General features: G+C 43.0%; 4 protein-coding genes across 7 annotated transcripts; 2 read left to right on the top strand and 2 right to left on the bottom strand.

Annotated features, from left to right (window-relative positions):
* Window positions 1-7,061: 7,061 nt before the first annotated feature.
* On the bottom strand, window positions 7,062-28,167 carry ttyh3a (tweety family member 3a). The gene is made up of 15 exons (XM_035614428.2): window positions 27,687-28,167; window positions 27,043-27,262; window positions 24,071-24,240; window positions 22,005-22,116; window positions 21,624-21,844; window positions 20,895-20,990; window positions 19,795-19,867; window positions 18,922-18,997; window positions 16,022-16,077; window positions 15,285-15,377; window positions 14,366-14,458; window positions 13,511-13,647; window positions 11,986-12,159; window positions 11,624-11,699; window positions 7,062-9,295 (listed from the first exon to the last, which is right to left on the bottom strand). The coding sequence occupies exons 2-15, from the start codon at window positions 27,166-27,168 to the stop codon at window positions 9,191-9,193; spliced, it is 1,608 nt and encodes a 535-aa protein (XP_035470321.1). The 5' UTR covers window positions 27,169-27,262; window positions 27,687-28,167; the 3' UTR covers window positions 7,062-9,190.
* Window positions 27,904-37,118, top strand: snx8a (sorting nexin 8a). Of its 3 annotated transcripts, none has more exons than XM_047327959.1 (13): window positions 27,904-27,993; window positions 29,209-29,277; window positions 31,020-31,149; window positions 31,886-32,076; window positions 32,318-32,438; window positions 32,903-33,039; window positions 33,215-33,295; window positions 33,418-33,578; window positions 33,785-33,914; window positions 34,014-34,082; window positions 34,451-34,600; window positions 35,174-35,323; window positions 35,704-37,118. In XM_047327959.1, the coding sequence occupies exons 2-13, from the start codon at window positions 29,239-29,241 to the stop codon at window positions 35,788-35,790; spliced, it is 1,446 nt and encodes a 481-aa protein (XP_047183915.1). In that variant the 5' UTR covers window positions 27,904-27,993; window positions 29,209-29,238; the 3' UTR covers window positions 35,791-37,118. The 3 variants fall into 3 exon arrangements, with proteins under 3 accessions (XP_047183915.1, XP_035470322.1, XP_035470323.1); XM_035614429.2 differs by lacking the exon at window positions 27,904-27,993 and adding an exon at window positions 30,345-30,472 and having other exon boundaries at window positions 28,646-29,277; XM_035614430.2 differs by lacking the exon at window positions 27,904-27,993 and having other exon boundaries at window positions 28,681-29,277.
* Window positions 36,942-40,724, bottom strand: nudt1 (nudix (nucleoside diphosphate linked moiety X)-type motif 1). Of its 2 annotated transcripts, none has more exons than XM_035614431.2 (4): window positions 40,618-40,724; window positions 40,174-40,334; window positions 38,527-38,672; window positions 36,942-37,480 (listed from the first exon to the last, which is right to left on the bottom strand). In XM_035614431.2, the coding sequence occupies exons 1-4, from the start codon at window positions 40,648-40,650 to the stop codon at window positions 37,308-37,310; spliced, it is 513 nt and encodes a 170-aa protein (XP_035470324.1). In that variant the 5' UTR covers window positions 40,651-40,724; the 3' UTR covers window positions 36,942-37,307. The 2 variants fall into 2 exon arrangements, with proteins under 2 accessions (XP_035470324.1, XP_035470325.1); XM_035614432.2 differs by lacking the exon at window positions 40,618-40,724 and adding an exon at window positions 40,466-40,611.
* A 710-nt stretch (window positions 40,725-41,434) lies between these two features.
* Window positions 41,435-43,843, top strand: mrm2 (mitochondrial rRNA methyltransferase 2). The gene is made up of 2 exons (XM_035616140.2): window positions 41,435-41,770; window positions 42,455-43,843. Exons 1-2 carry the CDS (start codon window positions 41,464-41,466, stop codon window positions 42,886-42,888), a joined length of 741 nt encoding a protein of 246 aa, XP_035472033.1. The 5' UTR covers window positions 41,435-41,463; the 3' UTR covers window positions 42,889-43,843.
* The last annotated feature ends 18,936 nt before the right edge of the window (window positions 43,844-62,779 follow it).

Here is a 62,779-nt window from a genome sequence, read left to right as displayed (position 1 = left end):
TTTGTCCATCCTCCCCTGAGAAAGGGTTTAAGACGAGTCTTCTCGGGCACCAAGCGAGGTCAACCTGTCTGTGGCCACAACAGTCATCGAGCAGCTGAAGTCTCTCTCTCTCTCGAGGCGTCATAGTCGCGGGGAGACGACGACATCAGCCTGGACTAACTACACTACAGAGACCGGGAACAGGCAGATCGTCGCCGGGCGCCGCACACACTGACCACCTTGTCGATCTGTGTGAACGACCCAGAAATCTCCTTGATATATAATTTGAGCTCTTATAAATAAATACCTTTGCCTGAGACGTCCACGGTTTCCGTCTCCCCTGAATCAGCATCCGCTCCGTCAATTATTCCTTTTTTCACCGATCAGCATTAAACAAAACCCTGGCAGGGCGGCACAGACGAAGATCCGTCAGCAAAGCCTCACGAGAGAGACAAATTACTCGGAGCGACATCCTCACCACAAACCATAATCACAGCTTTCCCCGTCCCGTTATGTACAGTGGGGAGGGAGGGGGGTGGGGGGGGGCTGCACTGTTTAATGTGTCTGAGTGTCGCGTTCAAACAGACATCAGTCATCTGCTGCGTCTCATTTCTTCCCTCTCGTCGACTCACACAACGAGTTCCGCCAAATCTGCGCAGAGGTTTCAAATCTTGTTGCGTGTTTGAAATAGAACAGATCGTCTGATTGGTGGCCCCGAAATCAGCTTCCCTCGGCTTGCGAGACAAGAGGAAGAGACAAATCCCTCTTCTGGCACTGCACCCATGGGAAAAGAGGCCGTGGGGCTTAGAGCATAAAACTCTTGCATATTAAATTGGCACGCTGTGAACGCGTAAACGGCAATCGGAGCGGCAGCGGTTTGATCTCTCCCTACGAAAACAGACAAAAGGTTTTTGCACGAACAACAAATCAGATGAGTGTTTGTCCCGTCTGCCCTCTAATCTCCATGAGCTCAGACTCTGATTATTGCCACTTGTATGCGAGTCGTAACCAAAGTGACATGTGCCCTGACCCTAGCCCCTACTCTGAAATAATTCAGTGAGAAGTCTGAACGTGCAGCGTGACCATCTCCTCCAGCTCACGATCTCTCCGAATCCGCTCCAACGTACCGGCGTGTCTCACATCTGTGTGCAACTTGAAGTGGACGCGGTCGGCCGGCGGCGCGGTTCACGCGCCGAGCAGAGGCCCAGTTTGCGGCGTCGCGCGGATGAGAGACAGTTTGGACAGAGGAGACGGGGAGAAGGGGGGAAGCGGCACGGACACCAGATGTAGCAGCAAACTGTGGAGACTCCCGGAGACATTGTCCGGCACACAAACCCACCGTAAAGGCAAGTGACGTTTTTACACTCGCGTGTTTACACTGATTTAACGACACGAAACATTCTACTTTAGAGCTTTGGAGGAGATGGGAGGTGGGTTCTTGTGACCATGGAACATCTTACGATCTTTCTTCATGACATCACTTAGCTTGTAGACTGTCTCTCTATCATTTATGGATGTGTCCTTGAGAATGTGTTTTTTGGACCATTTTTTTTTCTAAGCTTGACCTTGACCTTTGACCTGAACAGCCCTAAAAGATCTGAAAAAAAAACATCAGGCGAAACACTGTCAACTGTTATTTTGTACACACACACACACACACACGCACGCACGCACGCACACACACACACACACACACACACACACACACACACACACACACACACACACACACACACACACACACACACACACACACACACACACACACACACACACACACACGGGGTAATAAGAAGTCAGTATTGCGACTGGAAGTACAACTCAGGTGTAACCCCGTACAGCCGTTTTTGCATATTCAGTCAGTGAGCTTGATGTGGCAACAGGCGAGAGATTAAAAGAAAACGAACGTCCAACTGCAGACGTCCTCCACCGCCGGTCGCCCACCTGCCCGTCAGAGGCACTGTGGCGAAATATGACTGGAGGCCGAATGCGTGCGGATGACTATCTGCAACCGACGCAGAATCCGGCTCTCCCAAATGTCATCGTGTTCTGTTTACACAACATGAAACGCCTGCATACATTTGGATCTGTCTCCGTTCGACTCGTACTTTAATAAAAAAAGAGCTGCAGCTTCTCCGCCAATTTTTTTTCCTTCTTTTTCTTTCCCCCCAGGGAGAAGCCAAACATGGCAAACACGGAGCATCTCGTCTTCAGCTGCTCGGCCCCAGACATGCCCTGAAGTCCGGGCATGTTCCCGAACTCTAACAGAAGGGACGTCTGCATGAAGTTTTGAAAAGGGAGAACCAAGCGACCATAAAGAAAAGCAAAATGGCGACAAATTGACACGAAATGTGGACATGGAGAGAAATATGCAACCTTTTGTTGTCGGTCTTTCCCGTCTTTAGCGTGATGTGAAATTTCTGGACACAAAGTGTCTGGAGTTTCAACGTTTTCATTGAGACTGTTTCGATTTGATCGTGGTTCGTGTAGAGTTGAAGGACATGTTCAAATCACTGGACGCGGAGGCTCCACGGCTCTCGGATGAGATGACATCCTCGAGGCCTGGTTCGGAGGAGGAATGACAGGAGACACTCGGGGGTCAGTTAACAGCTCGTACCCTGCCGATTAACAGACAAACACCCGGGTGTGCTTCCTCTCACCTCCCGTCAGCAGCGCTGGGTGGAACATGTGAAATTTCACAACTCTCGTTAAACTCCCTCTCTCGGGTGTTTGTCTGACTCAAAGAGAGACGGCACAGAAACACAGCGGCAGGTCTGACCGTCAGTGACACGGCAAAGCCCCCGTGGTGGGAGGTGAGGTCGGCGTGGACGGCTGCCACGGAGGGACATTCCTCGCAGCGCAGAGGGATTACAGTGACGCTGGCCACTCGCACATTGTCTTCGTGACTCTCCTCTGCCGTATCAGTCGGGCGCCAATTAACAGGCTGCGTTGTCTGCAGGATTAGGAGCGGCGGGGCGTGTCCCGCGGGCCCCCGGAGGCCTCGCACAGCGACTGGCACAGGCCTTGATCCTCTGAAGGACGGACCGAGTGGGAGTTTACTATAATCCAGGTATCACATGTCCCCACCGCGACAGGGGGACTTGAACTTTCGTAGTGAGCAGCACTTGAGTGGAGGACTCGGGGACTTTGGAGGAGCACCAGGGTTTCCGCCTCCAGCCGACCAGGAGCTTTAGAATAACACGACTCCAGTAGTCGTTTAAAGAAATCTGTTGATCTCTGCAACGTTAGTCTTCCACCTGTGAATGTTCCTAGTCTGTCCGACCGCCTTGCAAAACACAACACCAAGAAAATATGACTAACACTTGAGAGCAGAAGGATCAAACAAGCGTCATAATGATTAACAATGCAAAAAAATGATTGTAAAAAGACTGCTTGATTACAGCGGCAAGGATCTGTCAATGTCACAAACAGGCCTGAGGTAAAGACAAAGAGGATAAAATGAAAACTATAATTTTATCATATCCCCAATTTAATGATGGTTATTCAAACTGTTAGGCTGCATGTCTTTGTTGCCTTTTATTAGGCACCATAAAGTATATATATTTAACTTGTGGTTGTTTCATGTCTTACCACTTTACTGGCTGCCTTTCTTCCACAACCCTCCATGTTTAGATTGTTTCCGTGCATTTCTGCCTTCATTCATTACATTACAGTGATATAAAAGGAAAAATAACAGAGTCGTGGTTTTGACTTTATACAAATCAAATCGGGATGCAAACCAGGATGCAAATGATGTCGATCAGCGTCAGCAAGTGGTACCTCATAACTTTTCTTCGGCGGAATACAGCTGCTGCTTCTCTCCCTGTGCAGGGAATTGTGTTTTCTGAACTTTTGCCGTCACCGTGGCGACGAGGACGCAAACACATTCCCTTGCCAAAGAGATGATGTGGTTTAAAACCGCCATTGTGGCGGATTCTTGAAAGAGGCAGTGAACCACCGGATCATGAAAGTCTCGACTTTAGAAAGAAGGGGAAGCGCTTTGAGAAAGACGTGAAGCGTCTCAGTGAGCGGGAGGCTTGTCATGTGTGTGAGGGGAGGGAGAAGCAGAACCAGCACACACAGCTCCGTCAAAAGAACCTCTTCGCTGGGTGTACGTGCTGCCTCCGACTGGTCCGGGCGATGTGCACAAAGGAGGAGGTGAGGTGTGAATAACGCAAGCGCCCGACTCCCAGGAACCAGCTGCCTCCCTCCGAGCCCCCGGGGGCCACAGCAGAGACCAACCAGCCGCCCTGTTTTCCCTTTTGACTCGCCCCTTTAACTCGTACACGCAACAAAAGAAGCAGGATCCCTCCCCAGAAAACAGGGGGGGGGGAAAAAAAAAGGTGCTCACGTCCTCCGTCTGTGTTCCCTCCTCGTCTGCCCCGCGATGACGCGGTGCACATGTCGAGGAATGAGAGGTGAAAGTGAACATTCGGAGCAGGGAAAGGGATGAGAGTCGAGTGTTTTCATCGTCTGCTTCTTCACCTCTACTCCTTATTTCAGAGCTGTATTTAGAAAAAGCATTTGCACGTGCACAAAATGTATATTTACGAAGACGACAAAACTACCTGGTGTCTAGTTGGGGGGCCCCTGGTCACATTTCAGATGTCTGTGTCCCCTCTTTAAATCTCTCACACGGTTTCATTTAACGCAGTTTTCACTGTTTGGAATATTTCACTGCAGTTTAGAAAGGTCCGGAAAAAAAGAGAAAGAACCAAATTAATGTTTGTTTTGTCTCCGAAATGTTTTGTTTTGTCTCCTTTCCGACCGCACCCACTTATCTGGTGACCCTTGATGGGGCCCGACCCCCGGGGTGGGAAACCACAGGAGTTAACAACCAAACCTGCACTGACATAACACTGAAAAATAATAATAAATCAAATTCCTTCTTTTCACAACAGTCATGTACACTTTTTGATAATTATTGTTAACATCATTCTTATTATTTACCTTTTTTTCGTGCAGAGTTGAAGGTTCCTTGAACGCACCGTTGCGGGGAGGGTTTCCAAAACACCCCTTGCTATGTAACTAAAAGTCAGTTTAATGAGCGTCTCTGTCGTGTGATTTGCATCATGTGCCAGAGCGAATGGAAACTATGTGCAGCCGGGAAACAACCGTAACATCGTGTGTTTTTGGAAAACTGCAGTCAGTGATGTGGTGAAGAAATTATTTGTAGTCGCTAAAACATGCGAAACCGCAAGTTTTCTGTTCGCCGACATCACTTCCTGTGGCTGTTCGACACCAGAATTGCATTGGGCGAATAAGTATGAACCTTTGTGGAATGAGCCGTACAAGAGGAGATGGTGAAAACAGGTGCATGTTTTTAAATGGAAGTCGTCGCCTTGTGCAGCTCCAACTCTCCTCGTGTGTCTCGTGGTTCGTCGTGCAGCTGCCTGGCACACAGAGAGGGAGAGCGGTGGTCCGGCCACATGGCAGAGGGCCCAGCCAGACTCAGGAAGTGCCCTTGGGGAGGGGGGCGGTGTCAGAGGGTGCAGGCATCAACTCCGCCCCCCCTCCTCCCTCACCATTCAGCTCCTCACCTCAAAGCATTAGTAATGCATTCCTCCGGACCAGCAACAAGCAGGGCAATTCAATTTGCCATCATCAGTGAGACCGTGTGAAATTTCATTTGCATCTCCGGGGTCTGTGTGTAAAAACCTCTCAGCCTCCGTCATGCTTTGTTTGTTTACTGCCTCAAACCCCCGCCCACCCCCCACGATAAACAGCAGGCAGCCCATGAGATGATGGAGTCTCTATATTCATCTCTAGAGGCAGAAAATACACTCTAAAGATTTGTGTATTTTAATAATTTAGTGGTCTGAGTTTGTTATTCCTACTAAAAAATGATGAAAGTCCAGTGAAGCGTTTAAAGGCCAAGTGAGAAAATATAGTAACGCCTGGTCCAAAAAATGTAAAGAGATGGTTAAATAAGAGCAGAAGATCTCTCTCTCCCTCTCCGTCTTTTTATATTCCGCCCCAGCCTCCAGTCTCCCCCGTGAGAAGTCCGTGTGTGGGGCGACGGCAGCTGGCCGGCGGTATGAAGGAAGTTGACAAAACCAGACTGGTGGCCCGGTGCTGACTCTGACCTCTCGCCTGCTGTCGGGCCCGGAGAGGTCAGACACACAAAAGTGCCTTTCTGCTCCGCTCAGAGTGATCTGCATGCACGAGCGTCTGGCCACGTCGCTGCCGAGCAGAAATAAATACCAGCATTCACTTGGAATCTCCGGGAGAAAAATACCACTACGACTGTCTCCAGAATATCCTGCACAAAGAGTAGACAACACAAGGCTTGTGCACGCCGGGAGAGAAACGCATCATCAGTCATTTAGACGTGATAACAGGACGCTCCTCACTGAAGACGCACAGAAAGGTTCATGTTTATGTTTCTATCTTTAAAACTGAAAAACAGCTGAAACAAGATGATGCAAAACTGTTGACTGATCTCACATCAAGAAGTTACACTGTCACACTGTTTTCATGCGGTCTTTTCTACGTGGTCATAATAACATACATACTAGAACCATTCTCGGCTAACTCACTGTTAATCTCACCAGCTATCAGACCCAAATCATCTACATGGATCTTCAGTCGGATCCAACTTGGTTGAAACAATGTCCTGGACCCTGGATTTATGATAATTTATTTAAGATGAAAATCTTGAAAATGTCTCATGAGGAAGGTTATTCTTTTAAGCAGTAAAGGTTTCTCTCTCATGACTCAAGTCGTTTTGTGCTATTATTGTCAATTAAATGAGTCTTCTTGTGTAACTATGCTCAGTGTTTCTGCAAGTTAAATTCAACACATTTTTATTCCTCATTAAATCTAATTTCTCCACCAAAAGGGATGTATTTGATTCATATCACACTGTTAGTAAATGTTCGCTGTATAAAACTTAACATCACAAATAGAGGCTGTTCTAACAAACATATGAGACTATGAAACATAAAGTAAAAGAAACGACCAGTACCTCTGTAACAAATGGGAGAAAGTGACGTTTTGCTGCCACCTAGTGGTTGTTCCTGGTCACGATGTTCAGGACATCAGCTTCTCTATAAACACCAAGAATCCAAAGCGTTGGATCGAACAGTTAAAAGTTTTTAATTTCAAAACACAGCATTTCAAGCTCAGAATAACCACAGGTTTTACATGTACACATTTTAAAGACTGCAAAAATGATGTATAAAAAAATGATTACATCTATAGTGATTTTTTTTTAACAGAAGAAAAAAAAACCTCATTAAAAAAAAATCAAAATCTATGGCCCATATTCACATTAATGAAGCAACACATTGTGCTTGCTGCAATTTCTAAAATTAAATAAAAAAAAATCTACAAGCAAATCAAATAGAAAAATGTTTAAAAAAATGTGAAATAAGCTTTTTAAGAAATTAAAAAAGAAAAGTCAAAGTTCCTTAATTTTGAAAATGTTCACAACCTGTACAACAGCTTCGCATTACAGACGACAAAGAGAATATGACCACTACAAAAAAAACAGAAGGATTGCATCGGTGTAATAATGGAAAAAAAAGAAGTCAGGCTTTGTTTTCTCGTTCCATCGCAGAAGCGAACGGGAGCCTGAAGTAGAGAGATTTACAAAAAGATATTCAGAGAGTAGAAGGATTTGTGCTTCACCTGTTGGCTCAGTCTCGTCCTGATCACAGAAGCACTTTGAGGAGGTTGAAGCAGCCGAGGTACAAAACGTCGTCATGCTTCAACAGGAACAAATCTCCAGTTCATATCGAGGGAGGAGTTACTGTATCACAATCTTTTCACCGCGTCCACTCTGCCTCATCTACTGGGTATAAATGCTAAAACACATTTGTGAGACACTGGAGGTGCCGATGCATAAGGTCTCTCTTCTTATGAGAAACTGTAAATATGCATATTTTTCACTCGAATGTGCATTAAAACTTATGGTTGCGATGATTGGCAAGTGGATTTTTGATCTATAGCTGCTGCAGATCATTGCCAGACAGACTCAAGAATGCGTTTGTGTGTGTGTGTGTGTGTGTGTGTACACAGCTGTATCAAGGGAAATGAAGCTTCACAACTTTGCAAAAACAATGGAGAGAATTACAAGCAGTCTGGTGAAGAGCGAGCACCGCAAAACTGATCTTAAAAAGTCTGGAGAAATATTGAAGACATCAAACACTCCTCTGTATTCCAGTGCTTCACCATCGTCCGCAAAAAGAATAATTAAAAACAAAGGTTTCTGCTTCCAGTAGTATAAAAACATCTTGTCTTCATCAAATTCACTATTGTTCAATTCATTTTTTTGAACTGCATTCCCACCGTGCAGCTCATCTTTGTCCTCTGAGAGCATCGACGTTCACAGCTTCACAAGTTACAGTCACTGCTGTGGAAAAGTGGCTCATCATGAATGTATTTTTTTTTTAAAGCCACAGGAATTAACATTGTCCCAAGAGAAAAATTTAAAATAAAAATAAAAAGACCTGTACGACGTGCAATGCTGCAGGAAAAAACTGGTCCCAGGCGTCAGGGGTTTTAAGACGAAGCAATGCGAATGTGCATATGTGATATACAGTATGATGCAAATATCAGATTTTAAGTTCCACGAGCAGAAAGACTTCCTGAGCAACTGAGACGTTGCACTGTGAAATTAATCTACACTACGACAGTTTGATCGTTGTACTCGTCAGGTGGGAAGATTTTGAATTCCTCCCGTTTGCACGTGTAAGGCCTCTCCCTCGCCGTCCCGGAGGGGAGAGAGGAGACGTGGTACAGTACTTTACAAAAACAAAAAAAACAACAACCAGTAGTAATCAGTGCTAGTCTACGTGTACGAGCACTCCCAGAGTCCTCAACACCGCAATGCCTTGTTAAGATGTGACACTGCACAATGTCGTGGTGTGTTCATGTGTAAAGAGAGAAAGAAAAAATCAATATATTGGAGTGTATAAGTCAGTCCGAGCCCGTCGCATCAGACGGATTCCCAGCACCACCGATGAGTCTCGCATCAGCCGAGGATTGTGGAATCTGGAGAAGGTGGATTCGCCGCAGCCACGTCCCTCGCGTTTTTTACTTCAACCAACCAGCACAGAGCACATTTGGTTTTTCCCAATTTCTTAAGTCAAGTAAGACAGTTCATGGTGGAGGGAGGCAGGAGGTGGAGCGGCTGAGTGGAAAAAATCATTATCAGAGTTTAAGAAAACAACAACAACAACTGACTGGATGACAGACTCCAGGGACGTCAGTGCTGCAGACGGGACGAGTCCGGTGTCGTCTCCTGCGCTGGAGGGTTGTTGGGATCCGGTCGGCTGTTGGCCAGGTACTTCGCCCGCATGCTGGAGGTGTACTGAGGAAGAGAAACAGAAGAAAATGAGATTCATGATTTCACTCTTCTGAGTTGAAAAATGTGAGCTACAAGTAGAATCACAAGAGGGTAAAGTCACAACCACAACATCGAACAAAAAACTCTGTGTAGGATTTGAACTGAAACTGGTTTTTAAATCAAACGGATTCAAAGGCCTCGACAGAAAAATCCTTCTGGTAAATAAAACATTTAAATGCTGCAGTGAAGGAACACACTCGTGTACAGATCGGACAAATGCACATCAAAGCACAAAGGAACATGATTCACTCAACAGATCAGAGAAAATCCTACACAGACGACGTCTCACACTGGTAACTCCGGAGCGCTGGAGTCTACAGGGATCATAAATGATTCAGATACAGAAGGAACAGCACGGCAACAGCTAAAGAGGACGAGGATTTCAGGGGAGCGAGGAGTTGAGTTCGATACATATGTACAACATTTGTGGTTGAATTCCTTTCGCCTTTTTTTTTGCCGTCAGCCTTCTTGTACATCGCCAGGGCTGGTCATTCGTGTGCACCCATGCATTTGTGCAGAACAGGCGACACAAACACAAAAAGGGGCTGCATTTCAAACTCATGTGGAAACACTATGTTTGGACTTTTCATCTGTAATATATTCTTCTGATGTTGTGATCATCTGGAGTCTTTCGAGGACGTTAAATGCTGAGAACATGATTTACCTCTGACGTCGAAGATGTAAGAGATGAAGCTGAACAACATGCTAATTCTCAACAGCCTATGTTTGAGTAAAACAACGGGTTTTTACAAGTTGGACACAGAGAAATCCAGACAACCAAGTCCCCCCCCTCACCACTGAAATTATGATGCCACCGAGTCTGCTTTCAGACAATGCATCTAAGTCCGGACATTTTCCTGAACTTTTACCATAGCGTTCTCACACTATGTGAGAACGCAAATGTTGTTATCAAAGTTTTTCCTGCCAGACCCCTAGTGACATTTCTGTGTAAAAAAGTGAAAATACTAAAAACTAACTACATGACAACTAAATAACTGAATCCTAAATACAACGCAGTTCCACATGATCAGTCAGCTTCAGAATTTGACTGATTCGTTGTTGACTCATAGAACACGTTGAGCCTCGGGGCAAAATTACAGCATTGCATGCCCCCACCCCCCCCAATACATCTGTGGTGCAAGGGGTGTAGGGAAACATGCAGCCTGGGGCCACAGGAAAAACAAACATCAGGTGAGACACCAGGTGGGACAGGAGTCAGGACAGAGGGGGAGCGGGGTCGGGAGGGGGGGTCCAGCAGCCCTGTTGGGACCTGAGCAGAGGGGGAGTAGAGCCGGGGAGTTTGGGAGGTGGTACAGAGGAGGAGCAGGCCAGCGGGTGGAGGAGACGGGCATGTTTTGTACCTGTTGGTTACCAAAATGATCTTGAACTCTCCGAAGGCTTTAACTGCCAGCACTGACCGCTGTTACTGTCCGCAGCAGTCAAATACAACTGCATGGATGTGCAGGAAAAAAAAAATAAAAATGACAAGAAGAGAGTATAGAGATGTGACACAGAGCAGCGTCTAGGTCCACGCAGACACACAGACACCAGGGAGGGCAGGACGTCTGGTAGAGGTTCAGGCCGGAGGTCGGGGGCACGAGGGAAGAACTGAGGTTGGCTTTGAAATACAAACATCATTTTCAACATCTGAAAACTGAGTCAACATTAAGTAGGATCAAAAACTCTGGACTTGGAAAGAAGACAGAATCCTGCACACTGTCCCAAAACGTTTGCGTCCTTCGACCCTCATTGGACAAAAAGATTTTTTTTTTTTTTTCGCCCAAACGACTTCGTTAGGGCGATGTTGAGGGAAAAAGACATTCTAACATTTACGAGAATAAAGGTAAAACATTTAATCATGTAAACAACAGCTCTTTAGCGATACACATTCAAAATGGACCAAAGTCCCTCATTGTTATTTATCATGAAACCTACGACACTCGACAAACACGCTGCTCCGACCACGGCGTCCTCCATCTTGCTGTCGCTATTGTAAAAACAAGCGATGTTGCTATACCAACAGCGGGCCGTTCTTCTCAGGGTATCCACAGAACAGTTTGGTCCGAAAACACCTCAAATATAATTTTGATTGTATACGTAAATCCAAAATCTGAGTACCACAACAGGGGGTTTTAGTTTGTCTGGTTCCATAAATTCCTGGGATACTTTGCTCATCAGAAAAAAAAAAGAAGAAAAAAAAGGCAGACAGACAATCTCTCACTAACAGCTGCCAAATGACCCCGAGGTCTGGTGCTACAGCTCTCATGTTTATACAGGGAGCGCGACACCTACCGTGGGGGGAGGAGATTCTCGTCCGATCAGAGGCGTGTTCTCACAGCGAGAGTTCTGGAAGCTGGCGTTCTGAGCCCTGTTGAATTAAAAAACGCACACTGAGATCAAACAACAACAGGCACACAATCTCTACGTGTTGCTTTCCAGATGTGAAACTAAATACTGAACACAGGAAACTCCCTAAATCCGTTCTCAGCTTTTACTGCAGAGCAACAGCTGAATCTGCTGGCCGCTGCACGACTTACAGAAGAACCGAGCCGCTGTCCGGGGACATAACAAGCTGAATTCTGGGTACATGAAGTATCTACTATCGGTCACTCTAGGCAGAATACAGCCCGTGTTGTGAGACAGTGGTGACTCACATGTACTCGGTGACGGGGGCGTTGCTGACGGTGTGGGCGGCGGCAGGGATTGAGGTCTCGCTGCCGTAGCTGCTTCCACAGCTGTACAGGCTGGGCATGTGGACCCGGTACAGGTTGTCGTGGTTTTGCCTTCCTCCGTGGCTCAGGGACTCGTCTTCACTGTCTTCCTCGCTCCTGCAAAACACAAAACACTTCAACATCACCACCACCAGAGGGAACCCCTGCCCCTGACTGACTGATGACAAAAGGAGCATTAAAAAAAGAAAGCGCCACGTGGTCACGTTTTGTTTTTAGTCTCAGTCACGTTTTGATTCAATTTCACCACCACTGCCTGAGGGACAGAAAAAAGAAGATGAATTCTCTGCAGTTTAAAGTAAAGACGAGGCAGTTTTCCACTGACCCTAATGGGACTGAACAAAGACTGTAAAAATAGAGTCATGTAATTGGTTCAGCTTCTACAGGATAATTAATGGCCCTGGTTTTGCACCAGAACACTAAAGTAAGACAGTAGCCTACTTTTGTGATTCCACTTGCTTCTCTTCAATGCTTCTGTCAAAAGACTTCAATGGACAGAACAATGACACTGACATCATGGAGCCTGTCTCCCTCTAGTGATCATGACGAGCACAGGCCATTTCCTGCATACCAAACCTGTGAGATCATAGGCTTAGTGCAGTTTACAGCATGTTTTCAATTCAACATGCACATCAGGAAAAAGTGACAAAGTAATCAATCAATTCATAATACTAATAAACATAGATAAACCTAGAAAATGTTTAATATAAAACATAAATCTTCATGACAACTTTCCATCTCAAGCTGTAGTTGCAGAAAGGGTAAAAGGAATTAGCTTGAACGAATTACAAGAGAACAAGCTTAGCAGAACTAACCACAGAGGAGAACAGGCTGGTTGCGTGAAAGCCTTTGCTTTATAACAGGAAGCTCCAGCTGAGATCAGACCGATCAACATGCACCCCCCCTCTCCCCTCCCCTCCAATGGCAAAGGAGGGATCAGCTAATTATGTGGTGCTGCTGAGCTGACAGCTGTGCTTCTCCTCCAAGCCGCCCTGAAACCCTTATCTGGTGCCGATAGGACAAAGGAATCATTCCGATTTCACCCCTATGCTGCTGAAAACGACACCAGCTCTGACGGTGGTTAGGATAGATCTGGGTCAACTCGGCACAATTGGGGGGGAATGGGAAGTAATCTATTTGAGGAAGCAGCTGGAGCCTTCTGGACTTGTCGCAGCAGTTTGAACAGCAAACAAACACAAGTCTTACACTAAAGATGTTCATGTTTCCTCATCTGTATAGATTCTTTCCCCCCGAATTTCTTTGTCACCTTCATAGTACTCATTCCGTGTAACGACAAAATGGATATATAAAATGCTCTGAAACCATAATTAATTGATACGTTTATCCTCTTGAATTATTTCTCACTGTGTACACACAGTCACGCACACAGTCAGCTTAAAAAAGCTTTCATGCAGGTTCCTCTGTGGTTGTGCTGTCGAGACGGCCTCACCTCTTGTTCTTCCAGGTGTGGGGCACGCTGCAAACAATTGAGCTGAACATGAGCGCCGTGACGAAGGAGAAGAGCACGAGGTAGATGAGGCCTTCCAGTCCGTCGTAACACAGACCTGTCATGGCCTGGACGTAGTCCTGCAACAAACGGAGGCAGAGATTTTTTTTAACATGGTGTGTATAAAACAGATCATCAAAATAGTAAAGAGCAAAACTAAAATGCATGAAGAAGGAAAAAGCTGGAGTTGCTGTTTTAAACTTTCAGCATGTGGATTTGAGGGTCTTCAGAATGCATCCTCCTTATTTAAACTAGGTCAAAACAATGAGCTCGCAGCTGAAAGACGGTTGCAGTTTTACCTGAACCACTTCGCTCCACATTATCATGACCGAGAATCTCCATTCTGTACGCGCTGCACGGCAGAAACACAATTTGTATTCTACACAAGATACTCTTAATTTTCAAGAAATAACAAACTCTGGCATGATAAAAGGGGCAGAGGAAGGGGCAGCATGAGAGTGGCCCCACTCGCACATGTGCACTTGGAATTCTGAAAAAAAACCCTGAGGGACAATCCTCCAAAGGCAGAGACGATGGCCAAGTATTTATCATTCAGCTAGTTTCATAAATGATACACAGCTGGAACAAGAACTCGCAATACAGAAGGGCAAATGTTATTTATGGTGACAGGTGTAGTCAACTGCACAAGCATGAAAGAGGGGTTGTCTCATGCAACTAAAGCTGCGCTACAAAGGTGTCACTACAAATCAATCCTCAGGTCCTTTTATTCCCCTCTCCCATCAGACACGGAGCGACCACACAGTCTTCTCTTGTAAAAGTCTTCTCCTCCCTGCTCACCATGTGCAGGCTGCGACAGTCCACCAGCGCAGTGAGCTGATGTAGGCTGATCTCCGTGGTATTCAGTATCCCTTGGATCTCCTCCAAACTTCCCTGCAAGAGAATGAGGGAAAAACAAAACACAGTTGAAACACAGTCTTAACTTGAAAAGCATCTGTGGCACCTTTGTGTACTTGGATGCTACGACTGATCACAATGATGAAATGTGTGCGTTACAAAAATGTGAGTAAGTGGCCGTTTCCTACTTCTGCCTGTAAAGAATAAAAAACTGCAAAAAGGAAGCAGTTTTACTTTCCCCCATAAAAACGACTTAAGCCGATTATCAAAATAGTTGACGATTAATTTCGTAGTCGATTACGAATCGATTAAATGTTGCAGCTCTAAGCTGCAGCAGAAAAAATAATTGATTTCCATGTCTGATACATTCCAAGAGGCTGCTTCTCTTCTTCACAAGTTTCAGCAGAAAACATCATCTGATTATCTGATTGAAAAGGTTTCCACGGCCTCAGCACATTTCTTTGTGTGTGTGTGTGTGTGTGTGTGTGCATGTGAAGTGAAATATGCCTCTCTCTCCCTCTCACTCTATTCCAAATGTCAGCTCTCGTTTGTGCTTCTGTCAACACAGTGTTAAGGACCAAGCACTAGACAATACACACAGTGCTGCATTGACGAGGGCCAGTGAAAGCCGAATGCAGCTAAATGGACATAATGCGCGGCGTCCCAGGTGGGCCGTCAGCAGATCTTTATGTGGACAGGTGCACTTCTCTGCAGGTCAGTCGCTTGGTCTCATTCACTGGGATATTCTGTCATCACAAATGGCACAATAGTAAAGGGCAGCTTGTGGCCCGGGGGTCATGGATACCCCCGTAATGTGCCATTTCTAGTAAAGAGTGTTTTGACTCGGGGGCTGGAAACGTACCTTAGTTTGTTTATACTCTCTGGTGGCAGAGCGCAGCAGTTCGGACACGTCGTCCTGCATCTCCACCAGCGCTTTGTGGCTGCCCGAAAGCATCTGAAATAAAAAAGGAATAAATATTGTAGCAGGCAGCGCATCACATCTCAACAGAGTTTTTCATTTTTAACCATTACCAAGAGTCTCCCTTTGTAGTCAAGTGCAGATTGAGTGGAAGCTGACAAGTTATAGATGTGAGCTGAAAGACTTACTCACAGTATATATAGCTTTCTTTTCTGTACTAACAATAGATGCCTCGACTCCAGCAGCACTCCAAAGTTTTAATTTATTCATGCAGCTTAAAAGGTAAAATGAAGGTAGTCCATTAGAAGAACCTATAGAGCCACAGTAAAAGTGAAATTCTAGTAATATAAACATCATACTTTGAAGCAGGCGCATGTGATTAGCACAGATACACAGGAAACGCTGCCCTGCTTCACTTTTCCTGCCTGGCAGAATGGGATGTATTGTACTATTGCATCATGGGAAAAAGGTTTTCCTTTGAGGCACTGGGAGTGACTCAATGTGCCCACTTGAATTTTCATCAGTTGGAAGGCCATGCATCATGCAGTGAACATGTCTATGATATTTTGTCAACTGAGATTTGACCATCATAAAGCATCACATTGACGCTCAAGCTAAATCTAATAACTATAAAAAAAGACAAACAAGCAGAAAGAGGTTTTAGTAATAAATGGACTCACCTGCTGGAACGGGTTGACTCTTTCCAGACTGCAACTCAGGTAGTGCTGCAGGATTTCTGTGAGTGAAAGGACAATGGGAACAAAACATTAACATTAAGCCACATGAACTCACATGTCAGGCTGTAGATAACATTTATTTACATTATCTCAAATAGTTTTAAATACTTTCAACAATAGTCCAAACCCAAAAGAAATCTAACATATATACATAACAATATCATATATGACAAGGAGAAGCAGCCAATAGAGGCCGGAAACAACCAACAACTAATCAACTACTGTTACAAAATATTCAGTACTTTAGTTCTATTCATATTAAAACAACTCATCAAAACAACAGCAAAGCTCAGGAGATGCAAAGCTTGTTTTGTAGTGTTTGAAGCTGAGCAGCTGGACAGCTAAACAATAAGCTGAAAATCACTAGAAAACTCTGTGGAGCAGATTCAGGTGATAACTCTCTGTTTATTGCCACATTAAGAAATATGCTTCTGCTATCTCATATTTCCCACTGCACTGTGCTTGACCTGCAATGAGTCACTGTTTTCGGCTACTTCTCTTTTGTTCTAGGGAAAGGGAGAGAGGCCAAGAGAATTTTTTTTTCTACCATGTTCCCAGCTGCCGAGTCAGAGCTCGACTGCCGCAGTAACAGTGCGCCCGCTGAGCTAATCCTGAGCACCGAGGGGAAATGTTCTGAGGGAGTGAAGTTCAAAAAGGTGCTGTAATTGTATGAATGAATTAATGGGTTTTTCTCTCGACGCAGCAACAACAACAAAAAAACACACCACAGCCAGTGAGCGGCTTTAGGCATTACCCTCGCTTACTTCACATGCTGTTGCTGCCCACTTCGATCAGTTCTCCTAAAGCACAGCAGTGAGTGGGAAGAGATGAGAATTCCTTCATACATGTGACTCAAAAGGCTCCAGCAATATCCTCAAATACAAAAACTGTGAGAGAGTAGAGCACCACCGCCAACCTAACACAAGTGACGTCCAGACACACACACACACACACACACACACACACACACACACACACACACACACACACACACACACACACACACACACACACACACACACACACACACACACACACACACACACACACACACACACACACACACACACACACACACACACACACACACACACACACACACTGCTGTGTCAGGAGCTTCTTTCCCACACAGCTGAGCATGAGAGGAGAGTTTCCGGTGCAGTAAAAAGTACAAATGAGGCATGCTTCTGTCGATCCTGCTCCAATAAAAACACCCACACATTTAAATGTCAGGAAGAGCAGATTTTAGCTGGAGTCTGACTTTTGGTAATAGACGGAAATAATTTGATGCCTCATCATCATGGGGCTGGGGTCGGTTTTGTGTCCCGCTTCCTTTCAATTCAATTGCTTTTTTGTTGCCACTGATCCCCGTAGCGGTAAATTATGATTTTTTTTTTCTGCTCATGACTCAGTAATGAAACCTCAGACTTTTCAGCGACAGTGCAGTGGACATGACGGGGGTATTTGTTCATTTTTATGATCAGATTGATTAGCAGTGAGTCGCGACTTCGGGTCCCTCGGGAGCCTGCTCATTGGACAGAGATTTAGGAGGACATTATCCCAGCAGGTTAAAAAGTTTGGGCAGGGTTAGGAAGTCAAAACAAATCTGGTTCCGGTCCCTGGAGATTCGCAAAAAACACATGCTCAGAGCATTTTGTTATCATAGGTTTTCCGAGCAGGAGAACTGCTGGCACCAGCTGTCAACTAGACCGAACAAGCAAATGTACTTGAGTCAGACTGGCCTCTTAGTGAAGGCTTAGGTGTTGACACACACATATATTGATGGGCAATTTTGGGTTTTAAGTAGTCGTCTTGGGAGAAAAATCTGCAGCTCATGTTTGTCACTGCTTCTGCATTAAAAAAAAACAGACAAACAAAACCAGCAGAATACCGGAGACATACAAAAGATAAACTTTCAGTTTGGATTAAAACCATTTGTCTTAGATTACTACACAATGAAGAGGAAGGAGAGGGCAATAAGGGTTGTTGAAATGGTGCATGTTCAAACAGAAAGAAACAGAAAGCAATAAGTCCATTGTAGTAATAACAGACTTTGTGCTATCAAGAGATTTGTCTGGTGCAATTTCAGAAAGGCAAGAACTGCAAAAAGGAAAATATACAAGGAATAACATTGTAACAGGGTTCTTAACCAACTGTTACAAAATCTAAATTAAAGACTTAATTCAGTCATTGAACTATAAATTAAAGATTTCTTGGAACAGCTAAATAGTTAACAATCATTTCAGGGGGAAAAAAAACCCAGACTCCATGAATCCGCCCTGGAGCAAAAATACAATTTCATTGCTGCTGAATAAAACATAGAAGGAGTTGGTGCAGCACAACACTTACAGCTGCTGCCCTGACTTCTGCCCAAAAAATCTTGGACCGCATATTCAGCAGGCACCAGCAAGAAGAGGAGTAAAAGACACATTCTGAAGCTGCTGCTGAAAACCAAAAAGGCACAGAACCCCGACGTTTTTACTAAGCACCATCTTCTGATTTGTTTTATTTTCCCTTAACTGAAGAGAGATGCAGGGAAATGTTATGTCTCTGATCCTCTCCTATCTCCCCTCATACACATGATTGGACAATTACTAAAATGAGACGCCACAGAGACGCTCCTGTACTGTTTTAAAAGGCAGCCCGTCGCCCCCCTTGACCCTGCAGCTGACGTGGCAGTAAATCTACAGGGTTTAAAGAACATCCCCGCTCCCCAGAACACTGGTGCACAATAAACACGTCCTCTGCGATTACAGATGACAAATATTCATTGTTTTTAAGAGCTTAAAAACCCTCTGTTTACAACATGCATGTGAATGGGCACTTATGTACGTTACTCATACCTTGATTGATGACTCCGTACTGGTCCGCCACTTTTGTGACATACGTGTCAGGAGCAACACAGAAGTCACTCGAGGTCTACAAAATAAGAAACATTGACAACTATGAAGTGAAACAGCATCACAGACATTAAATCCACCCTCATCCTCTGATGCGGGTAATTGATCACAGCTTTAAAAAACTGTTTTACAGCGTGCCAGGCTCTGCTCTGCTGAGAGCCAACATACAAACTAAATTGAGCACATTTAAATGTGAAGTCTGATTCATGTGCAGAGGAGGAAAATCCTCTGCATGAATGTCTAATTTGAATGAATAAAATATTGTAATTCGTTGGTGATTTTCCTCATCCTCCCGGAGAATAAACTTTAAAAATGTCTGTTTGAAATAAGTAATGAATAAACATTATTCAAACCGTCTGCTGTGGTCTGGATTTAAGTAGTTTTGTGTGGCAGTCGAATTAGCTGCTTTGGCCCTCTGAGAACAAGGGCTGCAATGTTATGTCTACAGAGCTAATTCCAGTTGTTCTGCTTGTGATCGCTGGTTTTAATCACCATCATTAGACTTGAGGGTTTTTTGGAAAATCCAGAGTCAACAATTTCTGAAACTTATGCTACTGTCTTATCACCACAAATGTAGTTGTTTCAACAAAAGCACATATTATACTGCACTGAACAGCATCATACTACTTGAATGAGCACCCTGTATGTTTCAGTGCACATTTAAGAAATATTTAAACTCTTCAACTTATGAAGTGAAACCAAATTCCCCATCCGAGGCCAAATTCTGTAATCGTCGGCTTTGTTATCCAATTATACGCGATGAACTGTGCGAGCTCTACCTGGAAAACAGCATCACGCTCGGGTGGAGACACTTACCGCAGAGACAGCTAATTCCAGCCCCAGGGACACCCAGCTGATAACCAGGGCGACGACACCAAACAAGCACACCCTGGGGAGACAGAGGGGCGGGTGTGAAGTGTAAGTATCTCTAACCTGCTGTGTGATTCATATGTACATCTTCAATCAAATACACACGAGATGTCTTCCAGCTAATTAAAGCAGCCTTTTTCATATTGGACCAGTGATTCATTGTGAGCACTTTAATCTTCAAATTGCGGAGGGTAAAGGTTCAACGATTAGATGATTCATCCATGAGTAAATTAACGTAAATTTATTCAGCAACTATTTTGACAATCAATTAATTGTTTCAAGTCATTTTAAAAAGGAAAAAAACATGAATATTTTCTTTTGTCCTTAGTTGTCTTTTTTGGGGTTTTGGACTGTTGGTTGGGGCAAAACCAAGACATTTGCTGGCTTGATCGTTGGGAAACTGATGGGACATTTGTAAAGACCAAACAACAAATCCTTTAAATGAGAAAACAACAAGTTAAATGAAAATAATTGTTAATCTGAAGGGAATACAGAAGGAGAGGAATGGATAGACACTGTGCAGGTCCATCAACAGACTCTCATGGATTATTCAAGTTAAATGCAGCTAAATGCTGATTGTGCTGAAAACCCAGCGGGAGAATAATAAAGCCCAACAATCTATTGATTCCACCACGGGGGAATATAAGATTAACCATGAATGAAAATGAAATGCTAAAAAAAACAAAAAAAAACAATGGTTGTGTGTTTACGTATTTGGCATCTGACATTAAAGGACAAAATGTTCTCAGATGGAAATAAGGGTATATTAATCAAGCCACAAAGCATCTATAGTAATCATCCAAATTACTGAAAAAGTCCTGATATGATGCTGGTGCTGAATGAATTTTGACTGGGCTGATATCTTATACGGAGCATGAATTCCTCCTGAATACACTGTGATGACAAGGTGGCTCTGATGAGTCTCTGGGGATTCATGTACAGCATTCTGCCATCGACTCAGCGACAAAGAGCTGAAATAATTTCCCAAGGAAGAGTTATTTTTCCCTTAAGTGCCCTTGTGGCCAGGATCTTGTGATTAGTCTCACCCTATAAGTGTTGCCTTGGAGTTTCGAATGAGGCCAAACAGCACCAGAAGGCAGATGAGGACGTCGAACAGTAGCAGGCCTATGTAGCCCAGCCACCTGTGGAGACAAATGTCATTAACAGCACATGACTGAGAGCAACACAGCAACAAAAAAAAACATCTCTCAGCAGCGCTCCTTCTTCAAAGCAACGTTTTATAACTGGCGTTGTTCAAAACAAATTTCAAGTTGGACGCCAAAAAATTGTGTTAAATCGAGATGAGACTTTATTGATCCTCAAAAGAAAATGCAGATAGATCTGTGAGCCAGTTGCATACTCTTAAGCATACTAAATATTTTCTAACAAACCATGAAACTCAATGTAAGATTCGTGGCAACTTGTCGGTCCGTGCTCGTGTCTTCTCACCACTTTGGACTGATTCAGACATTAATTTCAACGCACAAACTTATCCCTCAGAGCAGCGCCAGACAAAACTGGGAAAAGACTGCAGAACTTTCAACCTTTCAACAATAATGAACTCACAGATGAGTGACAGCAGGGATGTGAATTATTAAAGAAACATGCATCTGCATAGAAAAATGAATGAAGCGATGCGGCACATGGTCTGTTGTTGTATGCAATGTTCAAATGCTTATTATCACTGCTGCAGAATCTCCTACCTCAGGAGCTGGATTATATACGTTTTGTTTTTCGTGTCGCATGACGCTTGGACGTCACTATCAGAGACTCACCTGTACCAGTCGTACAGCTCAATGTTGACGGCCAGATCCTCCAGGGAGACGTTGGTGTTGTCCCAGAAGGGAATCTCTGCCATCTGTCGGACCAGCTCGTCCAGCTGGCCTTGCAGCTTTTGGATGATGGACAGGTAGTCTGCGTGCAGGGCATACTGGCCCTCAAGCTGCTGCAGATTGTCGTCTACCGTCTGGTTCAATGAGGATGTGCTGTCGTATACCTTGAATCATCACAGGGACAAAAGAAAAAAAAAAGAATTTCATGATCGAGCACAGAGAAAAAGGGGGATTCACTATAAAGCGTCAGTGGTGGAGGAAACCAGGACTGCTCATGGCAGTGGGGCGATGAATTATTGAACACGGTGCTGCAATTTGTCTTACCAGCTTCTGCACTCCAGTGATTGTGCGGTTAGCGTGGCGCAGGGAATACGTCAGCCGGTTCACTCCATCACAAGTCTCGCCGTTCCCATAGAAACCAACAGCAATGCCAGCGCTGGGGTGGAAGGGGGGGGGGGGGGGGCAAAAGGAAGGGAGGGGAGACAGGGTGGTGGTGGTGGTGAGGAGGAGGGATTAGCCAAAAAGGACACAGAGAGGAGACAGAGATGAGAACGAGCGAGGGAGGGGGGGCAGCGGGGCAGTGAGAGAGGCGTGTGAACTCTACATTAACCCTGTCGGCTCAGACGCCGGTCAACGGGCTCCATTCAGCGGCAGCAGAAAGACTCCATACAGAACCATGGAAACACAGAGGAATGAACCAGCTATGCCCCCAAACCCCACACTACGGCTGACAAAGGCCGTACTGAGGCAGGAGATCAGCTCCCGTTTGCACAGACAGGCCTCAGGTTTACAGAAAAACAGTTCCGGCAACTGCACAGGCACAGCAACGGGAAAAAATATTTGAAAGTTGATTTGCCTGCTACTGGCAATCTTTTATCTTGATATTTAGTAAAGAGTAGGAACTGTTCACAGTAATTGCTTTGTTCGTTTCAGTGACAAAAACTCAACTCCCTGTCTGTGCTCTGAGAAGCAATTTGAAGACAAGAGGGCTCAGTGGTGAAACCTCTCCCTGTGCTGCTGCAGCTGTTGGTCTTTTTTGCTAACGTCCATCCGTGATGCCAGAGTGGATTTTATCACGTGGGATAATGATGAGCGAACCAGTCCAAGCTAAGTCTAACAGTGCTCAGCCAGCCATCGGTGGGGGCCTCCCCTTCCTGGAGGGTACTGCTAATCTCTTCCTCTCACACGCTGCAGTGTGAAGGAGGTGAACAGGAGCCGTGCAACTGCACAACCTCGCACTCAAATGTGCACCTGTTCAAAAAACTATTTTTTTCTTCGAGATAATCCTAATATCGTTAAAAGAGGTGCAGTTCTTTGTGCAATGATGCCAAGTGAGGCTTCGTTGTCCAAGAACAAAGCACCGAAATGTCTGATCACTCCAACTTCAGTTTTACTTGCTTTCTCTGGAACATATTTGTGCGTGGGTAGGAGCACACACACTAATACAGTGATTGTAATGCAGTTCTTGTACTCATCGGGTCCCCAAGCTCTTTGTGCTCCCCTGAATCAGCCGTGATGGCTCTCCAGTGGCCCATCAACAGGAGGAGGAAAACAGGAAACAAGCGCTGTGTTCATGGACAGAAAGCATGAGCAGATGGTACAGTTCTCACACTATCGTCTACAAAAAAAATAACAAAACATAACTTTCCGGTGAATGTATATAGCATTCCTATTCTTCAAATTACTAAGAAAACATTACCCCATCATCATTACTGTACATTCCCAACAGGAGTTATTGTGTTTCTGATAAGCTGTTTTACAGAAATGTGATTTCATTTCACCTGGGATCATTTATTGTGTCGTGAAACTTGGTCATTTTCACAACTTCTGATTTGCTATTGGTATGTGAACATATTGAGAAAAAAATCTCAAGTCTATTTTTATTTGGTCTCTGTGTCCTAAGGAAACAGAGAGACATGCTGTTTCAGGTCGTTTCTCTCTGAATCTGTAGCCTTTTGCAGTGTTTAGTGCAGTGACCACATTCTTCAAACATTAACCAAGATTGTCAGTTGTTGGCTGCCGTCCTCCCCTCTTCCTGTATCTTTGTGTGTGGGTGTGTGAATGCAAAGCAGCGAGCAAAAACAAGAGAACTGGTAAATGCCACTTGCGAAAAAAATGCAGACAGGATGCATCTTAAAGATGATTTACTCCTGAGATCTTGATGCTTTCTTCTCGTCTTGGCTAGAGAAAGATCATTCTGTCTATCTCTCCTCTTCTGCTGTGGGCAGAAGGCTGTAAAACTCAAACACTTATCAGGAAGAGTTTAAATACAGCCTCCCTGAAAACAGCACCAATTTGTCTGATAATATTCTGAACTAACTAACAAGGCCCTGTACTTGGATCCAAACACACACACCCCTCATCGGTGTCTATCCGTCAGTTAGACTCACCTGCAGACGAGTGTTGCTATGATAACACACCAGGCCGTGCAGCAGCAGTCGGCGTTGGGCTGCTCCTCGCTTTTTTTCCGTCGGCAGCACAGCCAAATGGAGTAGAAGAGCAGAAACAGGAGGTCTAGGGCCAGACAGGCGAGCGCCACACCGCCCAATAACAGGATGGACTGATGGAGAGGAGAAGAGGGTTATGGAGGATTTACTGCCAGTACCACTTTAGTGTCAATAACGGTGGGGTTAATGGCCTTTCCCGAGTTTCCACACAACATAACACAGTATGACTGAAGAGTTGAGGGCCAAATACTTGGCCTCACATACTTTACATTTGACTTATTTGTGATGTCAGACCTTGCTGATTTGTGTGCAAGTACCCAAAACACACACTGTGATAAGAAGAAAATACCTATAAAATAAGATCTTATAATAAGATTATAAGAATAATAGATCTCACCTTCCCCTGTGATATAAAAAGAACAGAAAAAAGGCGGCATTTGATTTTGGAGTTCAGAACAGCCTGTTCATTTCAGCAAAAAAAATAAACAAACAGGGATAATTGTGGACTTAAAGCAAATGAGATAAATGCTTCCTGGCCTGAACAACTCTAAAAAGAACTGGTAATATCTACTACACACGTAACTAGAAATATACAGTGATAGTTACACCTCTCAGCCAAAAACAGCACTTCCTATTTGGGTCACACAGAGGGGCTCGGAGTTCACTGTACACTCCTGAGGATTCACCCTGACACTTTTCGTTTTGTGAAAAATCCATTGTTGTTCAATTTGTTCAATTGTGTCAACGAAACGCCACAGTGACAGGCACAAGCCCAATGCCGCGGTTTGTCGACCTGCTCACGCCAGAGACTGAACTCAGTCTCGTCAGTGAGGATAAAGCGATAAAGTCTGGGCAACACAATATCCAGCGAGACCAAACCCAATACCGCTCAGTGCCGACTGAGACCACACAGACCGGCTCACCGGGCGCGAATGACATTGAATGACTCGGCTCCTGAATGTTGCTCTTCTTAGGGTTCACCGAGTGCAACAACACAACAGGAGTGAGAAAATACTATTCTCCCACTTGTGGTGCATCACTTCCATGTCATTTGTGCATCATCGTGACGTAGCAGCCCCGACAGCGAGCACCGCTCACAGTTCAGCCATCTGGACATGTCAAGACTTCCCCCGGAGCCTGAGTGAGAGCACTGCGTCGTCAGTAATTAACAGCTTGTCATCACAGTAGGCTGATAATCATGGTTTTTAGCGAGCCGGCCCGATGATGACTTCTTTTGTGTTGCTCTTGTTGAGATAAAATGTGTGAAGGAAGTGAGATGCGGTGCTGAATTAGCAGGGTGTTTTGATCAAATCTGCATTGTAGTTTTATCCAGCTCATTCAGTTTCCTCTGAATATGCTCATTTTGACAGTGACGTTGTTTGTGTTCAACCTCTCGCTGCTCATGCTGGACGTCAGATGCAACCACCCAATGAACCCTTCCTGTATTCTGCCAAAAAAGGCTCCCGATCGTCCCGCCGACAGTTACACAATAACAACAATAATGTCCAGTGCCACCTCAGGTCAACATTACACTCCTTTGAAATGCTTGAAATTTTCTCTCCCAGTTCCCACAAAAAACAGTGAATTGTCCCAACACCCACTCAAGTGAGTCAAAGTGAACAAGTATGTTTGTACTCTTATCACTCAAACTGGCTTTCATTTTCAAAAAAGGAATGGCTGAATAAGCCTCAGAATATTATCACCACACATTGACCCACAGCTAATGACCATGCATGACTGGAACATGTATTCCCACTTCTCCGGAACCGTGTTTCACTTCAGGGTTTTCTGAATCACACTTCCACGGTATAAAGGGGAAACACCATTTTCCTGTTACCACAAAAAAAACCCTGTTGCTGGCAGTTTTTTCCACTCCCATCTATTGCGACATGCTACACACTCATTAGCCTCTTAAAAACCACAACACCATAGACGATTTGGTAATAACACAAAGTCCATTAATTAAAGATACTTGTTATTATTTTTGGATTAGACAATGTTGGCACATTCAGCTCTTCAATATTTTGCCCATGACAAACGAAAAATCTTCCCATCCTACCAGACAAGGGATTTAGTTGAGTGAACATCTTACAACATGGCTTTCACAGCTTATTACACGATGTCTTTGTTGAACATTAAACCAAAAAGAAGGCAGGCACGGTAAACTGAAGTTAATGTTGAACCATGCGAGGCTGAAGACTATTCAATCTTTCAGATTTTTTAAAGATACAGACAAATCACTGAGACATAACCAGTGCACCAGCCGAGTGTTCACCGAAACAAAATGCATCGTGATTAATGAGTAAGTTCAACAAACAACCTCTGCAACAAGAAAACCAAGTGTCACTTGACCTATATTCTGAGATTCTCTTTAATGTATACAATGTGGACAACTGTTCGTCGGTCTCCCCTCCCCCTCGGCTTTAGCTGTTCACCAGGCTGTGAAGTCAGTCGCCTTACAAGCAGTTTAACCACTTTAATCTGAGAACATAATTAGCAGGGGGGGGGGGGTTACTGCAAAGGCACTTAAAGGGTCTGGATTCTCTGCGTGTTGTAGAGATTAGAGTCACACGCGTGTGGGATAACAGAAAACTGCTGATGGTTTTATATCTTGAAGAAAATAACATTTGAGCGAGGACTCAAACGTGGCTCTCCGTCTGTACACAATGTCAGCTGGTGTGGCAGAGGTCAGGACATGGACATAGCAGCTACACACAGATGGTGACATGGATCAAAAGGTGGAGAGGGGGGAGGAACAGGTGGAAGCGGGTCGTCCCTCCTCCCTGGGAAAACTGCTCTTCTTCATCTACACACCATCAGCATCACATTAACCAGGCAGTGAAATCAAACATTGGTTATAAAACATGAACGTTGGTATCCCATCGTTTACAGGCACACACGAGCGAACCCCTTACCTGTTGATAGGTCCAGTCCTCCGGCCGGAAGTCACTGCTGGTTTGCTCGAACTTGAAGTTGAAGTGTGGGAGCCTGTGCAGCAGCTTCACCCACCAGGGTGGAGAGAAGCTGGCCACCGACGCCATGATGGCAGAGTGGAAGAACCAGAGAGATCCAACAACAGGCGAGGGATGCGTGGGGCTGTCGGACCGGAAGAGGAATCCACTCCACAGAGTGTGTCTGTCAAAAGAGGCAAAAACACAACTACGTCACTGCTCGTCTGGAAGCACAAGACGCTGGCTGACGAGTTGCGCACAGGTTGCAAGTGTCACTCATGACAATCGAATATATATTCAATGGATTCAGCTGCATTGCGGTGGATGCACACTTCCAAAGCCGCACAAGTGCGCGTTGACATGACAACAAACTGCTTAAGTAGTTAGCTGCTGCTGCTGCCACACCTGGCGCTTAGCCAAGCTAGCTGGTTAGCTTAGTTAACCAGTTAACAAGCTAAAACAGAGTTGGGTGTCACTTGGCGTTGGTTCCTGCCCACATGTTACCCATTAACACCCCGAGGAGCCGTGGTCCACCACAACGTTCAGTTTTAAAAAAAGACTAAACAAAAACAAAAACAAACGGCTGTTTAAGCTTCTTGGCAATGTACCCGTGATGCAGCTAGCGTCGACTCGGCTAACGCGTTAGCCCCGGTGTTAGCCGCGGGTTGGTGCGCTCCGCAGGACAACAAGTCGCTTCTGTTCCTCTCGGCATTCTGCTCCGCGCGGCTTGTTTACATCCTGTTGTTGTGTCTCTGTTTGTTTGTTTGTTTGTTTGTTTGTTTTTCTTGGCGTCGGTGAGTTTCCTCCTCAGTTCAGCAGCCCCTCCGAGTCAAGCCTCCGTCCGGTCGCAGCTGCGGCGCAGTGGAGACTGGAGGCGACTGTCTGCTCACCGGCTGGAAGCCGCCGCTCGGTCCAGTTAGGAGTCGCACAACACAATTATAAAATGATAAAATGAAATAAAAGATAAAACGTACAACAAAGACAGTAACAACTTGTAACACTGAAATGGCCGAAAATGAATAATTAGTCTAAATAACAGAATGCTACAGGAACGCACACATTCCCATCGTTTGTCTTAGCAAGTAAACAAACTTTAAATGATTTGATTGCACCCGAAGTTTATGATTTCATATTTTATGAATGGTATGAATGGTTTTTTATTTAATCAATTTTGTGGTTTTGATCATATACCGTAAAGGTGAGCGTACAGGGGCACTTGAAATGTAGGTGCGGCTGGTTTGTGATATGAATGACGGCACAAAAACGTCACAGCAGCGCCACCTAGAGGCGCCCCCGCTTATTGTCAAGATCTTTTATCGTCATAATATATTTGTTCTTTTTACCAGTGTTTGAGTATGTCAAAACAAACAAACAAACAAACAAAACTAGAATATATCAACTTGGTTTTTGTTCAAATTTTTGTTTAAAATGGCCATCAAACAAAAAAAATCGAAAAATCTTTTTTAAAAAGATGATAAATAGAATAACTGTCAGACACAGGACGAAGAAACAGATGGATCAGTGTGATAGAGTGGCCCATACGACCTTTCCCCAAAGTTTTCAGTTATTAACTTAACTATGAATTACAGCAAATGAGTCAAATCAATGAAATTAATACACTTTTTTAACAGGATTTATTGCGTTGACGTGGTACAAACTGATGAGTGCCCTCGATGTAAATGCAACTACATTTTTGGTGGATTTTTTTTAGATTCGCTGATCAAAAATCAAAAAGCTATCTAGAAAAAACAAAACAAAAACAACAACAACAACAACAACAACAACAACAACAACTCAGAAGCTGAAACGTACGAGGGACACGCGAAGGCAGCATGATGTACACCCAATGAGTTTGAAGAATGAGGAACACATTCGCAATTCATTTTGCAGAAGTGAAATCAGTGTCACTGTCAGAGCTGCTGCTGCTTTGAGCAGAAGTTGCTGCAAACCACTCCACCCTGTGAAAGCATGCGGGGTTTTACAACCCGCGCTCACATGTTAAGTGTCACTCCACACAGCTGCTGCTGCTCACGCGGACCTGGACTTTAACCAGCGCTCGCTACAACTTTAAGAAATAAGTTACTCTTTTTTTTCTTTTTCTTCTCCCCCCCCCCCGCTTCTTTCCTTCAGGAAATCACATGGAGGTGCTCTCGTGCTCACATGACACTCCGAGAGCCATGGCAGCGGAGATCCATGAAGGTACAGTGCGAGAGGAAAAAAAATAATAATAATTATAATAACTTCTCTTCTGCTCTCTTTCTATAACACACACGGTTGACACATTACGTTTTGACTCTGCCGTCTGATAATGTGGATTTTGATTTGTCACTCCGGTCGCCGCCGTCGCGTCGTGAACCGACCAATGAGAACATTCGGGTACATGGAGTTCGGAACTGAAGTGGCTGCTCCATCTGTTTAAAAGCGCTCGCGAGGGAATTGTCTGTACTTTGAATCGCCTCTTCGCGTTCTTCTGGACGAGCAGCAGCAGCAGCAGTGGATGTTAGTGTTGGAGATAATGGTGCGACAGGTTTATGAAAGTTTTTATGTTTTTTTTCTTTTTTTCTTCTTCCTTGCCACGTGAAAACTGTCAGCTGGTCGCTTCGGTGCTTTTGGCCGCGCATTGCCAGGCCTGTACTGAAATAACCACTGTAAACAAACAAACAAACAAAAAAGCTCTGATGTGATTGTTTATGTCCTGAAACTTTTTGTCTCTGAAGATGTTCGATCAGGTGGCGTCAGAGCAAACCTGTCCGACTCCTAGTGCGGATAATATAGTGTCATGTGATCGATAATAAAAAAAACGATAAGGTCCTGAAAAAAAAGGTGACGTGAGCATCATAACTCAGGCACTGCAGATGTTCAATCGAGCTGGTGTGGTGGAGGGAATATTGTTTGTTGTGGATTAAGGCTGCAACTAACACTGTTATCAATTAATCTGTCAAATATTTGAATAGATTAGTTGTTTGGTCCTTAAAATATCATAAAATTGTAACCCCCCCAAGATGATGTTTTGTTTTGTCCACAAAACAAAGATATTCGTGTTTCTTGCCATAGAAGAGCACATATTCACATTTACGAAGCTGAAATCAGTGAATTTTGACTCTCTTTCTTCCATGAAAACATCTTAAAGCGATCAATCGACTATCATAGATACTTGGCGATCAATTCAGTGGTCGATTACTAAGCGATGAAGCGAGTGACTGTTGGCGCTCTGTTGTGGAGGCTTGTGACGCTGTGATGCAGGGTGGTGTTGTTCCCTCTTCCAGGCTCCGTTCCTGCCTATTACAGGGAAGTGCATGGGGCCGTCTGCTGTAGGACAGACGAGAGAGTGCAGGTGGAAGTTTTTCAGCGGTTGCTCCAACGGGCCGACCTCTCCGGGGCGGTGGTGGGCCAGGTGAGGGTTGCATTGCATTTCAGCAGGCGATGGTCGACTTCTTGTCTTTTGCCCGATACAGCTTGTTAACTTATTCCTTTATAGAACCAAAAAGGCTGTTTTTCTTCTTCATCTTTTCTGTTATAAAATGGCATCCCTGTTCAAATATTAGTTTGGTTCCGATAAGGCACGTTTTGTTGGTTTCTATTAGGCAATTCTGTAAAGATAAGGCAGATGCGGGTGTAATGTTTTATCAGTGGGAAGCTGCCGCAGGCTTTGTGTCGACTAGCAGACTGTTGAAGACATAACATAGTTTTCTGTCATTTCTTTTATTGGTGAGATATAGGTTAGCGTTACAACACATCGATGTTACGCAATTGCTCCGAGCGTCTGTGGTGTGTTGGTGAAGACAGTATGTGGTTCGGCGGAATTTCCCCTTTCCTGACCTTCCAGCGAATCATCTCCTTTTGTGTCTAGTGGGCAATTTCTGTTGTGCAGTGGAATTCATACTCTCGGGACTGAGAAGCGGTTGACCTTCGGCGTGGCGTTTGTCTCTGTCCCTCCTCAGATTGCAGAGCATGTTGACGCCGCGGATGGATTCCTCAGCAAGTTGTCCCTCTATAAAGCGCTCGCCTTGATCGCTCTCGCCCAGCAAGGGAAGCAGCCGAGCCCCAAGCTCCTGGAGAACTGCATACAAGGTGGGTGACGGTGTGTCAGTGACGGCGGGGCAGTAGAGGTTTTTTGCTTAATGAGTAGCTTGGTGATTCCTCTGGGTGTCCAAGGGCAACCTCGGCAATTCCCCCTCGGTTATGATATTGAATCTGTACAGGGCTATGAAGCAACAGATGTGCCCTCTTTTTTTTTATTATTTAAATTTCCAGCCCATACGTTTTTCACAACAGAAGAAAAGCTTTAGCTTCCTTCGTTTTCTTTTCTTTTGGTAGTGGAAGCCTTCGCCATGTGTAAGTGTTGCATTCTTTCGCGAGTCCCAGGGTGGGAAGATGATAGGGGGGGAGGTTTATGGTTTTCATAGGTAGCCATTATGCTGCCTCGACTTAGATTCATTCCCAAACCTTCTGTGATTATTTAAGGAACCTCTCTGTTATTTCAGGTGTGGCCAGTGCGGCAGCTTGCTGCTGCAGGCCACTTCCTCATCTGCTCAAAGAAACGAGCGTTCTGCATTTGTCGCAGTGCGTTCGCGTACCCGCTGGAATGTACAGGAAGGGATAAATAACAGAAACGCATGCACGGGTCCGCGCCAGCCGCAGACAAACAAGAGAAACGACACGTAGCAATCTGTCGAGCAGAGAAAAAGCGGTTTCAACAACGGCATTCCTCCCCGTTGGGAAAATTCATTTCGTCCCCACATACGTATTGACTTGATCACGAAAGACAAATATTAGGAGTCGGCTCTGGTTGTGCCCCGCTCGACAGAGTTGCCCAGACCTGAGCTCGGGGAGCCGAGGGGCCTGAGCGCGCTGAGGATGCAGCCGGCGCAGGAGGACGCGCTGACGATGACCCACACGCTGGACAAGCTGCTGGTCAGGGACACCGTCCAGATGGAGCTCATACCCGAGAAGAAGGGCCTGTTCCTCAAGCACGTGGAGTACCAGGTCACCAGCGAGGCAAGAGCAACTACACATGCATCATAAAATGTTGTTTATATATATATATATATATATATATATATATATATATATATATATATATATATATATGTATATGGGAGAGAGAGAGAGAGAGAGAGACCTTGCATCATTTACTCTGGGGCTCCTGTTACAATCATGGTTTTTGTCAGGTAAACATCCACACGATGAAAAGCACTGATTCCTCTTATTCCTTCTGCTCCTCTCTATTTTTTTTTAGCGTTACAAAATATCAGTTTACCGACGCTACACTGATTTCGACGTCTTCCACGAGGTTCTGCTCCAGAGATTTGCCTACAGAGTGGTGCCGGCGCTGCCGCCCAAAAGGATGTTAAAGGGAGGTGCGTTACTCTTGTCTTTTTTTTTTTTTTTACTCTGATTTGATTATTTACTTGCGTTACTGAAAAAGGTCCCTGGCGAACGTTTTGGAAGACAATTTCAATACACACTGCCATTCCTGCAGCCTCTTTGGCTGCAAGCGGACGTTGCCATTCATCAACGTTATTGCTCGAGAGAGACAGGAAAAAATATCCCATCCCACCAGTTGTGCTCTTTTTATCTGCTTCAAGTGTGTATTTTCAGCAACAAGCGCAGTTTAATTTTTTTTTCGCCCCTCGGCATCTCGGTTAAGCTGCTTTTTCACACATGCACTGACGTGCTGACTTTTTTCCCAACTGTTCCTGTTTCCAACTCCGTGGTAACATTTCGGGAAAATATCATCAGTGAGCACGTGGAAACCCCCCCCCCCCCCCCCCCCCCCAAACATCTCCATCAGTTTTTGTTCTCTCTGGTTGTCGGTCCACAGTGCTGACCTCGGTCTCTGAGCGGGACTTCATCGAGGGGAGGAGACGAGCTCTCTGCAGATTCATGAACCTGGTGGCGCGGCATCCCGTCTTCTCAGAGGACGAGCTGGTTAAGACCTTCCTCACCTTCAGCGGCTCTGTATGTAGTTTTAAAAAAAAAATGTTTTAACTCGCAACCTGCCTTTGTGGTTCTGGTTGTTGCACAATATGCTTTATCGTCATGGTGACTGACTGAAATGCCTCCTGGTCCTGCTGCTCAATGTCTCCCCCCCCCCCCTCCACTTCTCCTGCTCCTCACCCCTCTTCACTCCCAGGATGTTCAGAGCAAGGTGCGTGATGCTTACAAGAAAACGGGTGATGAGTTCATGACCAACAGAATCGCAACCCTGGCAAAGGTTTGTCACATACATTTTGTCCGATGGAAAGAATTGTTGCATACCCCCCCCCCCCCCCCCCCCCCCACACACACACACACACACGACAATAACCTGCATTTTAAATTCCCTTGTGTCTATAGGAATATCTCCCTGCTGACATTCAAGCGCAGTTCTCAACAAGCAGGGAGCTGATCCGAAATATCCACAACAGCTTCCACAAGCTGCGGGACAGAGCTGAGAAAATGGCCGAGCGCTCGAAGGAGAATGCGACTGACCTCCTCATGTTTGGCAGGGAGCTCAGGTATTTCATGATCACGCGTATGAAATTCAAGCCGCTCAATCCGCAGGTATTTGGACTGAGAAAACAAACATCAATATGACTCAAAAATCCTCAGCGTCGTCGTGGCTCTTCATGGTATGAAGGCTCTTCATGGTATGAAGAGGCATTTGGCAGCAGTGCCACGACAATATCACTCTCCGTCCCTGTAATAACGCTGCTCTCCGCAGCACGCTGGGCTCCGACGCTTCACCCCTTCCCTCCTTGGCCTCTTCGCAAAGCACCTGGGGGACGCTGCGGCAGGCGCTGAAGAGTCTGTCTGTGGAGTTCGCCGTGCTGTCGGACAAGGCTGCTCAGCAGGTAGGACCCTCAGACCGCCGCCCCTCGCCACCTGCTCGCGGCGCTCGTCCGAAACTGGCACAGGGTAATAATAAATGTAGTTGTGCCACATGTCCCCAGGGCAGACGGGAAGAGGACGACGTGGTGGAGAAACTGAACCTTTTCCTGGACTTGCTGCAGTCGTACCGAGTGAGTCAGTTTTCGATATTTATTTATCTTTCTGTCCTCATTTAATTTGACTTTGCCTCTAGGCAAATCACCAAACTGATTTTTATCAAGACACAAAAAAATAACGTCTGATTATCTGACGGAACTAACCAAATTCAGGATGTTATGTAATGGTCAGATTTAACCCAACAAGTCAATCTCACTTGGAAATGTAGTTCTTATGGTGGATGGATAGTTTAAATTTAAGTGGTGGGCAGAATTTTTTTTTAAAGCTCCTCAACTTAATCTCTTAACTGTAACATATATGGTTACTTCATCATTTTTCATGAAGAATTCTCCTGTCATTTTGAGGCGGATGTGAAGCTGTTTTTCCATTTCCCTCTCTGCAGGACCTCTGTGAGCGCCACGAGAAGGGCGTGCTCCACGAGCACCAGAGGGCTCTGCACAAGTACAGCGTGATGAAGAGGCAGATGATGAGCGCCACCGTGCAGCCAAAGGAGCAGGCGTCCGTGGAGCAGCTGGAATCGCGGATTGTTCAGGTGATCAGAGCTCGTTTTCAGTCTCCGCAGTTTTTTAGGGCTCCGGGAGTTCATCCGCTCACTGAGCGCATTCTGTTGGAACTCGAGATACAGTCTGGTCATAACCTGTGTGACATCTGGAGCGGTTAGAAAGATTATGAAAAACAATTATAATTGATCCCAAGGTGGACATTTTTCATATTCAAACATTTGTTGAGATTTTGGACGCACTGACATTTCACGCCATTGCCACACATAATTATATATCTTTTTATTTATCCTATATTTAATCAGGAAGCTCCCATTGAGATAGAAGGTCTCTTCTGCCAGGGAGTCCTGGTTAAGATCGGCAGCAATGAAACAAAAAAAGTTTCTTGTTTCTAAAAACAAGCAGGAAGAGATAACACAAAAAACTCACTAAAAAGTACAGAACAGTAATATTAGAGATACAATATGTACAGATATAGTCCTGAAATAATTATTTAACCCCTGTTACTTCATCATTTGTAACAGTAAAATGTGATGTGTTCTACATATTTTTTTTCCTGATTATTATTATTGTTATTTATTGTTATTTTTCCGTCCTGAATCTAGCAAGAGAACGCCATCCAGACCATGGAGCTGCGTAACTACTTCTCCCTGTTCTGCCTTCACCAAGAGACGCAGCTCATCTTCACCTACCTTCCCATCACGTCCCACATTCTCGGCTCTTTTGTCAACTCGCAGGTCCAAGGACACCGAGAGGTGAGTCCGCCACGCGTGGAAACGATCCTTCTTCTGTCCCTCGTCTACGTCAACGCGGCACCGGCGAAGCGCGGGGGCGTCGGATTGCTGATAGGATTTGAGTCGGTTTACATTTCACTCCATCAAATGAATCTCCCATGTACCTTCTTCACCGATTACGGAATCAAATGAATCAAACGTTTTCTAGAAGGCTCCAGTTAATCCCGGAGTTCATGAATATCATTTTCCTGAGCTCTTCCTCTTTTCAAAAGGAGGTAAACCTGCAAACCCACAATGCAATAAAGCGACGCCGTGTGTAATATTCGTGTTGAGAGCTATTCCAGGATACTCACTGAAATTCAGACCAAGAAAAATGACTTTTCTTGCTTCCTTTTCCCCAGATGGGAGAGGTGTGGAACGAGCTCCAGCCGAAGCTCGGGTGTCTCTTTGGTGCTAATAACGGATTGAAACCAACATCTAAAACCTGAGTGAGCTTCAGAGGAGAAACGCTGCTGCTGCTGCTGAGGATTATAAACTGGAAAAAAAGAACTCGCTCCGTGAGCTAAAGCAAACACGTGTAAAGCACAGCTGTATTTTCTTCTTACCAAATCTAATATTACACGACATACATTCCATTCAGCGAGAGGGATTTCATATTTTGGGGTTTGATCGTCAACCCGTATTACCTTGTAACTGGACTGCGAGTCCCGATGAGGATATAATGTCCATTTCAAAATCAACAAGGAGTTATTTTACAACGTATCTGACAAAGCATCTGTTATATTAACTCTTGTAAAACATTTCAGACACTAAGGTAGTTGAGAAGAATTGAGGGACAGAGATTTACTTTTGTTAAAAGATGGGATTATTTTCAATCTCTATTCATGAAAGTTTCTGTTTTTTTACTTATTGACTGACTTTAGACCGATGTGTTTTTGATACAGATTATAGTTTATAAGGATGTGTAGCAGCATACTACATATTTTTTTGGGACAAGTTAGCTATTTCTTACTGTTTACTTTAATATAAAGCAATGTCTCGGCGCTCTTTGCTTTAATATTGTTTAAGACTTTTTCAGCTAGATGTCAGTAATAACACTATAAGGTAATGAATTTACGACCAAAGATGTTGAAATATGAAATAAATCATATGGCAGAATTCCTACACAGATCCAGATTTAAACCTCTGTGACTAACATCTTTAATTTCAGCTAGAACATTTTTGTCCGTATCGCTCCATACTTGAGCACTGCTTTCACAGTTGCAGAAATCAATTTTAAATTTGTTTAAATGTGTGTATGAGGACAAACACACGCTGGATACTGCTGAATTCCTTGTCCATGTATGATCAGACTTTCGGCTTTTCAGATTCTTAGCATGAAAACAATGAAGCTCATGTGCCTGTACACATGTAGTTTATCAGAACATAATTTATTTTTCTAAAAAGAATCAAAAAAAAAAAACTAAAATCAAAGGGAAAAACATTTGGGTTTACATTTAAGAAGTTGTCACCAGCGGATTTCATCTCTACATCGAACTGACCGTGTGGAAATGAATGATGCGAAAAAACAAATCAGAATATGTGCACTTTGTTGCCAACAGGTATGTTATGAAGAAATTGTATTGCAGAATGAAACACGTTTGTTTTTGGAATAATAATTTATTGGGAATCAACTTGTTCACTTTCACAGAAAATGAAACCCAATAAAAATATCACTGTAGAAATTGTAAATATTTTATCACATAAAAAAAATCCTTGTTGAATGATATTAAATTGGTAACAATGGAAAAATAAAATGACTATACTGCTGCTTTGATTTTTTTTTGTTATGTTATTTTTGCTGCAGTATTATTTCTGGCAATATTTCTGATGAATACAACCATGAAAACACTCAAACCGTTCAATTGGTTCTTAAAACTGGAAAGAACATTTATCATCTTCAGTTTTTAATGTAAAACATTTTTAAAGGCTGATGTTTGTTGGTCCAACATTGGTCCAGGTTCTTTCAGAGTTCGTCCACCTCTTCCAGTCTGTGGCTGAGGATCACGTCGTGACCCTGGAACTTAAAGTATCCAACAAATTTCTTCTTCTGGAGTATCAAGGGGAACCACAGAATATCGTCAGCCCACATTTCGCTGAAGGGAATTTGGTTACATTGGAACCACCGAGGCCTCATCTCTACAAAAACGAAAAGAGGAAGAAACAATTTTAATAATCACCAGGGCGAAACAAATTTTTATCATCTTTCTTGTGATGTGATGATCGAGTCTTTGAGTTTATCACTTATCTGAGCTATTTCTATGCCACCTCTGACACAGATCAACCACTGTCCAGTACGGAGCAGAAATCATTATTAAATCAAATGAAGCTGCATTAGGACTAAATCATTCGTAAGTAATAAATAACAGATGGACTTCGACATTAATGCAGCGCAGATAAAAGCAATTTCCGACTGTTCCTGCTGAAAAAAATGAATGGGCTTCTAAAATGAAAGTGAAAACATTTGATCAAAGGAAAGGTTGGTGTTTTTTTAGTGTACTGTACTATACATTGACAAAACATTGGTTAAACACCTACAAACTCTCACATGGTCAAGGTTCAAAGGTCAACTGAAGCTCGTGTGAGGTGTCAACATTCTGAGTGAGACAAATCCACATGGGTGTCTTTTACAGTTACAGTCGAGAAAGAAAACTTCTTGTGAAGACAGACTTAAAATGTTAAATTATCATGAGCGTTGCACAGGAGGATGTGAATCGTTTTCCCCCATCTTTTAGTAGTTGTGCTTATACTGTAGGAGATTTTCTTCCTTCGCAGCCAGTATGGAAAGGATAAATCATTATTATGATCAATTATTCCATCAATACAAGGTAAATACGGGCATGAGAGTTTTGTTTCAAAATTTTAAAAAATGTGAACCTACCCTGTGTATAAGTTGGGCTTTTCCAACACTTTTAAACTATTAAACTATCTAACTTTTGGTATTCTGTCCAGCGGATGAATAGAAATTGCTTTGCCCAAACTGCTTCAGAGTTAACAAACCTTCTTCAAATTCCTCATAAGCCTTTTCCTCCTCTTATCTTACTCATCTGTCTGTAATGGTCTTTCCCTCCAGACCCTTTGAGTCACCCCTGATTTCTTCCATGAGCCGCGGTCTGTGGACATCACCCAGTTGAATTTAAAACAGACACCCCCCCCCCCCCCGTACGGTGCTGTGGAACTCGTACCCTCTGACTCCGTTGGGTCCCCGTTATAAGCATCAGCTCTGAAAATGTGCACGTCAAGTAGCTCCGTTTCTCCGACAAACTCAAATTTGATATTTCCGACCTTCTCCAGAGCGTCCACTGTGAGACCACTTTCTTCTTGTAGTTCTCTGAAAAAGAAAACATCAAATACAATTTTTGGATAGTGTATATTTCACAAAATAAGCTCAAGGCACGCACGCACGCAAGCACGCACGCACGCACACAACGCATGTATGTTGGTATGACCGTTTGCCAGAGAATACTGTGAGATGTGGTTGGCCGCTCCAGAAGCTTTAGTGCAGTGGATCTTTGAGTTTGTGAGATGTTTTTATACATTGTTTTTTTTCCTCTTCCCCTTACTCAAGTCAAATGTCAAAATAAAATCTGCCAGCATGCACGTCTGTTTTTCCTGTTGGAGAGAAAACAGCTCAGGAATGGGCCTAGTTCCCTTCAGCACTTCCTTCCTTTAGCTTTACAACAAATTTCCTGCTGATGATTCATCACACATTCAAACTACAAACAACATGAACTTGAAAAACACTAACTAGTATCATTGCCTCTTCTTTCACTTAAAAAAGCACAGGCATTGTTTGATTTCAAATGCAAAAACGCTGCTTGCTTGTAAGAGGTTTTTATTAATATATACATTATATTTAGCACAATGTAATACAAAACTGTGGTTTGTGGAGCCAAACAATGGATTGTGTAATAAATTAAATCTTATCAAATATTCTGTTTTCCTTCAGGAGATTCCAAAACCCAGAAGAAAACAAATTATTAATTTATAGGAATTTATTTGGTTTTGCACATAATGCTTTTATTGCTGATTTTTTATGCTGACTTTGATAAATAAATATAGTAGACTTATATTATAGACACACATATATACATACAGTATATATCAAAGATAAGCCTAACCCTAACACTAAAAAAAAAAGAATAACGAGGTTAACATGCAATATTAACACAAGGAACTAGAAAAATTGGGACAAAATAAACATGATAGAAATATAAAAGTGGTAATGGTATTAAACCAAACACCCAAATCAAAACTGTTATCTGATAGTGTCCTTACCAGGGCTGCAACTAAAGAATATTTCCATTATTGATTAATCTGCCAATAGTTTCTTATTTATCAATCAGTTAAATGAAAAATAACCAAAATAATTTTTCTCTAAGCTGAGGGTGCAGTCTTGAAATGTCTTGTTTTGTGGCACCTTAAGTTCCCAAGAAATATTCAAATTCATGTATTTCCCAAATATTTAGTTGATAATGATATAGAACATATAATATATAGAAAAGCATTAAATCATCTCATTTGAGAAGCTGGGATCAGACGTTTAACTTTTTTTAGATTAACTTTGCTTGAAAATGACAGACAACTAATCTATTATCAAAACAGTTACTGATGATTTTTGGATCTACCTATTGAAAGCCTGTCATTATTTTTTATTTTTTTGTACTTAGTGTTTTCTAAGTTATTGGTGTCATAACATAGATTAAAAAGTGGCTGAATACATTGGTTGAGAAACTGAACTATGTATTTCAAAGAATGGTGGAAGGGGGGCCTACAGAGACGGCTTGTGTATGGGCCCCAGAATTTGGTGCTACACCCCTGATCATGTTTACCTCCTTGCAGCATCCTCAATGGTTTCTCCAGGCTGAACTTTGCCCCCGAACCCGTTCCACTTCCCGGCCCCGAACCCCCTCTTCTTCATGCCGAGCAGCACCCTGCCCGGCTGGACCACCAGCACCAGGGTCAGCGGCTTGGAGGTCAACATCTCACCTGGCTGAGGGAGGTCAGGGGACGTCAACACAACGTGAACAAACGCTCCCTCAGAGCAACATGTGCTCCCAGCTCATCACACACGCACACGCACACACGCACACACACACACCGGTGTTAACATCCTTAACTCACCGACTTATGTCGTGTAAACCGTTGAAAGGCGCAAAAAAACACAGAATAAATGACAGAATGAATGAAGTTTAATTATATAAAAGCGGTTCACGTTGGAACGACTCCCGCGTGCAGCGCCCACAGACTTCCGCATATGTTGCGCTGATACGTACGTGCAGACTGGCGGGAACCGGGAGAACCATCATTCCTTTTAAAGATCAGAGGAGTGTGTCACCCTGAAATATTTCCGACTGGAAACTGCAGCGGGTAATGTACTGGCCAGTAACTCCGTTCATTCAAACCACTCACTTAAACTATAATTACTCTACTACTACTACTACTAATACTCATAATAATAAAACAATATAACAATAATAATAATAATAATGATGATGATGATGATGATTATTATTATTATCTTTGCATAGCACCTTTCCAATAATATGTAAAAGAGGCTTTATGGCAAAGGAAAATATATATGATAAAACTGCACGGTAGTAGAAAAAACATGATAGGAAATGTTAGGATGTCCCATTCAACAGCAGTAGTATGTAAAAAAAATAAAAAAATAAAAAAATAAATTTAAAAAATAAATAAATATATATATATATATATAAATTATTGTATACGATAAAGTGTATACAGTAAACATAACAACTGAGAAATATAATATATATATATATATATATATATATATATATATTATGATTGAGATCAGTATCCTAAGAATGGTATAAATAGCTCACCTGATATAAAAGTTATCAAAAATAACAACAACAACATGTACACATATTTAATGAATAAGGTAATAAATCTTTAATTTATTTTAGTTTTACTTTTCCAAAGAGTAGGGCACTTGATAGAAATAAGTCATGCCGGGACTATTAAATTATTTTAATACTTAACCGAAAGACACGTCTATCCCAGGTAGGAACTGTTGCGATCAGTGTGTTGAAGTACGGTGGCTTCTAGGTACGGGTATTACAGCCACGCATGCGCCTTTTGATCATGTGGTCCACATGACCTCGAACAGTTTCAAAACAATGTGGAGCGCGTCGCTGCAGAGGAGATGTCTTCACTCGTCTCTGTGTCTGATGAAGAAAAGTAAAAGTCCCGCGGAGCAGCGGTGGTTGACGCGGCAGCTGAAAGACCCGTACGTCAAGGCATCGCGCGCACAGAACTTCCGGTGCCGGAGCGCCTTCAAGCTGCTGGAGATGGACGACAAGTTCCGGCTGTTGCAGCCCGGGGACAGTGTGGTGGACTGCGGCGCAGCGCCCGGAGCCTGGAGCCAGGTGGCGGTCCAGAGGGTCAACTCAGCCGGGACAGGTGAGAGTGGGGGCGGGGAGATGAGCTGCACGATTGAGCACCAGGCAGGACCACATGATAAAACTCTGGCAACTTTTAAAGGCCAAACTTGTATTTATTATATGTAATACACTTTTTTTTTATTATTATAACTATATTATAAATATACATACTGAGAACCTTAGGGTATTGGCTAACTTTTGGTTTTACTGAACTTATTTCTATACATGATTGTATATGAGTCATTATTGGTAAGTTGTGATAAATGTGACAATTCCTGCAATCCTTTAGACTTTAACAGGCAAAGTAATTTAAAAAAAGATATTTGTCTGTTTGCAGTCACCTGTGGAGGAAATATGCATATGCATAAGTTTACTGTGTAGGTGAGGTAATATAAACTTAATTTGGAGACAATAGTTTAGTAGGTAATAGATTCAAGGCCACTAAAGGGGTTTCCAGTTTCCCGGTTTGCCTATTTGCACATACTGCATTTCTTTTTAATGTTGTCTTGAAAGTTGTGTCTGTAAAATCTCCCCATGACCAGTTTATCATTACATTTTTTTCCCGATTGCTTCGAGTTTGGAGCATGTGAGAACAGACAAGGATTTCACATCGAGGTTACAGGATGTGAAGCAACTACCAAAGATAGATTTCAGTGTCTAACGCATAAACATTTTCAGATGAACTTCTTTTCTCTCATCCCAGATCCAGAGTTACCTCGTGGCACCGTTGTTGGTGTTGATCTGCTTAACATCCCTCCCCTGGACGGCGCCCACTTCCTGTCCAGTCACGACGTCACCGAGCCCGCCACCCACGGCAAACTGCTGGAGCTGCTTCCCAGCGGCCGGGCTCACGTCATCCTGAGCGACATGGCACCGAACGCCAGCGGTTTTCGAGAGATGGACCACGAGAGACTCACCGTGATGTGTTTGTCTCTGATAGACTTGGCCGAGAAGGTTTTGCAGCCGGGTGGCTCGCTGGTGTGTAAGTACTGGGACGGGATCCTCGCTCAGAAGCTCCAGGAGAAGCTGTCGAGTGTGTTCGGGAGTGTTCGGACTTTAAAGCCAAATGCCAGCAGAAAGGATTCTGCCGAGAGATATTTCCTCGCTAGAACGTACAGGAAGCCGGTAAAAAGATGAAAGCTGACCTATATTTTTCTAATGTGTATCGTGAAATCGAAAAATTTGGTCAATTTTTATGTTTTGCAGAGATTCCCAAAAGTGCCCACTGTGTTTAGGATCAGTCTGAACGCGAGGAAGAGGCTCACCTAATATCTTTGATCAGAAGGTGGCACTGTTGAGGCATCGGTGGGGCTCACAGCTGCATCACATGCTGTTGGCACTGATTTATTTATTTATAAAAGATTTTAAACCAAGCAAACTTAACACAGTAGCGTCGGTGAATCAGTAATGTGTAAACCTATGCAAGAATCATCAGTTTGATAGTCCTCGAGAGCCCAATGCTGTAGTTTCTCTGAAGTTTATTGTTTGCCCCACTGTTTGTTCTACACACTTGGTTTGGTATTTGCTCTGCTGCAGAAAAGCCATCCGCCGGAGCTGCTTGTGCTGATAATTTGCACTGCCCGGCGTGTAGAAATATGTAATTGTCCTCTCATTGAGAGTTTTATGGAGGGAAAAACCTAATACATAAGAGTCACATACAGAATGATTAATGGGGAGTGGGATGATACTGAGGCTTGGCACGCTCGTGCAAGTGTTGTTGTACTCTTGCTCTCTCGACAGTGGCAATTTCCTGAAAAACATCTTTATTTCTAAAAGCCCTGTATTGGACGTTACGGTAAAGTCTGGAGAGATTCAAAGGATAGACGTTGCTGATATAACACTTTCTACAGTAATATGTACATTACTGTTCTTGTTTCTCTTGCATTCTAGTCACACCAGTCACCAGGGGCGTAGCACGAAAACTTTGGGCCATGTGCATATGCAGTCTTAGTGGGCCCCCCCTCCCCTCTTATTACATCAGCTCTTAAGCAAGTATATTTGTTTATTTTATTCAACAAGGGATAGAGATGACTGGCTGGACCAGGGATGTTGAAAATAGCACTGTTAAATAATAAAAGACAAGCAAATGAGATTTCAGTAGATGTCATGTTTTACAGCGCTAATTGTTTGTGTTCACTCACTTGATGTTTCATGTAAATAGCTGCTTAATATAAATTTTCTAGCAACCACTTGATGAGCTCACTCTGCCTCACATCCTCAATAACATGAGAACAGGAAGGGAAGGTAATGTTGGTTGATTTAGGGTTAGCGTTAGGCAGAGTTTAGCGGACATTTAGCTCAGCTAAGCAGCTAGGTGCAATCTACATAGGCTTGTTGTTTTGAACTGCAGTTTTAAACTACTTATTAATGACTTTTCCCTCAAATTATGATAATTTTTCTCACTCATCTTTTGGTATCGTCTGACTCAAATTTGAACTGAAAGTCTTTGAATCCCCTGCAAATGCTTCTTGACAGTTACCATGTGTTAAACCTTCTTTGCTAGTGGACTGACCACCTGCACCTCGAATACTGTTTAAGATACAAAGAATAGTAATAATAGTGATGGTAATACTGAATTAACGAGAGATATAATTAAAAAACTGCAGAAAAAAAACTTCTTGAGGGACCTCCACATTTTTATGTGCCGCCACTAATCCCAACATATGTTGCAACTACTATTAAATAATATTTCAATTAAATTTTAAAACATGCAACTCCAAGGATTTTTTTTTACCCATTCTAGCTGAAAGTATGTTCCTTAATTTCCTATAAAAATTAAATCCTTCAAATTACCAATACATTAGCACTGTTATCCAATTTCAGAAGTGAAAGTCTGATCATTGCACAAAATGACAAACTAGAAGCTTAATCAAGCCTGAATTTGCATTTATGGCAGCAAAGGAAGAGATTGCTCACATGAATAAATTAATAAGTTGGCTATTTGGCCTCTCCGTCTCAGGAGTGATGAGTAATACAGTAGGAACTGATGCATTCAGTGTGAACTGGAAATTAACTGCAGAGAAAAGGGGGGCTGACCTCCAAAGATGATTGTTTGGAATGAATGGGCGCAGCCATGCCTGTTGATGAAGCCGATAGTGAAAGATATGAACAGATGACCAATTTTACTTCTCATTACGTGTTTATTATTCAGCCCTTTGCTATTTAGATTCAAATTATTCTAAAATTACTGTTGGATTTATGTTAATTCCACTGCAGACGAGCCCCTCGGGCTCGGGACGGACGATGATTCATTCACAGGTTAATTCATTCTTCTCTGGCCAGCTGCAGGTTCACATGTAAATATTGGTAAAGTAAGTGAGAAAAACAGTTCTAGATGGACACATTTTCTTGTTTTAATTCAGATGATGCCCAGTCCTGCAGTTGCTTTTATAATCACTTGAATTTTGAAAACAGGTTTGTGCCTCACAAACAAAATGCTTTGCTTCTATTTGTGCACTTCAAAAATCTCAGCATTAGATGGAAAGACTTGAAATATCAGTACGTTCCTCTTCTCTCTTTTCTCTCCGTGAAAGATGTAGTGAGAGACCAAATTATGAGGACTGTAATTGTACTGCCACTTAGTGTCACCTTAATAAAGTATCACGTAGAAAAAGAACAAAATTGCTTTCACTTGAGTGAGCTCTTAATAGATACCTACACTAGAAAGATATCGAATGAATCTCCCTCGTCCTTCGTGCCCCTGATGTTACCTGCTCCTGAGTCAAAGGCCTGCAGAAGACATGAACAAGAAAAAAGCAGTTGAATGGTTTGCAATCTGAATTGATTGGTTCCACCACATGCTTTCAAAAAAAAAGGAAGAATAAAATGGCTGCTGTACCTTGTAGTGATTTAGAAAATGTCATCCCATTCAGATGCAAACTAGCGAGTGATGTTCATGAGACGCCACAAAACGTGCTAGAGTTTTAGAAAAGAGGGGGTGTTTCCTTTTTTACAATTGTTTTGCTCCGCCTCAATAATGGAAACAAACAGCCTCTCTAATACTAACACAGTGGAAGTCTCAATTTGACAGGAAATTAAAGAAATGGTAATATCGTTTTCCAACCATCGTGCCATTCATTCCCCTGGCTGACCCAGGTTGCCAAAAATGAATTGCTCGTCTGACAACATTCATCATTCCCCGAGTCCCGTTCCTGAATGTTAGCAGACTGAGCCGAGCAGGGCAGTCGCCGAGTAATGAGCGCTGTTATGATGATAATTTCCTGCCGTCTTCACAGATAAATGAATCTAAAATCTAAGGACTGTATGTAGACAGCAACTGTTTGTTTGTTTTTTTAGTTTTTTTATTGGTGCCACTTTCAGTCCACGATGTCGATACTTGTGGCGAGCCGTTTGACATATAAGGACACTGGGACATTTCCCTGTAAACAACCGAGTTACTCAGAAAACGTAGGAGTATGTAATGGAGCATGCGATTAAGATATTCACGCCTGTTCAAACTCTGGTGCATCAGCGTGCCAAAGACGATCAGTTATGTCTTTTGTTCCTGCCTCCATGTCACACACGAAAAGGGACAGGACAGGATGTGAGTGAATAATCAGACAATCTCCTCTCGATCTTTGCTTTTTTTTTCCCCGAGGTTACGGCGGCCCTGCGGTAAAAATGTCAGGGACGTTTATTGCAGACAAGGCGAGGGATGGTTGTGGGTGGAGGGGTTAAAGAGACGAGGGAAAAAACAAAACGCCGGCGACGGAGAACAAACAAAGCACTTTGCATCCGCGCATCTACTGACATTTACTTGAGAGGAACGGAAACTGACTGCAGATGGAAACTGAGGCGCTCAGTTTCCATCTCAGCCCCCCCCCCCAGGGCTTCAGCAAAGCCAACTCTTCTGCCAAGCACGGACAAATGGTTTTAGCTCGTAAAGAAGAAAATGGATGTCCTGCCCTCTTGTTGTCCTGTGTTATCCCAACACCATCATTTTCTACTGTCCTCTTTGCACTGGACCCCAACGCACTCACTCACACAGCGTTTTCCTTCCACTCATAAACCAACCAGTCACCACAGTGTTGTAAAATGCAATGCTTTCCCGAGGAAGGCCCGAGCTGATGAAACACTACGGCAACGTAGAAGTGGCGCCTCTTTGAAATTAAATTTAAAAAAAACCCCAATAACTTTGACTTCCATATAGCTTTAAAAACTCCGGAGCTCATGAATAAACATGCTTCATTATCATCATCAGTTAGAATTTGGGGTACGGGCGATGGTGCGTTCGCTGTAGCAACCTCAAAGCTTTTGGAACAGTTTACCAATTACAATTAAAGTGTTAAGCGTTAGATATGGTTCAGGCAAAACTCAAACTAGGTTTTTCTCAGAGTTCTGAGTGTCCTCAAAGTTTCATTTTTATCTTTATTTATGGTATTTGATTGTGCAACTCTAGTTATTTTAAATCTGCTTTATGAATAAACTTGATGTTACTTATCCTGTGAAGTCCGACTTGTCTGTCTTTACAACACTCTATGTCTCAACAAAGTTTACATCGGCAAACATTTTCGAATCAAAACTGATGTGACTTTTTAAAAATGTATTTTTGCCTTTATTTTGATAGTGGAAAGCATTGAGGTGATTGGACACGAGAGGACATCGAGAGAATGTCATACAACAAAGGACCGAAGAGATCCGAGACAATGGGGCATTGTCATCATGTGTTCAGTGTTTTGAAACCCGGAGGCGACCGTGACTCCACAATGTTGTCGGTCCATCATGACGTTGCTTGTGATATTAGGCCGTGCAAATAAACTTGAGGTGACTTGACAGTGTTGGAACAATTTCATCTTCATCTTACATCGTGTGCTGTCACATTGTGTTTTCACCATTGTTTTTCGAAGGAGCCAGCAGAAGAACTTCATTCATACCAGTTTGAATACTGAGGGCAGAAAAAAAAATATGAAACGTACGTTTTAATTGGATTTTTCTTTTCTTTTCTGTTTAAATTAACTTGTTGTGGGACAGGTGGGCAGCTATCTGGTGGGAATCATGGGGCCCGGGCTGCTCGCTGGTAGATGGGAAAAATGAGGAGATACAACTGGGAATGAAGACAGATGGTGCAAAGGCTAATTGTGAAATGAAATCTTACCTGTCTCGTACTCTAGTAACTAACTTACTGTTTACAAATAGACATTTTGTCCCAGATAGCAAATGATATCTTACTTGTTGTCGAAAAAATGTTTACACGTATTTTTGCACCTTTGTTGCCAGCATACGCAGCTAATGGAAGTGTGCGAGGGCGGCATTAGATAAATCAAGGGTGTTTATCAAACCCACGACTTCCCAGGTAATGACTGGACGCCCTGGGATTACTTAGAGAGTGCGAGAGGAAGAAAGAGTCTTTTAAATTGTGCTGGCTCTTTAATCTTTCTGAAGTTGCACAGGCAGGTCTTGACATGGTTTGACAGTGGGTGCCCCCTTGGGTTCATGTCAGCACTGTACAGAGAGCTGGTTGTACGACCCGAGGCGCTTGTGTTGGGTGTTGGTTTTTCTCGAGCAGAATGGGGAGACAGATAGGACGAGCTGTCTGCCGGCTCCCACTGAGCTCAGCCGGTTCTGGTTGACTTGTCTCATTCCTGGAAGTTGCAGAAACTCACCTATTGGGGGAGTTGTCATTCTACCAGCAGGAGAGGAGAAGACAACACTTTTGGCAAGGCATCTAACATTCTCTCAGAGTGGAGAGCAGCGGGAGGCTGATGAGTGTGGAGGAAGAAACATGTCCTCATTGTCATGCAAGGTGACTGAATCATTCTCGTTACTGGTCTTGAACTTTGGTCGATTCCAGCTGTGATTTTAAATATTCATATAATTTGCGAACATGGTGTGTTAAGTTGAAGGACCTTTTTAATTTCAAAATTGTGTGCATCATCGTTGTGAGTGTCGACATACCGTCAACACAATGTGTTTCTCATACACTGATTAAAATGGTCATCATTGAGTTTTATTTTTAACCTTGTGAAATTAAAATCAATCCAGTGTTTGTCTCTGGGGACAAAAATCGTCGACTGGGATTTAAAGTTAGCATTCTGTATGTGTGCAGCAGTTGCTCTGGGATGTTTCTTGTTTTGCTTCATTGCCACAGGAACCCGGGAAGAGGCTTTGAAGTGAACTGTATAAGAATCTGTTTATGAGATTCTCATCAGAAAGTCGGTTTCTATAGTAGGGCTGTGTGCTAACCTACGAGGAAAAGAGGCCTCAAATGAGTTCCTTTTCTATACTTCACAATATATTCAAAGGTATTGGTGAAAAAGGTGTTTGGAAACGAGAAAAGAAAAAAAAAACAGTCCACTAAAAGATGGATGTGTGTGGCAAGCGGGGCCGAGTCGGGTTGTTGGTCAGGAGGTGGAGGGAGGTGAGGGGCGGCCTGATGGGACCACGAGCAGCACCTGAGTCCCATTAACTCTCTATATCTGTCGCCGGCCTTCTGCACAGTCACAACCTGTTTCCACCGCCTCGCCATATGGTGGCTTCAGCCTTTTCTGCTACACAGCCATTTATTTTGTGAAAATAGTCTCTTCCTTATCATTTCTTCTTCAGGTGCAGAAGTTTGCTACGGCAGAAACCAGCATTTTGCAAATGTCTCCATTGTGACAGGACTCCCATACCTCAGCAGGATGAGCCGGCTCTTTGTTTCCCATTTTATTGTTTCTGGTTTTGTTTCACTAATTTCCCCTCAGCCTGCTGTGAAATGAATGAACACCTTTTCGCTATGGTCCTTTTGGTTTTGTGAAAGGGAAAGAGCAGAACATCCTGCAAAAAGAGAACATGTGTTGCTGTGCACCTCTTTCCCCTTTGACTTCAATGTGATATACTGGGTTTAGCCAATGTTGCTGAGATGGTAGGGTGAGTGAGGAGAGAGAAAGCCAGACAATGAGGTGTTTAATGTCAGGGCAGTAAAATATTGAAAACCTATGTAGGACTTAATTAAATTAAGGTCTTATTTTTGATTGTGACAGAGCCATTGGGCTAAAGTTTTAATTAAATAATGTATGGACAAAATACATCTGCATCGCGTAACTTCACCTGTGCTGGTGAGAGATCATTATTGCCTGTGTCATGTTTGATAGCACACACATCACATCGAGAATCTCAGCTAACTATTTCTAGATGAGCAACAGCCAAATGCTTTGACTCCCTGAGTCATGTTGTCACAGTTAGGTTGCTATAGATAAACAGCAGAGAATCTATAAAGAACATATTGGGTGAATGGATTTCAGGGCAATCACTTTCTTGTTTTGAATGATGTCACCAAGTGTTCCTTTAATGTGTCATGGTGTGGACAAACAGACACATCCCTTACCCTCAGGGGTGCCCCAAGGCTCAGTGCTGGGACCCCTTCTCTGTGCAATATTTGCAACTTCATTGGGACCAATTATCTGCTTGCATGGCTTCCGATAACACTGCAATGCCGACGATACCCTGCTATTCCTGTCCTTCAGGGGTGGATGACCCCATGTTCTCTGCCATCCCTGCACACAAGGCCATCACGGTGCTGATTGTTCTCGTTTGGATCAAACTACCTAATGCTATCAGAGCAGGGGCTTCTCCTATCTATCTTCAAGAACCTCTTAAAGACTCATCTCTTCTGAAAGTACCTCATCTCCTAATACCTCTAACACACTAACATGCCTCACTTGCACTTACTGTGATCTCCTACACTTTGTCTTACTGAACAACATTTAGCACTGAAACCTGCTTCAAGGTCTCCTACTGTACTGAATCGTTGGTTTTATCCATCTGTTGTCAGTCACTTTGGATAAAAGCCTCTACCAAATGAGTAAATGTAATGTACTGTGCTCTCAGTCTATATGCTAACTAAGGTAAGCCCCTTCAGGTTCCATACTTACATAATAACAGTATCATTCTTCCCATTCAATGTAGAAAATAAAGGAAATGCTTAATTTTTTCAATCAGTCTAGTTCTTCTATGATTCAACCAGTCCTGTACAGATGGACTTCAATATAACATTAATGTCATTTAAACACATTATACACTAGGTTTATGCATTTATGCATACATTCAGTACCGCATATGAATCACATGCCTATATTAGTGCTGAGGACATGATACCTTTTTCTTCTTTAGTCATAAATACATATGCATATTTGTAATCTATTAAAATAATTCTTATCTATTCATCTGATAAATAAAAAAATAAAAAAAATATTCTAAATGTATTCTTAATTTTAACTCCAGCACCATTTGATAGTATTATATAAAGCTGTTCACCTTTAAGTGACTATTTGGTTCTCTCACAGTTAAAATCTGTAACAACCTCTGTTATTACTCTTGTCTAACCACATCTTGTCTCGCCATGGTGGAAAATTATGCCAAATTATTTCCCTTGACAAAGTCTTAAACTAAAACTAATGAAACCTAACAGTGAAAAATGACCATTGTCAAGGCTGCCAAAATGAAATGATGATAATCATTTTTCAGGTCACTCTGTCCTTGTCTTTTGTTGCCTTCAGTTTTGCCTTCCTGATAATGAGAGACTCCCACATGCACAACTGCGAGACGTCCTTTATATAGATCTACATACCTCATGTGTGTCCACGAGCTATTGGTAACATGAGGATTTTACCTGTTTCAGGTGCAAATATTTCACAGTTGCTCATTTGATCTTTTTCATCTTTAGGTTTCCTTGAAACCGTTTATTTCAAAGAATTGGTTTGATACCTTTTTCGTCCACTCTGGTTATACGGTTGATATGAAATGAAATTCTATGTCACAAATAATCTTGATCAGAAGAAGATCAGCGCGACAAATCTTTGGCAGCTGTCACAGTTGAACATCACGAGTTTTGTTTGCAGCAGTAGAAGCAGCATGTGCAAATCACTTCCAGATCCCAGTCACTCAATCTTGACGCGTGACTATAAACTATTCTTGCCCCACTAGGACGTTATTGTTGAGCAGGAGTTGGCTTCCTGGTGAAAATGATCTCAGTTGGACTCGGGACACGAACACCCATCTCCGTTAAAAAGTTCCCGTTCTTTTATTTTACTGTTGTATGCAGCATGGCGTAGGCGCTGTGCTCACGGTCTGTCCTTTAGGCCGAGAGTACATCCTGCTCATCACAAGTGTTCTGATTTATTATTCATTCGAGTGGTCTGCTGTGACATTGTGGTCATTGTATGTGATGCATCAGAGTACATGCATTATATTTCTAATTTATTCGTACGTCTTCATTCAGCTACTCTGCTATATATATAAGACAATGAATATTAATACTTCAGCCAACCTGTGCAACTTGAACTTAACACTGTTTGTGTCTGTCAGTTGGTCGGTTGAAATACCTCAACAGTGATTGGATGGTATGGAATTTGCCTATTGTATACATTTTCAAAATGTTGGTGATCCCTCACCTCTTGTGTGACCTCCAGCAGCAGGTCAAAGTTTTCACATATCCTGTGCAATGTCTCTTTTTCCTAAAACAATGAATCCTATTAATTTGTGTGATACCCAGATTTTTTCTCCTTTAGTTCCACCATGTGGTTCACATTTGTGGTTTTGAGGGAAATTTCTCATCAACTATTGGACGGATTACCTTGAAAATGTTTATTTTTAGTAGTTCTTTAGCCTTCCTCTAAATTGTCTAAAAAGCGACTGAGGTTTTGACTGCATTTATTTCCATCGAGAGATTTGAGTGTGTAAGAATGAAAAATTTTGACCTCTGCAGAGAAAAGCCCGTGTTTGTGTGGCTGGATGATCGCTCAACAGAGCTATTGTCAAGTTGCTCCAACAGAGTTGAAGGCACACTGCTGGAGACCGCGGCGTCGATATCTTTCATGAGAGTTGAAAGAGGTTTAATCCACTTCCACTGTTGGTGCATCAGTTGTTAAAATTATTATCATAGACAGACTAATTCATCAAGTCTTTTTTTTTAAATATTTAGATTAAGTAGAAGAGTAAAAACCACGATCTTTCTTCTTTGTAGCACAACGTCTCCATTCCTATCACCCCTTTTTGCTTCTCTTTGTCTTCTTCAATCTATCACTGTAACTGACAATCACTGTCAATGCAGAGGCTTAACAGCCCTTGTGAGATTTGTGACTGTTGTTTGAGCTATATGAAAGAGAAGCGGGCCACATTCACACAGAAGGGCTGGATCATTATGAAGTGAGCTCAGGCTGAAAGTCATGGGAATAACACGTCTCAATTCTGAATGAGGGCAGATTTTCCTTTTTTTTTTTTAATGAAGAAAGCTTCTCAAAGTAATTGTTCTGCTTTATTTCTTCTTCTGCTGCTGCTGCAGTGACATGTGGCTCATGAGCTGAATAGCAAAACTGAAAAGCGGCTACTTCAATACCAATAGTAACGCTTTGAATTACCTAAGTGATACTGATGCAGTATAAGTAAATTATGAATCTGACTGTAGACAATCCTGATAATTGATACCAACTGTTGTTTTTACATCTTCGCAGACATACGGCGTTGACCACATAATCCGGAATCAGCACGACAATTCAATAAATGATTATGTTGCTGGTGCTAAAAATACGACTCGGGACCATGTGACTGTTTAACAAACAGAGGGGTCATCGATCGGAGTCGGGACTGAAACAAGCCCATGAGAGTAGATCCGAATGAAGTGAGTTAATCAAAGGAGCAAGTTGCGGACAGATCATCCATATTATTGATGTTCCATAAACAAGAGGCATATGTTTTACCTTTTGACAGTCTTCCTAGTTACTGAGCCATTTCGGATGCAAACATTATTAGAGCTGGAGTAAAAAAGTATAACGCCTCTGGTCCTTAATGACATGAGTGTTAATACGGACGCTTCTTCATTTGTGGCGTGCTTCTCTGCGTTGAGAGGAATGTGTGTGACGGAAAATGATGTGATGTTTGGTTTAAAATTCAGCAGGGGTGGTCTGTGGGACAATGGGCCCCTTGGCACAGACAGGCACAAGCCTCACCACCCCTCCTACATTACAGGAAGATTTGTAGTCGTGCATCTTTCTTGTATTTTTGGCCCTATTCGTACTTCACGCATTAACATGCGTCTCGGGTGATCTAATCACGCGCGGACAGCTCTGAGTATGCCATTTCGCACCTGGCATTCAGATGGGTCTCCAAATACATCTCGAGTGACCACTTGGGATCGAATCTCTGCTCCGCCGGGGCTGAGGAGAATCAATAAGCTGCGCACAGCTCCACAATGAAATGAATATTTCTACTCATTTGAAATTGTGAAGAAGAAAAAAAATCATTATGTAGAGGTGGACACAAATAAATCAATGTATGGGAAACACTGAGAGGTAAAATAAATCTTCCGTTCATCACAACACTGACGCAGCCCACAGCACGTGAGCTGATTAAACAGTCTCAATTCGCGTTCACGCCGCTGGAAGAGTGCGGCCAGATTTGTGTCCCAGACCGTCTTCGATTGTGGTCACAGTGATCAGATCTCTAATGGGCCCTCGATGCATCTTGGGTTCCTGGTATGCCTGTTCAGTAATACGTCCATTACTGTGGCTGATGGCTGTGTTTTTATGTCATTTGGGTAAAATACCATAGAGGGAGAAAGTTTAAACCACTAATAGACTACACTACGTTGGAGGAAATCCTTTAGATTCTTTGTTACAATATAGAAAAACACCACCGTCGCATTTTCGGTTCCACAGATTCGTGAATTTCAGCTCTGTGTTCTTCAGCAATTGGGTTGTGCGCCCATTAACCGACTGCCTGTTTAAGGAATTGTTTCAACTCTTTTCTTTTCATCAGATGTGACCAACTGTGGCGGGAAAGAGGAGGCAAGGAGTCCTCTGGGGCCCGGAGCCTCAATTTATGTTACATTGTTGAGGAGTCTGCTAAAGCCCCATTCAATTCCTCTTTCAGGACGTAAAGAAAAATTGTTTCCAAACGGCGGCTGTGCTTTCCTGGAACGCTGCAAGTATTGGCTCGCTGTGCGTCGATGAAACATCGCAGCCTGGGCCACAGATAGTAAACACAACAACGCGATTTGCCTGATTAATTTGAAGCTTTATTGCCCAAGAATGAAAGTTTATGTAGCTTGCAGTCGTGGTGATAACACAATTGCTCCTCTGCTGTGCGCAGCAATGGGACTTTCCAGTCAATAAGGCCGCGTTTGCTTCGCATTTACTTCAGGAAAACACAGTCAATAGCGGCAGAAAATTGCAAATGAGAAACAAAACAACATTAAAAGAGTAAAACACAACGTTGAGTAAAAAGTGAAAGTGCAGGAATGTCTGCTGGAAAGTCGGCCTTTCCTCTACACTTCTTTGGATCGTGTTGGTGTTGGATCTGGTAAATGTTCAACAACTTTTATTAAAATTACAGCCAAAGGAAAGGTTGTCAACCACTGAACAGATTGAGGCCAAAGGAGAATGAGTTTGCTAGTTAGTTGCTGCGGTCTCGCCGTGACGTGTAGTTACATTTTTAGGGGGGTGCACATCAGAATACGACGTACGCTTCTTTGTAAGATAAGATAAGATAAGATAAGATAAGATATACCTTTATTCGTCCCACAATGGGGAAATTCGATGCATTACAGCAGGAGGGTGGACAGAAGAATATGTAAAGAAATTTAGTAAGTATGTACAAAATTTAACAAAAAAATAACATTAAATAAAAAAACAAAGGTATATAAATACTATATACAGAGCAGTAGCAATTGTTGCACATGGACATGTACTTCAATCAATCAACACACACACACACACACACCCGAGCCTCCTTGCAGCTCATTTACCGACATGACTCACAGCTCAGAAGAAAAAAAACAGCAGAAAAACAATGACAGGTCACTTTTGCACTGTGGATCTGAAAAGGCATCTCAGTATATCAGTAAACAGTTGCATTTTAATGCCGCAGCCGCTCCAGCTGCCGTGAGATGTTCGAATGTTCAACAAATGAGTCTACCAATTATCGTGTAAGTGAAAAATATCATGCTGCAGATAACTTACAGTCTGCGGATGAGGTTAAAACAACCAAAACAAACATCATGATGATTAAATATTTTTAAAAAAAGGGAACAAAGAACTACTCATCGGTAAAGAAAACACACTTATTCTCGTGAGGTTCTGCTGTCATGGCAGCGACTATCTTATCTTATGTGACAATCAGGAAGTAAACAGTGGGAAAACAGTGTTCTCATTATAAATTTATCAACCAGGCAATGTGCTGTTGCATGTATTCGATAAGCCAATGCTGCAACTTGGATGCATCGTGTCATGTCATGTATAGAAAAAGTTGAGCCTGGTTAAACTTTATTGCCAGAGTCCTACGCGTTGGAATACAGAAAAATTCACGACAATACATCCAACAGGTGTCAGGACCAAAGCGGTGGACTGACCGACCGATACGCTGTCGGCTAAAAGTGAAACAATTTCATACAGGTTATGACTGCACAGTGATTTCCTTCTTTTCGAAATGTATATATAACAAAAACACGACATAAACTGTCGGCGTGAGACAGAGCACAGATCTTATGGTCCCATGTTCTTAATGTCAAACACAATATCTGCCCATTCACTAACATCGACCACCACACTTTTAATTTCCACCGTGACACATAAATGTCAGAGGCTCCCCTCCTACAAAAAATTACCCCATGTGTCATTCGTGGAGGCGGCTTATTGCAACCGGCAGTTATGTTTTATTGTAAAAACGACATCTAGCGGTCCTGCAAGACCACAGCACCAGTGTTCTTGGAAAAAGTGACAAAGCGACATGTTTACATTCAAGTGACAAAGCCCTCTGTGGGCGCCGTAATAATGGCGGCAAAATATGCGTCGGGACGAGGTCGAGGTCAATTGATGGGTCGACAAAACACTGAGGGACCACTGCTTGTTTCCAACTTCAAACCGATACGCAAAATTAGCTTTGTCCCAATTCAAGGGGGGCCCTTCCTTCGGAGGCTGCGTTTGGCAACGAAGGATCCAACGGGGGATCCTCCATGACCGAACCTATCCCAGGATTCATTGCACGACTATGAAAAACGTACGTACCGTGGGCAACTGCAGCTCCGTTGCCAGGCGACAGCGGTAAGGGCAGAAGGCGCTGGTGGCGGCAAATACCAGACATTCTCATTTCGGTTTGGCCTTCGCAGTCTACGCGGCCGACGAAGGCGGATGGAGACAGCTGCCGTTCCTTTCAGCGTTCAATAATTTAAACTATGCGTTTATAATTGTAACCATGGCAATGAACAACCATTGACCTCAACAAAGTGACCAGCTACTTTGGTTCCAAAACCCCTTAACCTAACCAGACCATTAAGGGTTAGTTATTTGTTTTTCAGTGATTCAATTGAAAGCTATTTTTGCCAATATTTTTTGGCCCAGATTTTCTTTATCTCATGCCCTAGAGGCACTTATTCAGAAAATGCTGCTATGCGTTATATGGAGAGGAGGCACAAACAGCTGGAGGACTTATTGAAATATCACATCACTTTTTACATTGGCAGAATCACTCAAATAAGAGCATCCAGTCATTACTGAGGAGACGGACTATTTCATATTTCTCAGTGTCAGACTGACAAACATGTTCTCATTGAGCATCCTCACTGTCTTTGCGGCACATTCCGACTTGACAGTCAGGGCCGACCACGGGGATGAACTAGAAAAACAGCCGCATCGGCTCAGCGGGAGAAACGGTATGAATCACTGGTTATCTATTGGATACAGCAAAGTGGAATGAAAATAAGTACCACAAGTATCGCTTCTTGCTCCGCAGGGTACCGGCATGTTTTCAAGTCAGAAATGGCACAGTAGATCCATCGATTATTCTGGGTCAAAGTCTGTGTTATCACGAGACGGGGAATCAGACTTCAAGCCAGCGGGTGCATCAGCGCTCAATGATAACCTGCTTCATGTGTATTCTTTCAAATATGTGAGTCACGTTCAACGCTGAACGCTGTTTCTTATCTCTGCGAATACAACGGCCCACCCAGGTGGTTACCTTGACACACACACACCCACAAAATACTGCTGTCCATCATGTTTTGAACTCTGCCTTTTGTTGTTGAGAGACTTACATCGTTGCATACGGCAACAGCAAGCTATGAAAAAAAAAGATGGAATTAAATGTCACTATTAATCAGTGTAATGCTGGACACTGATAGGGGTGGAGGAAAAAGATATAACTGATGATCTGGTGCCAAGTGTGGGTCTGCCGGTGCTGAGCGGGAGTCAGTGCACAGCCAAGGCACCGTGTGATTTGGCATTTATGATTTTTTTGAACGTGTATTTGTTTTTAAACACCCTGTCAGGGATGATTAATGTGGATACTTTGATAGATGCTTTGTAGAGATTTGCCATCAGAAAATCAGGAGGCTTTATCCATGACAAAATTGAAATTGGCTTACTCTCCATTATCGCAGTGGATGTGCAATCACAGTGCCGCTGGATGAGCAACCTATCATCAGGAGGCAGGTTTGAAAACTGGGGAAGACAAAAACAAATCTACTCTGGTTGAGCAATTTCGTGTATCACCTTAATTGCATTCCTACAACTTGCAAGGAGGCTGAATTCTACACTCAAGATATTTTTTTTAATATCTTATTGGGAAACAGTTATTAATATTCAAAATGTGGAAATCCTTTTTTTAATAAAAGTATGACATGATAGGAGCTTATGTATTTATTTTTACAGATATCTTTATGAAATTGGGTAATACTTTGTGCTCAATATATAAATTATCCCACCTATCAAATGTCAGAAATTATTTTGATCCGGGCATATTGAAATATGACATTATATGAATGGTTTTTTTTTTTAAAGCTTTTAAAGTAATAAAACCAGTATATCAAATGTTGTGCTTTACATGCACGTCCATCATATTGTTCGCACAGTTGTGTTCTTAAAGTGAATAATCTGGGGTCATCTGAAACGTTACATCATCTGGTTCAACGTGATTATCATGCATCTCTGCAATTTCTGAATTTAGAGGATATGGGAATCAGGGAAGCCAGTATTTAATCACAACAAGGTGGGCACTCTGTGGGCCTGTGTGGATTTCCCAGCTTGTTCGATGAAATCTGTAACTCATCTGCAGGGCAACTGTCTCATTATATTTGAATTAAAAAAATCAATAAAAGTCTCCCTTCCTTGTGTGATTTCTACTGAGGGTTTATGAGTGGACGAGGTTCGGATCCTCACATTACTGAGATGGATTTGAATAACTGCCTCATACAGTCATAACAGTGAAAGGTAATGGTCATATTATCTTCGATAATAAAAACTGGAGGAGTCTACTTTTTTGAGTTCTTGCCATGTTCAAGTGCCACTGCTCCTTAGGTATGACTTTCGTGTTTCACAGAAAATCCAATAGCGTTAGAGATTTATTTTTGCAATAACTAGAAGTTCACAAAATGCTTGGCCTTATTTGTGCTTTTATTGTGAAACATTTAGTTTCTGGGCAATAAGTAAAGGGATACAAAATGAAACCGTAATCCAGTCAATATCCAGCTCTCAAAAGTTGTTTAGGGATGATTGGACTTCTACAAGTTAGTGGAAGGACAGCACCACTTTAGATTTATCTATTCATTAAACGTCCTCCCAAACTTCACAAATAAAGGCACAAGTAAACATGACAATTGATTTAAATTCAGCGTTCACCTGAGAAACCTAATGAAAACGGAGAAAAACAAAGACCAAGTGAAACTCATCTGAAAGAGGGGAAACAAATGTCTTCAGGCTGAGATTCAATTAAAAACAAATCCTAACCCCGTTAAAATGTAAAGTAATGAACCAGTCTGAGGTGCAAATGAAAAAGGATGAATATCCACCACATTACATCGTCCTTTATTTTCATATAAAGTACATGCTCGCTCCTTTTACATGGTTTTACATGGTCACTCCTCCAAAATATTATGGATATGGGCGCTGCCATCTTGCGTTGCTAACTGTAATTTGATTGTGGCGTGGAGCCGCTGTAGCGAGGTTTAAGAAGGCGGGGTTCATCACTTATACAGAAGCCAACCACCAGGGGGAGATCCAGGTGTTTTGGCTTCTCTTTCGGGAGCTGTCGTGTCATCCATCTTTATATACAGGGTACGATTTTCATACATGGCCTCTGTGGAATGTAACGGAGATTCGTCATAGCGACAGACAACTTTAATCCCACGGATTTAAGCCTTCGGGGCCCTGTCCACCCTTCTAGTCTACTGCTGCACATTTTAAGCTAACCCGAAAATAGCCACTGATTGGAGGACATAAAGATTAGTAACAAGAGAACAGACATAAGGTCCTTAAAGGGATAGTTCAGTGATTTTTGAAGTGGGGTTGTATTAGTTACTTATGCATAATTTATATGTGACCCTATGGAGATGGTGATCAGCGATGTCAGTTAACGGAGTTTGGAGGAGAAGTGGAAGTAGCGAAAGTCTCGGTGCGTCGAACAGCTGATTTGCGGAGTGATACTGCACCGGCGCGAGTTGGCGCAGTAATACATGGCCGAAGTACGCTTGAAAAAAAAGTGCAAACTTAAAAGTCTGTCTGGCGGAAAACTGAAATACGTCCTTCAGCGTACAATCGAGCGTACATATATATTTTTAACTTTAACTCCGTTAAATGACATCGCTGATCACCATCTCCATAAGGTAATATATTAACTATGCATAAGTAACTCATAACAACCCCACTTCAAAATCACTGAACTATCCCTTTAGAGGAAAAAATAAACAAGATCCGAAAAAACGATCCAACAATGCCGAACTGGAGTGCGAAACAGCAGGAGCAGAACACACGAAATGACAAAAGCAATGGGATGCACAGAGACTGTGAGCACAAAGGAGGCAGGGATAATTGGACACAGGTAAAAACACATCAGGGGCAATCACGAGGGAGGGAGGCGGGAAAGCAGGAAAAGTTGAGTGACGGATAACAAAAAGACATGGGAACAGGAAGTGAATGTCAAAATAAAACAGGAAACACCAAACTCAAACTGCACAAAACACCAGCGATAACAAAACGGCAGCTTAACTGAAGCAGGGACACACCCGGAAGGGTCAAACCAAAGGACGACTTAAACAAGGAAGTCCACAAAAGAGTCTGTCGGGGTCCACAAGAGTCCTTGAACCTGGAGGGTCATAACACAACCACTACTTGGATTAGAAAGTTTCACCAAAAAGCACCTGAGGAGGACAACACTTCCACAAGGTACGTTGCTAACATTTGTTTGTCCATGTCTCCATGTGCTCCAGCTCACCAACAAAAACCATTTTGTCATTTTACCTGAGCTCTCTCTGTCCATTCTATGAAAATGTGTTTTTCACCTAAAACACTTAAGATAAGATGCGATATGATAAGATATACCTTTATTGGTCCCACTACGGGTAAAATTTGGGCATTACAGCAGCAAAGTGGAGAGAAAAATATAGGAAGAAATTTAAAAAAGCAATAGGAATGTACAAAATATGACAGAAAATATGTCGCCCAAAAAGTTGGAATCAAATATTTTTTTTTTACCTCTTCTCATGAAATGATTGTGACAATGTGATTGAAGTGTATATCTTCTCCAAACTTTATTGGTCAATCTCTGTCAAACATATCACAGTGAAAATTAAACCACAATGAACCTCTGCAAACTGTCACTATTCCAAGGAAATCGGCAATGTTTCTTGTTTGTGTCCGTCCTGTCGGGGTGCGGCCACTCTTCGGCGTATTGCCAGTTGCGTGGCCTGGGGAACTAGGAAAAGGACAACACGGCGAATGTCTTGCCTTTTATAGCGCCAAACAATTGTTAAGCATGAATTAGTTTCACCTAGGTAACTGCGACTCAGTATGTCATTATTCCACCTGGACAAAGGTGATTACCGATGTGCATAAATAGAAAAAAAAATAAGAGGATTGTGCCTGAAAACAAAATTATTCCAACTTTATGGGCAACAGTGTGTATACAGAGCCGTAGCTATAGTTACACGTTGTTTCACCATAACTTACTGGTAGCAGTTTCCAGCGTTTTGTATTAAAGTGATTTTGGGCAGTAGTGTGTGCATCGCATTTGCCGGCTGCTAATAGTTTGGGGGCCAATTGTTTTTTTTTTAAATTTTGAAGTGGTTTTTTTGGCACGTGCATGACGATGCGTTCGCTGTGCGAGCGACGAAACATCCGTGTGTTTTTTGGGGATGACCTGGGTTCATACGGCACTTGTCGCGCGTACTTTTTCGTAAGTTTGTCTGGGTGCACGCTTGGCTCCTCGGCACAGCTGCGATAACAATTAGTCACTCGATCGTTTTGGTTGATAATGTAGTTGATTAATCATTTGGTTTTCAGCCTTTCAAAGGGGAATATGTTCTGCTCGTCATCGGCCGCCGATGGATCAGTGACAGCTGTTGCAAATAATTGTTCCATCTGGCGCATTGAAGACCAACAATGTGTCTTGAAAATGTGATAGAGACAACTTCGAGAGGCTCCTCCGCACTATATCACCAGCGGCAAATAACCCGCGGTAAATGGGGTTTGGAAGTCCGGATGACGAGTTAGGAAGTTGCACAGAAGGGACAAACATTAGTCTCTTTCTGTGTTCTTTAGGTTAGTGTATGGGGAATATTTTGGATAAGCCTTTCAGAATGAAATGCTCTCGAGTGTCAAAGATTTGAGAAACAACAACACCGACGATATATCTACATGACACATAATTGCTGAATGGCTTCTCTTTTCTACTTCTGCTGCCGAAAAAAACTATTAGAATTATCAGGTTTGTGTACTTTCTTTTCATAGAATTATTATGTAAATGCTTTGACAAAGTGAAAGAAAAATTGTCTAACCCCCCCCCCCACAAAAAAGAAAAAAGGCTTACAACCAAAACAATTTCTGTGCGATCCCTGGGCATTTCCTTCAGGCTCCAAGCATCTTTTTGCATTTAAATAAAAAAAAAGAAAAAACTGGACTGAAGAGACAACCGCTAATGGATCCGAGAGCAATGCATACATTATTCAGCACGGCTGCAGAAACCAGAGGACGGCCTTGTTTTCCGTAATTGCCACCCAATTAATGAGCTAACTAAAACGGTGTGTCCTGCAGCAGTTCCCTCTGCTGTGTCCCCTCAAATTCAAGCC

Source organism: Scophthalmus maximus, chromosome 17 (genome assembly GCF_022379125.1).
Source record: "Scophthalmus maximus strain ysfricsl-2021 chromosome 17, ASM2237912v1, whole genome shotgun sequence".
NCBI lineage: Eukaryota > Metazoa > Chordata > Actinopteri > Pleuronectiformes > Scophthalmidae > Scophthalmus > Scophthalmus maximus.
This window is presented reverse-complemented; position numbering and strand designations above follow the sequence as displayed.

Bases quoted from the DNA above. Each gene is read 5' to 3' on its own strand.
- ttyh3a (XM_035614428.2), bottom strand. From the start codon at position 27,168: ATGGCGTCGGTGGCCAGCTTCTCTCCACCCTGGTGGGTGAAGCTGCTG. The intron at 21,845-22,004 runs GTAAGACAAATT...TGATGATTCAAG, and splicing joins TCACTGGAGTGCAGAAGCTG to GTATACGACAGCACATCCTC. The intron at 11,700-11,985 runs GTGAGTCACCAC...TTAATTCAACAG, and splicing joins GCCCCCGTCACCGAGTACAT to GGCTCAGAACGCCAGCTTCC.
- snx8a (XM_035614429.2), top strand. From the start codon at position 29,217: ATGGAGGTGCTCTCGTGCTCACATGACACTCCGAGAGCCATGGCAGCG. The intron at 29,278-30,344 runs GTACAGTGCGAG...TCCCTCTTCCAG, and splicing joins GGCAGCGGAGATCCATGAAG to GCTCCGTTCCTGCCTATTAC. The intron at 32,077-32,317 runs GCAAGAGCAACT...ATTTTTTTTTAG, and splicing joins AGTACCAGGTCACCAGCGAG to CGTTACAAAATATCAGTTTA.
- nudt1 (XM_035614431.2), bottom strand. From the start codon at position 40,650: ATGATGGTTCTCCCGGTTCCCGCCAGTCTGCAC. The intron at 38,673-40,173 runs GTAAACATGATC...TTTCTTTTTCAG, and splicing joins ATTGAGGATGCTGCAAGGAG to AGAACTACAAGAAGAAAGTG. The intron at 37,481-38,526 runs GTACGAGTTCCA...TCGTTTTTGTAG, and splicing joins GGACCCAACGGAGTCAGAGG to AGATGAGGCCTCGGTGGTTC.
- mrm2 (XM_035616140.2), top strand. From the start codon at position 41,464: ATGACCTCGAACAGTTTCAAAACAATGTGGAGCGCGTCGCTGCAGAGG. The intron at 41,771-42,454 runs GTGAGAGTGGGG...CTCTCATCCCAG, and splicing joins GGTCAACTCAGCCGGGACAG to ATCCAGAGTTACCTCGTGGC.